At 39.9% G+C, this 72,089-nt stretch overlaps 1 protein-coding gene across 1 annotated transcript; it reads right to left on the bottom strand.

Annotated features, from left to right (window-relative positions):
• Positions 1-23,357: 23,357 nt before the first annotated feature.
• On the bottom strand, positions 23,358-56,219 carry LOC104833676 (E3 ubiquitin-protein ligase PDZRN3-like). The gene is made up of 9 exons (XM_010570536.1): positions 56,151-56,219; positions 40,169-40,422; positions 39,802-39,813; positions 37,606-37,693; positions 29,803-29,901; positions 28,845-28,907; positions 27,873-27,974; positions 26,702-26,818; positions 23,358-25,784 (listed from the first exon to the last, which is right to left on the bottom strand). Exons 1-9 carry the CDS (start codon positions 56,217-56,219, stop codon positions 24,234-24,236), a joined length of 2,355 nt encoding a protein of 784 aa, XP_010568838.1. The 3' UTR covers positions 23,358-24,233.
• Positions 56,220-72,089: the final 15,870 nt, after the last annotated feature.

The raw sequence follows: 72,089 nt of genomic DNA, 5'->3' as shown, positions 1-72,089 counted from the left end.
GTATTGAAATCCTCACTGCAACAGACTCTTCCCTGCTGAGCCCAGGCTGCATGCGCAAAAGTAAAGCAGGTGGTGAGCATGCTGTGACTTGGAGGGTTTAGGCAAAGGATGGATTATATATTTCATTGAAATTTTAAGCTCTTCCTCCCTTTTCTTCTTTCAGAAGCTGGAAAGATCAGATGAATCCTAAAACCAAAATCTTAAAGTGTATGGCTGAAAAATCTCTATTTCAGCTCAGCAATGTGCTGCCTTCCACCCTCCCACCCCCCCAGCATTTTGCAAAGGACTTTAAAACCAGAAATTCAACTTTAAGATTGCTGCTTAGGAAATCTGTTCTTGTAAAACAAATAAGTGTGTACAGGGGATTGTTTGTTACATAAAGACTCAGTGTTTTGGGATGCAATTAGACTGTAGCAATTGAGGAGGGTAATCCAAGCATTTTCCAAAATCTGATACTGAATGACCCATGCAGAACAAAAGAGCTCTTCTGCATGCTATTACTTTGTGACTAAAAGAAGCTGCACAGGTTAATGGGAGTCAAGACCCTTCTGAGTTTGCCACTACTTGCTGAGCTAAATTAGGCCTTGATTATCAAAGTAGCTCACAGCACTGACTTTGCTCCTGCTGAAATTGAAAGGGGTTGGAGTTAGATCAAAGCTAAGTGGCTTTTGAAAAACTTCACTGCTGGACTCTTGGTGCCTCTATCCAACCTGTGAAAACAGAAGCGTTGTGCTATATGAGAGGCAGGTTACCTGGAAATGTATGGCTGGACAGCATGTTATAGAACAGCATTGCTGAGGAGAGATGGTAGTTTCTCTTCAGTCATCAGAGCAGGCAAAATATTCCAGTTTTGGTGTGCATTGAAGTTTTCAAGTAATTTTTGCAAGTTATTTTAATTGACTCTGGAAGCAGCAGAGCAAATATGCTATCAGGCGTTTTGACCAATTTACCTGCTGAAGGAAAGAAGGCCAGGAATTGTGGAAAAGCTGGGCGTTGTCCCATGTTCTGACTCTTTCAAGACTCACCCAAAGCGATGTGAATAACCAATGCCAGCTTGGGAGTACAGAATGAAACCCTGGACCAGCAAAATTACAATGGGGGAAACCTCTGCAGCAGTGCACAGCGTCACAGTTTTCTGTGAGGTTGTGTGAGTTGTTCATGGCAAGGAATTAGGCAGCCAACTGCTTTATGAGCTTTTTTTTGTTGCTGCAAATGGGGAGAAAAAGTGAGCTTCTCTCCCTGCTGATCAGTGAGGTGAGAGCTGTTGGAACTCTGCCTGGCAGTTGTCGAGGATGGAGCAGAAGGTTTATCCTCCTGGGGTTGCAGCTTGGGCCACATCCAAACAGGCTAAAGTGAGACATAAACATAGTTTGTCAAAAGTATGGCCAGGGTTCTTGTGCACAAATCTTAACTTAATTTGGGGTTGGCAACAGAGTGTACCAGCAGGACGGTTTCACTCGGGATCAATAGGAAAGGTTCAGATTGCTTTGGGGGCATTTTGCTGCAGAGGAAGTAAAAGCTGTCTCTGTAACTTCACCAAAGTTATCTGCTTAAAATGTCTTGTGGGAAAAAAAAAATCGCAGAAAGTAAATTGTTGTTTTATATATACAAAGCAGTATGTTTGGAGTTTCAATTTTTTCAGGCATTTCTGCTGTCAAATTTTTTAAAAAGAAATGTTATAAAATTTTGAAATTATAAATAGTAAATATTTCCTTGCAAGTGTGCTTGTTGTAGAAAGGGAAGGTGAGAGGTATAAGGAGAGTGAAATTGCTTCAGCATCCAATACCATCTCTTCCCCTTCTTGGCTCCCTTCATTCTTCCATTTGTTTTGGGATGAGAGATGCCTCATGTTGGCTGCTTTTGTGGAATGAAATCAAGGGGAAAGAAATGAACGCCTACAAAATAATCAGTCAGTGCCAGGCCAGGATGATCATGTCACTTCATGTTGATATCCTTCCTGAAAAACAAAAGTGAGATTGTCTGTGGCAGATTGATTAATCTGTGGCATCCAGTTGAATCCTGGCTTTCTACTGACCCTTCTTCCCCAGTAGCAGCATAGGTGTTTCAGATCAGGCACAAAGTAGCAATGCCAAGCCATGGCAGGTATTTTTCAAGCACGGGCAGCTGGAGAGCTCTTTGCCCTCCTTTGGCATTTGAACTAATGCCTCTAGGGAGGTTTGCAGGGCTGTAAAGGGGACGGGCTGCTCTAGGGCTGGCTAATGTTAACACCCAGAGCTCTGTTTTGCTTTGCTTTCTGGTTTAAATAGACTGGTATTGGTGTTATAGCTGTGTTCTGTGCCTTGTAGCACTGCTACAATCAACGATCTGTCAGCGTTTTCAGGAAAAGGTGTTAATTTCAGGCAGTTACAACTCAGCAGTAAAAACTTGCTCCAAGCAGGAATATGAAATACAAGTGCTTAGTAGTGGTGTTAATATTTATGCACAATCTTTCATAACAATGGCTTAGCAATTTAAAAGTGATTTCATCTTAACTCTCTTCTCTGACTGCACTTCAGAACGTTGCTTTTCTTACTGCCTATACGGGCACCAGGTATGTTTTCTGCTAAGGATGACAATTTGTCTACAGGGGACAGTCATTTCTGAGTCAGCCAGGAATCTAAAATTATGGATACCAGCAATTATAGCAATAACTGCCAATTCAGTGTTAAAATTTTCGTACAGCTTTCATCACCACAGTATCTACCCATTGTAGCTGAGTGAGGATCCTTTGGGGAAAAAAGGCAAAAAACCCACCAAGATGTGCTACATGGAATAAATCCCTTGCTATTCCCTTTTTTTACTCCAGTGAGAAGTTTGTTTGGCTGAGGCTTCCAATACATTTGCGTTCTTTGGGAGTTTGCCAAAGGTTTCTGTATTTATTCTTTAGTTTCCATCACATTCTCCAAGTTGTAATGCTGATTTGGTGTCTTTTCATGTCAAAACTGTAGTATTTTTTCCAATATATTTTAAAAAAGAAATCTAATTTTTTTTTTAATCTCTTGCCATTTTGAAGAAAATGGCAGCAGTCAATCTTTGAGAGTCTTACATTGTCAAGGACTATTAATTGCATAGAGATTTGTTGGGCAGAACCTCAGCTGTTCTCCAGTATGGCTACTTCAGTTTAAGCCAGCAAAGGAGCCCCATGGAAGATGGTTTCTCCAGCCAAGAGTGTCTTACAAGCATACGGGATTTTTCCAATCGTGATCATTGCTTCATATTATTAGTAGTAGTACCTGAATTTCCAGTACAGTAAGATTTGGGTGAGATGATATTTAGTTATTTCTTATATTAGTGCTATGGCCAAAACTGAGACCTATGATGCAGGGTAATATATATTTCGAGAAAGAGCTTAGCTCCTAAGTAGTGTTACTGACCAATTGCAGTCCATGGATATTTTAAGATATTCAAGCTGTGATGTGACTGTCTATTTCCAATCACCCAGAACCAAGGATGCTCTGGCTCAGTTTGAGCAATCGTCTCCTTTTGAGCTCCCTGGGCAATAACACTGAATAAGAACCCGTTGCTGCTCATGATCTGCTTTGCCTGGACCATCTGGTAACGCTTCCAGTGGTGGCAGCAGCACTGGATGAAACTTGTGGTTCATCTCCCAGAAGTCTGGAAGGTTAATACGATTTACTGAGAAGTCAGGTGTCTCTTGGCAAAATTTCCTATCGCAGCTTCCAGTTCTGCAGATAACTACTTGGCGTAACCGCAGAACTGCAGAGGAATCTTGTTTTGTGGTCCCATGTCTTCTGTTGGAGAAGCAGCTTCTGAAGAGCTGCATGCCCCACAGGTAGCTGTTCTGGTTTTGATGGGATCACCTGTACAGATGAAGACCTGTGGGGTGTTTGGGGTTTTGGAGGTTGCTTTACAGCTATATGGCCTCTACCAAATTTGGGGTTGGCAAAATATCTCACAACCCTGTCTCTTTCAGTTTTTTTCTGAACTGCTTGGCATGTTCTTTCTCTTTACCCTTTCCATGTAGTAAATCTTGCTCTTGCTGACAGCCCTGGTAATTGCCTTATGTAGAATGAAAGTTTTCCATTCTCTTCTCTATTTTTATAGTATGCAGCCTTCCACAGCTAAGTTTAAAAGGACAGAAAAATTCATGGTTGTTTGCAGTAAGAGCATGTTTTATGCTTGCCTGCTGCTAAAGCAGAGAGAATACTGCCCTGATATGGAAATGTCAGGGGCACAGGCCTGTATCTAAGGCAGTAAATGTTTCTTTTATTTCTTATTCCACTTTATGCGGGTTGCTATTAATTTTAAACTTTTCTTGGCATTTGCAGCAATAAAAAGGGCAAATCCTGAGGCTTTGTTCTTCTGCTCGTGAACCAAGCCCTCAAACTTCAAATGAGACTTAGGCATATCCTGCTTTCAGAGACAGGTGGGAACTCTTATAAATATATGTAAGCATTGGGACACTACTGCCTCCAGGCTGAAGGCATTATCTGTTTCCGATGAACTCCATACAGAGCATGCCCACTGTGGATTAATAGAGACAAATGTCTAAAATCATTGTATAAAAAACCAACCGTCTTCCAAACTCTTATGGTACTGGCCAACTGTGGTTTTAATGCTACTTTGTGGCTTTTAACTATAGTCCCCTATGATGTGCAGCAGCTAAAGAATGTGTCTTTGGCTACAGCCCCCAGTGCTTTTGTATAACCCAGTGAAGAGGATGTGCCTTCAGTGGGCAACCTGAACTGGGAGAAGGCTATGCTTTGTGTCTTGTGATGTGCAGCATCCCGATTCCCCAGCTGACGCCAGAGCTGTAGACTCTCTGTGTTGCAGGAGATGTGGTGACATAAGGTTCAGCTCCAGTCATTCTGTTTTGTGATGATTCATTTTAAACTTGGCCTGACTTTTACAGAGCAACCTCTGAGGACTCAGGGAAAACAATGACATGCTTGCTGCTCTTGATCTTATGGATTGATTTGTGTATGTCAGGATTCCGAAGACTTTACAATTTGAGCTCAAATTAAGGAATACCTCGTGCTTGGGAGTGGTACATGGGGCTGGAAAGATAAATCCAACTGTATTTAACTGATAGATGAATTTCCACAGCCTTTGATTTAATCACTGGTGACAGGAAGGTTTGGCCCAGTATGTCCCCATTTAGTTGTGCTATTTGGTTACTAGACTGGAACAGCAAACAGCAGGTATTGTCATGTTAGTGAAAGGCATCCTACAGCAAGTTCTGCCCTGGCATACAGTCTGAGCAATGAAGAAATAGTAATTCCTTGCTTGACCAAAGACTGTTCATGAAATTGGGCTTGCTGGAATGTGAAAAGCTCTGTATTCATCTCTTGTGAGGATGTGATAGACTGTGTTCCTTTGACTGTGAGAATCCCTGTACTGCTCAGGGCTTGGCACATGTTAAGTCCACTCTAACTTGCAGTGTAGGCACAGTTTTAAATGCTGACGCTGTCTGGAGAATACTGCCCTCAAGCTACGAGCAAGACCCAATTTTGTGTTGTTCATCCTCTACTATTGTATTAATTTCACCTCAGTAAATAAATATTTGCTATATAATTATGTAGTGCTGATGAACATGATTTTACTGTCAAAGTTTGCAGGACACCTTTAGCCAAGATGCTGCTATATTATGTCTTGGGTGGGGGAGAAGTGGAACATTCTTCTTTCTGAAGTGATATTTCCATTCTGTTCTGTATAAATAAGCAAAGAAATGCTTGTCGTCTTTCTGATATTACACCAAAGAGGATTTATATGTGAAATAAATCTTTGTAAATCTTTTCAAGGGTGCCTAAATTATTTATGGTTGGTTTAGTTTGGTTTGTATGCCATATTGCTCTCTTTGGTTAAACAGTTTATACACCACCCAGCTTTTCACATTAATCACTGCAGTATGTGCTCAGTTATCCCAGCTGAAGAGCCATCTATTATATTTCAGTAGCCACAGCCAAATGATCTAATTTTTCTGTTGGTTGTTTTATCCAATGGTTCATAAACCCATGGCTGTTATTACACTAGCAAAGATAAGTTTTGTTATATCACTTTGATACATTTGTCCTTTTCTTCTCCTTTCTTAGTAGAAATCATGATTAAAATTGGGCTTTGTTCGTTAATTTAAATTTTTTAAGTAATAGACTACAAACCCAGGCTTGATTAAAGCAGGAGATATGATTGCCTCAACTTCCCCCCCTCTTTGAGCCTCCTCCTTCCTCTTTCTCCCTCAACTTCCCCCTCTGCCCACATTTGGCCTCAACTCTCCCCTGCCCCTTCTGGCCTCAACTCTCCTATGGGTCTCCCACCCTGGAGTGGGCCTCAACTCTTTCCTGGGCCTCTCAAACCCAGTCGGCCTCTCCCCCCTCTGTTGGGAACAACTTTTTCTGGGGCCTCCCACCGCCTGTCAGCCTCCACTTTTTTCCCCAACCTGCCATACCCTGTTGGCCTCCACTTTTTTCCCCTGGTCTCCCACTGCCTTTTGCCCTCCCTTTTCCCAGCCTCCCATCTCCCTGTTGGTCTCCCACTCCTTTCTCAGCCTCAACTCTCCAGTTGGCATCCCACCCATCTGTCATTTTTCCAATCCTCTGTCGACCTCGTACCCCTCTCACCCTTAGTTCTCATTATGGCCTCCCAACACCTTTGTTGGCCTCAACTCACCCCTGGGCCTCCCACCCTTCTCTCAACCTCAGATCTCCGTCTCCTGCCCCTCTCTCGGCCTCAACCATCTCCTGGGCCTCCCACCCCCCTTGTCAGGCTTCCACTCCCCTGTCAGCCTCAACCCTCCCCTTCAGTCTTCTCCTCTTTTTGGTCTCTCACTCTTTTTCAGTCTCTACTCTGTGCTTCCCACTCCTTTAGGTCACTAGTCCCGTGTAAAATGATCCAAAATGAGCGTTTGTGACACAAAAGCCTCTATCTGGCATACGGACTGAACTGTAAATTACCAGGGTGAATTCATCCCTCAGCCTGCTTCGCTCAATGGGTGTGGGCCCTGTCCTGAATTTATTTGTCTCTTTATGTGTAAATAGGTCCCTGACATTGCAGTTTAGGCGGTTTTCCAAACCAGGTGACGACTTGTTTTTTTGGGAGAGTGTCCAAAATCTTACAGACGTTTCTCATTTTGATTGGAAAAAAATTAACCTTGACAGAGTCACGTCTTTTATGGCGTTATTGGCACTGAAGCGTGGAGACTGGCACAGGTGACCTCAGCTGGCTGGGATGAGCTGCAACGGGGGTTTGTCGGCATGCCCAGCTCTGCCACAGCTCAGCACTTTGCGTGGGACCTCCCGAGAGGAGATTGGTGCAGCCCTGGTGGAGAAGATGGCAGTCAGCTCTTTGCAGTGGCGGTCTTTTCCTCATGGCTCTCTCTGGAAGTGGGGTGGCTTCCTCCCGTCCAGGTGAAGCTCCCTCTGTATGTGTTAAGAAAGCAGGCCCCGAGAGAAAGGCTTTGATTTCTTTCCTTCAGTATTAGCTGTGGTCTTGTCACAGTGCTACTGCTGCTCTTCCCCACAGACAAGATGTGTCAGCCCCGCTGACTGGGAATCCCCAGTTAGAATTGGCCCCAGTCCCCAAATCTGATCCTGTCTTACCCAGACTTCTTCACCATGCCATTGAAAATGTACAGTATCCTTACAGCTCTGGCTCTGAGTCTGTTTTAATATCTTTAAATACTGTATACCTTTTCTAATATTTTGGATAATTCCTTCTATGGGTCATAAAGTGCTATGATATCTAGCCTTGCATTATTATGAACAATAAATGGTGCACTAATTTGTATATGCACACACAACAAGATATATAAGGCATTCCTGTGTGCGTGTGTATGTATGTGAACTCCTAGACATAATTAACAGGGTAAAGACACATGCAAGTGAGGATTTGGAGTTGTACTTTCTCATGCACAGCTGATGATGTTTTTGAGTTTATTTTGATAGTCTCTTGGGAGTTTGAATTACTTGCCTCTGTGAACCAAACTGTGGGACCTTAAGGATAGTGCAGCTGTGAGAGGCTTGTCCCTCTTCCCACAGAGGACAGTCCTGGTGCTTCTCTTCACCTGTGACATGCAGTTCAGACCTGCTATAGTAAAGCTCTCCTCATGTTAGCTACCCTCTCAGCAGCGAAAGGGTTGTCTGATAACGAAGTAATCTACAAATACCAAATCAAATACAACTTTCGTGTGAATGAATAGCCAAAATGATTCATTAAAAATAAATGAACACAGATGGCTGTAGAGTAAGAAAGTCACAGCTGTTTGTTCTTTTACAATTCTTATGAACACGTTTTTAGCTAAGGTGTCCGAACCACCTTCTAAAAATATGGGAGGGGGAGGACAGGAAAGCTCCTGCCTTTAAGAGAAAAGCACAACAGGAGACATTGTTCTGCTGTTAGTTCACGGGGGGTGTTGCTCTAATCCATAAAGCACAGCCATGTGTTCATAGCCCAAAAGGGCATAATTATTTCATGATAACATTTTTCCCTAGAGTGGCCTTACTGGTATTGTAAAAGTGTTTATTGTGGAGAAAACCTGTGGTTTTGGTGCTGGCAGTTTTAAAAATATTGAACAGTAGTTGTAGCTGAGATAGTGATTCACAGAGATTAATGCCGCTCTTCAGACTTCACTCTTTCCAAGCTGGGGGGGGGAGAAGAAATTCTTTACATAAACGCTAATAGAAGTGTAGAACTTCTAGCACCTTCATGCAAACACCAGTGTTTGTCAAGTCCAAAGAGAAATTATTCATGTTTTTTCCTTTAGGATGCCAAATCGGGGAGTTCTGTTTGATCAAAATAGCTGCATCAGTGGCCTGACAGATTTTTCTAGGTGCTCTGAGAAGTCTGCGAAGGCAGCGAGCAGACAGTGTGAGTGACATTTGCTTCTTGAGGGAGGGGTTGTGTTGAAAACCTGCATGTTGTGGGTGGTGAGGTTGCCACTTTCTAAATAGCACACAAATAATTGCAACATTGGATTTTGGATTTATACACCATCTTCTGCAGATATGTATTCTCAGATGATTACAATACCTTGCACAAAACTGCTTCAGCTGTTGTTGTGATGCTGCAGGAGAGTTTTACTTTGACAGGCTTTTGAAAGCATGTTTCAAAGCTCAGATTTTATTATTCTATAACTATTTCAGTGAAAGAATTTATATGCACATTTCCTGAAGTTGTTTTGTGTTAATTCTTTAGCTATTCAGTGATACGCCATTCTCCAGTGCAAACGGTATAAGTGAGTGGGATTCTCTCTGGCTGTGTACTCTCCCCATTTTTTATATCCCAAAGAGGTTGGGATATAAATGCACATGGTGATCTTGGTTGGCCTGAGTCGCTGTAAGGGAGTCGTGAATCCTGTATGTCTTTCACCACTAGATTAAATTGCCCTTCCATTCTGGGGGAGGTGGAATATGGTGTGGTGCAGCAATTGTTTTTGTTTGTTTTTAATAACAAGCTTTAAGGCAATAACAGGCAGGCAGTGTCAGCCTGATGTATTCTGGTTTGATTTCAGGCATTACACAAGGGAAAAGACTATTTTCACATTTCCCCCTAGAGCTCTTTAGCAACAACAGCAGCAATAATAATAACAATCCAGGTTATTAAAAAAAGAAAAGAAAGAAGAAAACATCATGGCAGTTCCCTTAAGGAGTAGCACAAAGCCATGGCGAAGGCCCATAGGACTGAGCATCTTTGCTCTCGGTGTAAGAATAGTGCACATAATAACAATATACAACAGTGTTGCACAATGAGCATTTCTGATGTTCAGGAGAAATAGGTTTTCTTTCAGTTATGGAAGAATATCAGGCTTTTCAGCAAAAAGGTCGTCTTCTCAACTCTTGTCTATGTAGGAATACTCATTTTTGCCTAAGCTTGTTAGAAAAAGCATTGAGAGAACTTGTGGAATTGCAGTGAGTCAGGCTAATGCCCACGGTGGCTACCTGGAAAAAACCAGTGAGTTATGCCATGGGGGCTTCATCTGACCTGAAGTGATGGGCTGGGAGGCTTGAGAAAGAGGAATGGCAAATGTCAATAGAGGGAAGAGCTGATGCCTTTTTAATAGGAGAAGGGTCAGTGGGTTTGCAGGAGAATTGATGAACTGCCAGTATAATATGTTGCGTATAACACTGAGGCAATACCATGTACTGTATTTTAAGAGCACAATGTCTGGCCCCAGGAAATGGCACAGACTTACCTTTTTGTTGAGTGAATCTCAGACTTGCCATCCTAGATAGCTTTAGTTAGATCTTTTCTTTCCTTTCTGTATTCCTTTTTTAATCTAAAATGATTAAAAAGAGAACCTCTAGGCTCTTTTGCGATAGAAGTCTCCAGAGGACATGATTTTGGATTTCCTGTGTGGTTATCAGGTGTTGTGTTTGTATGGTGCCAAAGAGAGGAGGTTAAAAGAGGAGTTCAGGAGATGGGGAGCAGTGCTGGAGGGAAGAATTGTGCAAATCCTTTGTGCTTTCTCAGCATACATTTGTATGAACATTTCATCAGAGCAGAAACAGTAGAAATGAAACTTCTCTCTTATCAGGTTGGAAGAGGGTGGTAGCATTACAGAAATGTTAAGAGTGTGTGACCTTACTTTTTCCATTCAGAACCAGATGTGGAAATAAGGCTTGGACTGGAAAAACATAATCCTCTGAATGTGTAGCTAGGTAGGACGAGAGGGAAAACATGGTATTACAGTAGATGGAGCCAGGTGCAGAGCCATATCTTCTAGGTTGTGGCAGACATGGAAGGTTCTTCTGACTAAGTTTTAAGCCATCATCTGCATCCCTGATGCCATCATAGGCAGAAGATATTTTTGCATCAGTAGTTATCATGATGAATTGCATTAATTGTAAAGTTTTTGTGTTGATTTGACTGGGTTGATTTCTTTCTCTCCTCGAATTTTTTGAGGCAACCGTTACCTAAGAGTTAAAAGAAACCTTATTTTGCAGTGAATACATGGTGGGTGTGGCTGCACTGTCAGCTGAGAACTATACTAACGGAAAGGACATAAGAAACAAATTTGAAGTGTATACCTTAGTAAGTGTGGTTGTTAGTTAATTAGTGTTTTAACATGTGCATTGTGGTATGATTCAAAGGCCCTAAAAGATATCTCTCACTGCATTTCCACTGCTAGGCGATTGCCTTACATGAAAATGTTCCAAAAATGCAGGTTCCACCTAAAATAGCCAATGCAATTTTTCAGATGGAGAGAAGCAAAAAAAAAAAAAAATCTCTTTGTTTCTTTCTTGTTTTAACCTTCTCCTTGTTCTTCAAAACAAGGCATTAATCAATGACAGTGGAAACTGCTACTCTTAGGGCTGTCAATGTTTATAGCTTTGTGTTTAATAGCAAGGACATAAATAAATACTTTTCATTACATTTTTGCTGTTATTTGCTCATCATCCACAGTACCTGTTATTATCATAACTCTTTGGTTGAAGCTATTGAAGTTATGGTTTGTAGCTCAGACTGGCACGAAGCAGACACAGAGCCATAAAAGCAAAAAAGCCTCATAGATTGAGATTCAACTATTAGGCAATATTGGTCGTTTTCTCACTATTCACATAACAGCAACTCTAATCTTGGCAGATAGTCTTTTTAACCTTCCCTCCTTAACCTGACCCCTCCTCCCCAGTAAAATTTCTCCTCTTCAACATAAGCTAAAGTCATGTTTGCCATTGCAAGCGCAGGGTAATGTTTGGCTTGTTACGGACAAACACTACTAAGCAAAGAAAGCCCATTCATCTATTGAACAAAAGAAGCAACTTGATTAGGGATTAAAGAAGAAATGGCTTGAAGCTATGCTTGCAACTGGCCATTGTGGTGCCCACCCCAGTTCTGGGCTGTGATAGTAAAGCTCCCCTGGGCCACTTATTTCAGAGGACGTTCTCCAACAGAAAAATCTTTGCAGAGGAGCTTTCCGTCTCTATATTCAGCTCTGCCTGGGAAATTCCTCCCGTGGGGCCCTACTCGTAAGCTTTTTATCTTTGTCGGGAGGACTCCTTGCTGTCAATACTTTGGCCTGTTTACAAGTGAGTGGGTAGAAAGACAATGAACTAATAGAACTAGTTTACCAATTAAAGATGGCCAATGAGAAAATAAAGCCTCAGCTGAGACTTGTCAGGATAGGAATGATCTGAGGTGGTGACTTCATGGCTATAAATCATTCATCTTCTGGCAGAAGATGTCTGGCTTCCTTCAGCTATGGCTTGAAATTACTAGCAAGAAATTCTAGATCAAATTCTGATGTGATTTTAACTATGCTGCTTCTTGTGGTGTTGCTAGGCTCTGATAGGATAGGTCCTAATCTCTCTACCATAGTGGGAAGAATCCTTATTCATGTGGGCCTGATCAAAAATCCACTACCTTTAGGGAGTTTTGAACTAACGTCTAAGGACCCCTAGCCATTTCATGCTCTATATCAGTTTAAACTTCTGTTTACGCACTGTATTTCAGAATATAAATTTACAAACAGACCCAATGCTCTTGCATCTATCCCCCTTCAGAACTAGGCAGTCAGCTGTTGGCAGAGACTTACCTTTGCTGGGTTTTCCCATCTTTCTGCAAATAATCCAGGCTTATCCTTAAATAGCCTAATTCTGTGTCAGAGCATTTTAGGATTTATTTTAGTCTCTAATATTTCATGTGACTATTAAATAAAGTAAAACATCCTTAAAAAAAGTCTTTATACAAATCTAATTGTATTCGTCTCAAAAAAAGTAGCACATCTAGCAGCTTCAGAACAACTTGTGATTTGTATTTCAGGTAAGGTGTTATTCTTTGCAAGCTGCTAAATGTTTGTAGTAACTCTGCTTCACAAAAAGGAGTCATAAGTGAATGCATTTCCCACCTCCCTTTCTAGCAGTGTAAGACTCTTTCTGACTGTGGAGTCCTTTTTGTATTTGTCCTATTTGCCTATGTCATCATGGTGTGATGACTCGATTCTGGGTCAAACCCAAAGTCCATATAACCCAGTCTTTTCTCTAATCACGGCATTTAGCAGATGCCTCTGAAAAGCATATACAAACCACTGTTGCTGCCTGGGCTAGCCCTCGCAAGTTCTGGCAATTAATAGTTTGGGAACTTCTGAGCTGGCAGGTCTGTCTCCTTCTCATAGTCTTCCGTTCATTCAGACTTGCATTGTAATTCCTAAGTAATGGTTATCATCTGGGTGCATCAACTGTTCTGCATTATTCAGTTTTTTCCTTGTCAAAACCTTTCTCTCTCTCTCTCTTCTTTTTTTCTTCTTTTTTTAATGACAATTTTTCTCTCACTGTCTTGGTAGCCCAACAATCCTCATGCTGTTTTTTATCGTCTCATGACTGAACTCTTCTGCTGCTGCCTTTACCTGGACTTTCTCAAATGTGTACTGTAAGCAAACAAAACTTGTTGTGCTGTAGTAAATAATGGCTGTGACTTCAGGAAGATGTGAGGGTAGAGGCTAAATGCTTCACTTTCTTTTCTAATAACTGCCCTCTGAAACTTGTTAGGTTCCTGTGCCAGTGGTGGGTGAGAATGGATACTCTTAGTTCGGATCTGTGGAAGTGTTATTTGTATGTATCTGTACCGTGTACTGAAGCGAACAGCATTTTCCAGCAAAATATTCTTCTGTTGTAAAATGCTTGTTCTTCAAAACTGAAACTTCAGGTGGGAGGTGGGGAGGTACAGCTGTTATTTAGCTTTCACTTTGAATGTTTAAGATTCAGGAAGGACTTCCTAGCTGAAGGGAGATGGTGAGAACTACCTGTGAATAGCCTGGGAAGGCTGAGATTTGAAACTCAGGTTCTTAATGAGGCACGGCAGGCACATGTTGCAGTCAGTAGTCTGTGCAGTTAGGCTCCTTTTGTACAAAAAGTTATTTGGGTGTAGAGAGAGTGTACAGTAGTCCTATGGAGAGCAGACTTGCCTGAGATATGGATCTGGCTTAAATCCTTGCTCAGCCAAGTTCTGTGCCCTGTGGTGTCTGGGCTTTGTCTTGTCATGCAAACAAGTTCCACTGCATCAGGGTTTTTTGAGTGTGTGTGTGTCTGTGTATGAAACAACATCGGTTCCTAGATTGCCCTAACGGCTGCAGCCAGCCTCTGAGGCAGGAAGGATGTTCTGTTTGTGGCTGTGCACACTTCCATTCAGGTACCCTTCCCAGCTTCAGCGACAGTGGCTGAGTTTGTTGTCTTCTATCCCTTACCTTAACCTCAGCCCGTTTTTCATCCCATTAAGATGAGACCTTTGTATTGAGCAAAACCAGAGCTGTAACTGGATTCACCCTTTCTGAAGGGTCCTCAGGACGGTGGTGTGACACACAGCTGCTGGGGAGAGGCTCTTCCTGCTGCTGCACTTTGGCATCCAGTTCTTCTTTTCTTATTCTCACCAATGGTGTTGCTGCCGAATTTGTATTTCAGTGTCATATAGAGGACATTTGCTTTGAAAGAGACTAAAAATGTCTCAGAGGAGAGATGAAACACTTCATTGTGTGTCCTGGCATGTGTGGTGATATGCATGGGGGTCTGACGTGTCAGCAGTTCCCTTCTCCTTGCTCCTCTCTTAATTCCTAAGAAGTCAGTGAAAGGGTGGAACCTGTTGTGGCCTTGTGAGTTAACCTGCCATAGTGTTTCCATATGTCTGGTGGTCTATACGAGTAAGGGCCTTTGTGTCAATGTTTAAACAAGCATATTTTTGTGGCTGTGTGTGAAGGAGAAGTTTGGTTGTGCAGGGAGGAGCAAACAGACAGCGACCAGAGCACCGAGATTGTTGGCTGAAAGAAGGCTACAGATGCTTTATTCAGTACCAGTGTTTTTTTAGCTGGTCACCTCCTGTCCTGGCTGAATTCCTCTTGACATCTGACCACTAGCTGACAGTCCTGAAGACTCACCCTTCTGCAGTGAAACCTCCCACAAGACTGCCGTTCCTCAAAGAGGACAAACTTCAGATTGGCCCAAGATCAGGAGGAATCACAAGCTAAAATATAGAGCCTGTGAAAGGATTGCAGTTGCTGCCTTTTGTAATGTTCTCTTTTCACTGTGGGTGCTCATTTCTAACCCCTTTTAGCCCTAGTGTGTGTTGTAGCTTCATCGGGCATAAATTGCTTTGGAGCAGTTTTGTGTCTGCAGAGGAGAATAGGGTACCTCTGCCTGGGAACAGATCGTTTTCTTTTGCTTACCACAACCATTTATGTAACTGAGGACCACAAGCATGTGAGGTCTACCTGATGTATCAGTCTTCAAAGAGTGTTGACTTACCTTACATATGAAAGTGCTAGCTGCATTTGTGAGCATCATTGGAGTGAAGATTCTCAATTTTGTCCCAATGGAAGGGAAAAAAAACATTTTAGTACTCTTTCAGATGAGTGATATGCTTGATCACTGACCTTGTAAATGTAAGTTGTGTTCCTGTTTGTTTTTAACAAAAGATTGTTGTTACCTGAACTGATCAACCAGGAAAATGAAAGAGAGGTGAGAGATGTTTGAGGGGTTGCTGGCATAGTTGAAGTAAAAAGGAGATTATTATGAGGTAGTTTGCTGGGGCCCATTGCTACTGTTTGTAGGTTGGCACATGGGTAACCTGAGTTGGAAGCAGGTCTCCTCCTCCTGCAGTAGAGAGGACAAAAATCCAAACTGCATTTTTAAGGCAACCTTGTTGCCTCAGATGTTGGTGATGACTTGAGGTTTAAAGCTATGCTGGGAATATACAAGCCCTTTGGCAGGCACTTGTTATTTAGCAGAATTACTGCATTTTGGGCTTGTGTGCCCCTGCTGACGGCACTAATCTTGATGTTAGGAGACAAAGTACCAGCTGTGCCTGGTCCTATTTGTACTACTTTAGCCACATGGATGTTCATCCATTTAATTTGGAAATATTTCTCTGCACTCATCAACAGCCACATGCAGGCAACTGAAATTGCCACATTTATTCTGACTTAGTTTTCAAAACGACAGATGCTACATTACTGTAAAACATGGTGAAAGGGTTTTCTAGCTTTGGTTTTGTTTCTCATTTGTGCGTGAGTGTGTGTTATTTAAGCTATTAATGCTGATGAGTGAAGCTACTTTTCTTCAGCAAGGTCTGCTCCTTCTCCCATGAAGTCAAGTGAAGCTTCCACTGGGGGACTGGTGCTGTTTGTGCTTCGGCAGAGGGCTTAGAAACTGTACTGGGACTCAGTAAAGAGAACAGCTGGCACATGTGTGACACAAATACATGCAGATGTGTGATGTGGTGGTTATTAGTTTTTCTTAATAATGTGACTTTTTCCCCAGCCTGAATAATTCAAAGGAACAATACTGTTGTGCGCATGCCCGAAGGCGTGTAACCTTCTCTGTCCTCTGGGCGTGTGGTGGTGTGTGTGCAGCTTCCAGTGCAGGTATTTTAAGGGGATAAATGCAAAACCATCTGCCAAGTCTTGTGTGTCAAGTGCAAGCCTTGCACAACAGCTTCTCTTTTCATGCAAGACCACATTTAGGGCTGTGGTACAACAGTTTTGCAGTGTGATGCTAGAGCCTTGTTCCCATTCCTTGATCTCATGAACCAGTGTGCTTGGTGCTTGGGGTCACTGATGGGGACAGAGACTGTGCCACTGTCCTGCTTACCAGGGCCCCAGGACCCAAAGGACTCTGTTAATACAGGCACTGCCCTGTCCCACAACCCAAGGGCCACTCACATCACCTTTCTAAAATGCAAGACCCTGCCATTGTTTGCATGAGGAAAGCTGGTACTTAGGATGCTTAATGAAAAGCTTTTCAGGACTAGGGCATGAAGGGCATGCTGTAGGGTCTGTCAGAAAATACCTGTGGAGAAGAAAGGCAGAGCTTGTGTTGAAACTGTTAACCCTCCTTTTAGTGTCTCCTTCATTGCACCTTTGGGCTTTGCCTTAAATCTGTGTTCTGTGGCACCTTGTTTGTTTGTTTATATTGTATTTAGCAATCCTTGATAATGTCGTGTTTGAGCGGTGGATGGGGCTAGATGATCTCCAGAGGTTCCTTCCAGCCTCAATTATTCTGTAATACAGATGCATAGAGAGATGCCTACAAAGACTTCTGGAAAGAACAAATGAAGCAAAAACTTTTAGCCTCATTGAAAAACACTGATACAGGAGAAAGCTATGGGGTTCTATATATATAGAAAGGGTCAGTCTTTCCTCACTAGAGATAGTTTTTTATGACTTTTCAATGGAAATACTGAAAAAGGCTCATCAGTTCATTACCAAACAATCATGTAGTGCTTGCCTCTGCCTTGAGTTGTTTGTGGAAAGACGCCTGTGGAGTTTCTTTGAGTAAGAGTTCAAATGCAGTAGAGCAGAGAAGCATTTTCTGGAATAGCTTTTTAAAATTGGCTTTGTTTTCTGTTACGTTTGGCATCTGCACTTGCTGGACCTTATGGCATAACTGAGTTGTGTTTCTTGTGGAAATTATTTGGATGTGACCTTACTGCTTTTATTTTGGCTGCTATCTCAAGCCCTAAGGACTAGTAAATGTTGGATGCTTACATTTAACTGGAGCTGTGCAGAAATTTGACAAACCTTGGGTGCCTTCAATTTGCAGCCTTTTGATTTACTTTTATTAAACAATTATAGCTGGATTTGCCTTTTGGGGAGTCTTTGTTTATGGCATTCTAAGCTAACAAAGCCCAGCTAAGCCAAAGGATGGATTATCGAAAATCAAAGCTAGCTCTCCTAATAGGGACAATGGAATCCTGCCCGGTCTGAGCCTCGCTGTGACACCTGGGAGGCCCACACTCCAATATGATAAAGCATTTTCTTTGAGAGAAGGTCACCAAAAGTTCACTTTTACAGAGAAGTTCTTATTCTCAGTTAATGGGGCTCCCTGTTGCATGGTCCTGCAGTTGCTTAACATAAAAAGGATGGATTGTCAAAGAAATTACCTTTAAAGTTCCTCCCTGGCAAACTTATCTGAAAGGACAGACCAAGTGTTCTCTCCTGGCCAGACTGAGTAGTCCATGACCCAGCCACCCAAGCTATCATGCCTGTTTGCACTTTTGCAGTTTAGGATTTGTCAGCATTTTGATTTTGACCCTTGTTTCTGGGCAAGTGCTGTTCTTTAGGGTTGTATTTTATAATAGGATCTCCTACCTGGGTTTCAGAGCAAGGCATTTAATCTTTTTGTGCTCTGGAAATGAAGACATTTCCAGTCTTTGGGGATTTTTCTAGTCCCAACACAGCAGATTTATGATTTAACATGAAATATTACATGCTTATCATATCATGTGTGAGGTGGGCCAGGTCCTTTTTTGGTCCTTAAGAACTAAAACCAAAATCAAAACATATAAGCAGAGCCACACTTGGCTTTTTTTCTGTGTGCATTACTTATGTAATTTCCTGCATATGTAATTGATCCCTAGTCATAGCTGGGCCCAGACCCAATGGAAAAACTGTGGGGATTATTGTTTCTGGTTCCTTTCTGACTTAGCTGACTCATTTTTCCCAGAAAGGGGGAGAGAGATGGGAGTAGGGTGCGAGAAGCGCATGACCTCAGGCCAACATCATCTGCTAGGAGAAACAGGTATGGGCTGTTTGGGCTTGCTTTAACTTGATTTTTCATAGAGGTGCTTGAAGAAGATTCTGTATAAGTTTAGTTATCTTTTTAAAATTACTTTGATTTTGCATAGAAGGAAAAAGTAAGAATATCAGCCCAGATTTTTATTTGGGCTTTGGCTCTAGTGGAGCTCCACTGATTTTTATAATATTTTTGTAAATTAAAACACTAATTGGAGCATCGTTCCCAAGTCGTCATTTTCATTATTTATTGATTTGATTAAATCTGCTCTAAGAAACATTCTGTGTCTCAGAAGATGACACAGTTTTTCGTAGGAAACTGGTAGGACTTTGCTCCCATTTTGGACTTGATCAATAAAGAGCATTGCAATTATGCTCTCAGATCCATGATGTTGATGTACTAATTTAGGTAACAGAACTCAGATGAAGCTTTAATTCCCAATATTCAAAACTGGTACATTGAATCCAGTAGAGTAGACATGTAGTTTTTTAGTTCATTTTGGTTTTGTTTTCTACCTAGTTTTCAGAGTAGGCAATTGCATCTTTTTATGCTATAGAAATGAGGGTGTTTCTAGTGTTTTGGGCACTTTAGGATTCCAGCAAGAAGGTTTAGGACCCAACTGAGAGGAGGAGTTGACACAGGAACACTTCTGAGCAGTGTATGCTAACTTGTGAACCTAGTTTATGATCAGTCCTGCAACAGAAATAGTTGCATAATTTATTCTGCAATATGAGCTCTGACACAGATCTCCTGGAGCTTCTGGAGGGGTACAGCTTGGGGTGGCAGTATATTAGTAGGGCTGCAGGATGATTAACATCTTTTTTTTAAAGCAATGACCATTAGAAGGTATGTCTGAGGTGTGGTTGGCAGCAGAAAATCAAGGTGTGCTCTGATATACAAAGCTGTGATGGCCCTTCTCTTCATAGCCTTCACTAGTACGGGTTAAGATAATTAACTGTGTAAGTTAATAGTCTGTTTTCAAATGCTCTGAGGTTGCTTGGAGTCTTTCAGATCACATAAGTGGGCTTTGTGTCAGGCCTGTGTATTAAAGCCCTCATGCTTGGGTGTGAAATCAGCCCAGCTAACCTTTATATATGACCCCCCCTCTTTATTTTTTTCAATGTATAATATATACCACTGTCTTGACTACCATCAGTTTCTCCAGTGGCCAATCTTGTGTTTCTGATGACTTGAACTGGGAGTGAGATTTCCCCCCAGAAGCCCCTGAATGTAGTACTACTTTGTGTCATGACAGACACTTAAGAGAAAAGGGACATTAATTCTGCATGTTTGCATTTGAACAGTGAACACATCTTCATAAACCCTGTATAGCTGAGAAGCTGTACTCGTGCAAGAAAGCCACCACTCTTCCAGATAAACTCTGGCTGGAAGCTCACAGATGTTGTTCTGATGGAGAAATGAAGCTGCTGGGATGAAACCCCAAGCAGAATCTTTGCTATTTTGTCACATTAGAGAATTTACATTTAATAAAACCAGGGGCCTTGGGATGGAGGTACAGCATCTGCTGTGACAGTTTCTGTGTTACTTTTGTTTGAGTTTTCTTGCTAAATAGTTTATGTTCCAATAAATCCTTAATACAACAACTGCTTTAAAAACAATTGAAAATAAAACAAAAAGAGGAGTTTAAATTGCTTATGGCTTGCTTTGTATGGCTTCCAGGCATTTGAGCAATTTTGCTAACAAGTATCCTGTAACCTATTTCCAAAGGCCACTAGCAGATAATTATATTTGGTTAATTTACATACTTTCAGTTTATAATCCTAATTAGTTCTCCAACCAGTAGTCCCTAGGCAATATGTAGTCTTACCTCATTCTATTTGCTATCCCTAATGTGCAAGTTCTCTTCTTTTAATTTACAAAAAAATGCTGTTAGGTTTGGTTCAGGGCTTTCCCATTTCAATGCACATCTAAACTGGGTGATTCCATGCTGATTTAAACCCTATTTGCAAATAAGTATTTTACATTTTTATAGATCTTGCGTCTGGGAGACATCCTGCAATTTAGGGAAACTGACCCCAGGTTGACACAGAGCCTATTTTCATTGCAAAGAATCAGGCCAAATTCTGCACCAACCTGTATCCAGGGAGTCCCATTGACATCTCTGGTTTGCCGAAGGGGCATGTATTGGCAAAGGATGGGAACCGAGGTGTTGGTCTGTCACCGTGTCGTACTGCTACCACGGCAAAAGCGGGGATGGGGTGTCGGGCAGTAGCGATGAATAACAGCTGTGTGAGAGCCTGTGGGGAGCTGCGCACACAGGCTTTGTAAGATGCTCTGGTAAAAGCTCTCAGGCTGCTTGGCAATTGCTTGTCCCCCCTTGGTGTATTTATGATCTCCCTGCGTACGTACTGTTCTGGGATCAGTTATCACCCAAGCCTGAGATTCTCCTCTGCCACTTCACTGAGTGTAAAGGGAAAAGGAGGAGGATGGAAATGAACGTTTATACTTTCAGTTGACTAATGCTCCCTTTAGCTCCTTCCAGGTTTAAATGAACTTCAAAAAACGCTTGGAATGAGCCTCCCCAAGGGAAGAAGCGCATCTCCTGGTGCTGATCCCTGCAGGAGTCTGAGTAACTGGGGTTGAAGTTGAGTGTCCAGCCAGGGTTGACCCGCCACACTGAGTCAGCATCTTGCTGTGGGACAGGACCCTGCGCTCAGGCTGTGAGGATGGCTCTGTGGCTCTGCAGGGGTTGTGCCGCAGCTGGTGGAGAGCGTTGGGTTTCAGGTAAAGCCTGTAGTAAGACAGGAGACGCAATCTCCACTGTTGCATGGAGATTTCTTGCATCGGATGTCCTGTAGGCAACTAGAACAACAATTTCAGTTGTTATCTTTTAAGCACTTGGGGTATGTACTATAATGCAATTGTTAAAAAAGCTGTTGGATGAAATATTTCCTCTTAGGCATCAAAGGCTGCAGCATCAAAGGCTGCTTTCTAGTCTGATTCATTTCACTGTAATGAGGTCAGGTTTGGACTAACATTATGGTAATTTCCAATGTTTCCTTGCAAGCAATAAAAAGACCCTAAATCTCCCTTTTCAACATCGCATTAAGTATTTTGATAAGGCAATGAAAAAGAGTGTGTGTGAAGATAACTGAGAAAGGAAAAGGAAAATCTGCAGTTTGTAAAGCTTTTGCCCGGATTTCCAGGATAACTGATGGATTCTGTGAACTGATGCTAGTTAATAAATCATAATACTAAAGGAGAGAGGTGATTTTTAACTGACCAAAATAACAACAAATGTTTAGTGAGGAAAAAACTCAGAGGGGTGAGAATAATCTTGGCCAATTATTTTATTTCAACATCTTAAAGAATGTAAATTTTATACTGTTGATGCTTTGGTATAATTTCTACACATCACACTTGAATTCCCAATATGTTTCTGCTGTTACGCACGTGCATACAATGCTCAGCATTTATGTAATTGATGCCTAAAGGAACCGTTACCTGTGAAGTTATTCCAAATGAGCCTATTTTTATGAGGAACACCTTGATGATAATTCTTCCTCATTAGAGCATATCAAATCTTACTCTAGTATTTCCATGTAGACTAAAGATGGTTTAACTGCCTTTTCATGCCTGGTTTAAGGATCGTGATTCCACACTAATCATAGCTGTGCCTGTGCATCTGAACTTCTGAACTTTAGGAGAGGCAGTAGTTTGCTATGGTTCCCACACCTGTAATTGGGATGAACAGAACATGAACTCAGAGTAAAGCAGATTTGGGACAGAGATAGCAAGCATCTTAGGTTGAAGGCAGTGTGTTGTGAAAATCGTATATTTTTCCTACTGTATCACTTGTGATGATAATGGCTGGTAGTATGCCAGGTGAAATCCTGGCTCTAGCAAAGTCAATAGAAAATCTTTCATAGACTACTGTCGGACTAGTACTTTATCCCAAAGGAAAATATTGTTTGAAGATAAATTTACAGAGGCTTATTGACATGAGTGCCAGATTTCAAGGGGCAGTGACAATTTACATAGGCTGAAGATGCATTTTTTGGTATGTAAAAGAGTTTAATGTGGAAATATAGTAAACATATATTCAATGCTAATTCAGTGCTAGTCCACAAAGGGAGTGGGAAAAAAACCCCCCAAACAAATCTGTTGTTTGCTTCTTGATAATAGACAAAATAGGCACTGAGAAGCTGTTAATATCTCCCCTTCCAAGATTTCACTTCTATCATTACGGTTATAATTTTTGCTCTGTGTAGTTACAACAGAAGAGTCCAGAACAAAAACTTAGAAGGGTTTGGGATCAAGTTTTCGGTGGGGGCAAGGGAAAGGAGAGAGGGGATGGCAAATCTAGGAGCTCTTCATAATAAGTCTACGTTACTTAATCCATCAGAATATTCCAATTTATATCTGAATTCTTAATTAGAAATAGAAAACAAGAAAAGGAGTGTGATACCTTGTTGACATTTAGTTTTTGTCTTTTTCACCATGTCTTTTAATTTATATATTTATTTGCTTTAATTTATATATGTTTTAATTTATGTATTGTCTGTTTTTAATGCAAACCCACACTGAAGTTTGTAGGTGGGTTTTATAGACCACTAAGAAGCCACAAAACAAAGCAAAATAGGAGAGTAGTAGTCCTATTTCTTTCTCACTTACAGGTCATCTTAAATGCCTGGTGAGTTGAAGATATGCATTGCTTAATTCTACTCTTGATATTCCTTGTACTTCTCTCTTGCCTCTTCCCTCCATCTCTCCTTCCCTCAAGAAAACCTCAATCCAAATTCCCCCCGAAGTCAGGATACAGATTATTCTGTTAGGTTTGATTCCGTTAGGCTGTCCAGGCGTTTTGGCAGCACACGAGCTACCCTCGAGGAAAGAATACTCTACGTGGTGAAACCAAAAGGGAGTCAAAAGAATTTAAGATAGTTTGAAATATAAAACAATAATTTATTTGACTTCATTTTACTTGTTAACGTTTGTAGCTAATGAAGATTTCATGAAACTGCTTTTATGATTCAATACATTCAAATCTATAAAGCAAACAGTTACTACCATGGGCTTTTCAAATTCCACAAACTGTATTATATAAACAAATTAGCTGTACATGCACATTTTTTCAATAGGTTGCAACATTTGCAAACATGCTTTAAAATCCTTTAAAGCTGCAGTATAGTGTACTTTGCTTCAGGCTTTTCAGATGAAACCTATATACTTTCTTCAGAAACATTAAAAAGAAAAATGTTTAAATGTTGAGCATAACTCTAAAAACTGCTGTTTGATAAATGTTAAATATTACAAGAGAATGACTCTAATTCTGAGTTTAAACCTTGAGCTAAATATTGATAAACAGCACTCTGTGTAGAAGTGAACAACAGCAAAATAATATCACAAAATATGGTTTCACAAAAAATATGTATGTGCAGTTGCTCTTGTGGGTTTTCTGCATTTTTTTTAAGGTAAAGAAAAGCATGGGTACCTTTTAATATGAATATAGTTTAAGCAAATTACCTGTGTAAGTATGGTTAATACATTTCTGATATTTAAACGCTTCATGTAAAAGGTAACAAGTAAAAAAGTACAATCAGTATTGCAAAAAGCACTGCTAATATTGCCTTTGAAGGAGACGGGCAAGTTTCCTCTCCACTTTATAATGGAGATCCTGGCACCCACAGTTGTAGAGTTCAGTATTTGAACTATAAACTCGATGACTGTATCTTATATACAAAAATCTTGCCACATTGAACGAGGCATTGATTTCTACCCCAATGGTAGTGGTTTATGTACATAACTTAGCAATGGCGATTATACAGTAGTCACTGACAGGAAGGAATTGTACACCCGTGTGCCATCTGGTGACTTTGTTCCATGGGTTAGCAGTTCTTGGATTGTCATCCAATTGTCAAATATTTTTTTATTTCTCTTCTTCATCATTTTTTTGTGGCTCAGTTCAATGATATTCATCTCTTTCTTTTCTTCTGCACCTTGCTGTTCCTTTAAGCAATCTAACCTGCTCTGCATCATAAACTCACGCCTCCTCCTCTGCTCCTTCGCTTTCACTAAATGCTGCTTCCGTTCTTCCTTGCTCCAGTAACGGCCCATCTTCATTTCACTTATGGCATCATCGTCGGTAGTCATACCACTGCGCTCCTCCTTAATCTTTATGGCACGTTCTCTCAGCAGCCTGTCCCTGACTGGCCTCTTTGTAATGTAGCGGGTCCCATCGCTTCTGACCTTGACTTTCCACTCCATCCTTGGTTCGCTCTGGCTTGAATTAAAGTCTTTGCACATACTCACCAGACTCATCTGGCTCTGTGCATACTCCACGGCTGATTTCTGTTGGATCAGCTGCATGTAGCTCTGATAGTGTTGTGCGTGAGCAGGAATATGAGCATGCTTATATGGAGAGTGATGGTACGGGGAGACATAGGAGCCAGAAGGTTTTTGACCATGAGTAGGGCTTTTGCTTCCATCACTGGCTTTTCTCTCCTTGCTTTCCAGCTGCTTGCCAAGGTCTGGATCTTTAGCAGAGGCATGGCATTTACCAGTGCTGGATTCATGACTTTCTGAGCTAGCAAATAAATTCTTTTGGGAGACATTATATGCCACTGCCCCCTCATTACCTTGACAGTTAATGCCTTCTGCAGTTCTGCGCAGTGAATTGTCAGGGGAAATCTCCAGTGTGAGTGGTGTGCTTCGGCAGCTTTCCCCTGTGTTATATGCACTCGAGCTATCCTTGTCAGACTTCTCGGGGAGCTCCGTAATGTCTGAGAGCTCGTGCCTGCGAACATCAATGCTCGTGTTATAGTTGCGGAACCCACTGTTATGTAGCATCCAGGGCTCCCGGTACTGATCTTTCAGCTGCTGCATTTTATGAGCTCTCACAATATTCAGGCACTCTAGCTCAATATTGCGCAGCTCCTCATTCAACATCTCCAGCTCTCTGTCAACACTTTCTTGGTCGCTTTTGCTCATATCCAGCGTGCTGTTATGATAATACAGACTGTAAGGGTTGGCAGACTTCACCTGGCACTTCAGTTCCAGCAGTTCCCGGAATCGCTCGCATTCATCTACAGGGATGCCAAGGAAGTCGACGTCTGTGCAGTCAGCCGAGATAAACGACTCATTGCTGAACTGCATATCGCCGCTTCCTAGGGTGTCATGACTGTAAGTCAGCTTCTTCTGGCTCCCTAAAGTGTTGGAGGAGGTGGTGTGATCATCCGCGTTGTTTTCCTGCTCAGAGCTCTCATCGTTGCGAGTGCTGTCGTCTGTGCGCCCCACGCCACTGTCCTTTTCGTGCTGGTTAGATAAAATAGTGGCTGTATCTGTGGTACCTCCATCCTCCTCATGCTTCTTCTAACAGCAAAAATGAAAAGACAGAAATAGAAAATTATTGCAAGGACATGAAATGTTTCAGGGTGTTTATTTTTTAATAGTTTTCTTAATCTCTCGATCTGTCACTTGTTACCTTTTCTGCATCTTTGTCTTTTACTTGTATGGAAAGAATATTACTAAGAACTCATAGAAATGGTGACCAAAAACACAGCCTGCTGTGGATGTCCTTTTCAGAAGAACCTGAGGTCTGCTTTTCAGTTATATAGTAACAGTGGTAGAAGTCACATTTTCAAAATGCTTCTTCTCCCACTTAGGTGCACAGAAGTATCCAGTTCTACTGTGGTGCCAAAGAGAGAATATGCCTCCAAAAAATGTGGATGCCACAGAGGATGTAGAATTTTAGAAAACTCTAGACAAAAATCTATTCATGAACTCGTATGATTGCATTAACCATGGCAGAATAATGGGGAAATATAGGACCAAATCTGTGGTGCTGCATAAACTTTGCTACATAAAAACTTTTTCTTTGCCTTTCTCCCCATATATAGACCTTATTTCAGACTTTGCTTGAGTTCCCCAGTTGGATTTTAAGGTTTTGGGAGGGAGGCTGTTTTCACTATGTGCATGCATATCAAATAGGAAATTTTGTAAGTTAGCTCTCTGCCTGCTATATCTACCACACACCTAGCTTGTACTTCTCTCAGTGACCACAGCCAGAACGGTGGATTTCTTAGAACTGTGGTCATGTTGTCGTAAGAGGCAAAGTAAACATTTTGGTTCCCAAGATAAAGTTTGTGGATAGTCATATCTTGACTTTACAGAAAGTCCTTTTGCTTTGATCGTCATTCGAGACACTAAGTGTATTCAGTCAAGCTCAATATTGGAATATTGAGTGCAATGTGAAGTTTTGACACCATTGCACAACAGAACGGCAGTACCTGCTGAAGCATGCTGGCAGTAAATTGCATTGCCTGGTGGTGCTGTTCCTCTAACATGTCCATGTGCAAGTCATCCAGAAAATCATTTCTGTCATCATCCATCCATCCTTCATCCAGCTATGTGAAAAGGGAGGGAAAAACCAAACCAAATGTTGTCAAAAGAATGAAGACTGACATAAATTATGTTCCTTCTTTGTGCAAAATGATTGGGAAATCTTAGGAGACTCCTTCCTGTGACAGTGCTGCTGTGTTCTGGGAAGAAGCACATATCTCCTTGTGCGAAGTGCGGGTATTGACTGTCCTACTTCCCCCCACAGCTGCCTCTATCTCCAGCAGCATGGTTTTATCTTCAGCAGCCCTTTATATATGAAACAAACCCAGGCTTTTCATCCATGGAAATAATTCTAAGAGTTGGGGCTGTTTTGGTTTGTGTGCGACTTGATTAGGATGTATAAAAATACTCCAGAGCCCAAAGCCTGAACACACCGCTTGCAAGGCAGCATCAAGGGCCAGAGGGAAAAATGCTTGCTAAGGATCTGTAAGACTTTTTTACTCCCAGCTTCAGTTGTCCCCAAGGGAAGGATCAGAAACATCTAGGCTAACAGGATAGTCACGAGCCTGACCCTGTGTCTCCAGGTGCATTGGCAAGGGCTGCTCTCGCAGCAGGAGGAGCAAAAACAGATCAAACAATAGTGCTCATGGCCGTTTGTTCAACATGTTTGTTGTGCTAATCCCTGCTCTACAAAGGGATCTGATTCAACCTTTTGTTACAGCTGAGGATGCTTCTTGACAGTATTTAACTACATTACGAGATGGTGTATAAAGGACTAAATAATAGGTGTTTTAATGAATGAATAATCAATCGGTATAGGAATTAGAGTTCAGTATGTTCTTCAAAGCTATGGCTTGAAACCATCCATAATACCTTGCACTGATGTTTGTAATTGCATTGCAGAAGATATAAATCACCAAACGTCTTATAAATTGAACTTTAATATAAAAAAAAATATAAGTACCATGACTGCTGAATTCCATTATTTTAGACCATACACCTGTCCAGTCAAACTGTTTTATACCGTTTTAGGTAGGTTAAAATTCTTCATAGCTGTGTTCTACAAAACAGCAACTCTTTTAATTAAGACTCAAGAGGTGTTTATTGTTGCTACAGTACCTGAATTTCTGGTCTTGCGACAAGTAAGGAGATATTCTTGCTCTCTTCACTGGTGAGAAGTGCCACAGCTTCTTCTCGGTTCTGTACCTCTATGCCATTGATCTTCAAAGAAAAGAGCAACAGAAAGAAATCCTTTCATAGGGATACTTAAATGCTGCTGAGAGGAGCTCTACAGAACTGCATGGCTGGCGCACCACAGGCCAGGCAAAGTCCCTGTTTTCATCTCCAGCCATGTTGTTCAGATAAGTGTTGGGCAAGTGTGTTGGTTTGGACACGTGAAGCTGTTCCATGCCTCTGCGCGTGATGTGCAGAACCTTGCTACGAGGACAGAAACTGGCGAAGGAGAGTTGGGCAGGAGCAGAATCATAACATCAGGTCTGGTGGGTGGAAAGGAACAGGAACACCCTTGTGTGGGACAGGTGAGGGTGTGGATGCTGCTCCCAGAGACTGAATGGGGTGTGGACCTCTACTCGTGTTAGTGTCTGTGCAGAAGGTAGATCACTTCTCACAAAGCCCCTATGGTGTAGAATTGTTGCACTTGAAAGACAACTCGTTCTGGCACACAGCAGTGGGTGTTCAGCCTGCTGAACAAGTACTAACATCCCTGTGAGTAAATAGGGCAGCCTGGAGAGATTCTGCAAAGGGGAATAATTACTTGGGCCAAGATAGAGGGTTTCTGTGGTAGAAGGAAGACTTAAAAATGGAAGTGTATCAGAATATGTGCTGGAAACAGATGAAATCTGCTGACAAAATGCTTAGCCTGCAGGGTAGGGCCAACATAGGGCTTTACCTGCACAGGACTATCAAAATCTGATTGAGATATGGCAGAGGAAAGGGAAATATCCTCAGAAAGTTAAGAGGAAGCATATGAATACCAGTCTGAAGGGAATGCTTTGTAAAAATTATACTGAAATAAAGACATTGCAGCAGATTATAGTGTGTTAGCAGACTTTCAACCATTTACACATGTACCTGAATAATGCGATCCCCTTCTCGGAGTCGACCATCTTTTGCAGCAATACTGTTGGGATCAATCTACAAAACAAGAGAACTGTGAGCGCTTTGGAGGTTTGAGAGCTCAGTGTTTACTTCCCCTAGCAAGCCCAATATTGGTAATATGACTGATACTGTAAGTCAGTGCATCTGTCATTGCTGCTATATCTGTGGTTGTTACGTCTTGCTTAACAATTACAGGACTTTTCCTTGCTTATGTCAGACAAAGTGAAATGCAAATTAAAATGATCAAGTCAAACCCAAAACATTTCTTCCTGAGATGTGTCTTCAGAGAATGTAGGTTTATCATGTTTGTATGATACTGAGTTACTTCATAATTTAACATTTTGCTTTACAACACAGTGCTCTGATTAGAACCAGTTTTTGCATACAGAACAGGAAGGATTATGTCTTAAGTGATGCATTTAAATGGAAGATTTTAGATTTAGTTACAAGTTTCTTTCCTCAAACTGCTGCTACTAATTTGAAATGGATCTGTATGATAAAAAGATTATGTATAAAATGCTACTTATTTCATGAAAGGTGGCAAAGAGAAGCAAATGGGCCCCAAATCTTTGTAAATAAAAATGTCTGTGGGTGGATTTTTTTTTTTCCATTTATATTGTTTCTGGAATAATTGAGAACAAAAATTTAAGAGGGGATATATTAAAAATACTTTGAAACTGTCATCTGAAATTGAATGCTGAGACTGTGTTGGAGGAAAAATGAACACTAAATGTTAATATAACAAAGTTTGACTTCAGCGGATGCAGGATTTCACTCAGTTTGGAGAGGAGGAAAAGTAATTAGATTTCTTCCAATTACTGCATTCTGGCTGTTTTTCTAACATGGTACAAACAGAAGATGCATGTCTTAAATGCCCAACACTGCTGTTTAAAAGACAAATTGTATCTTACGGAAATCGGCTCAATCTTACCTCACTCACATAAATACCCATGTCATCTTCATCATCCGTTCTGTAACACACAGTAAGGCCAAGCTTGTCCTGGCTGTTCACTCTATGTAAATCTACTTCCTGAGTTTAAAAAAAACCAAACAACAAAACAACCAAAAACCCCCAAAGAACAGAAAAAAAAGAAAAAGGAAAAGAAAATACATTGTCAGTGAGACACACGACTGATGGAAGCAATTTTTCAAATACAATGAAAATATTTTGCTTAAGTGATATAGTGGATCTCTTTTCACTTGTAGATGAGGTTAACTTACTGAGCAAAACGTGATTATATGCAGACAATCAATACCTGGGGCATTTTTGACCCTTCAATCAATATGAAGTCATTTTGAAAACAGACCTTTTATTGATCTTAAAGAAGAAAAATTGCCTATATTTCATGTAGTGGTAAGACTTCAAATGCTAAAATACTTATAAAGTATGATTTTGATATTTGCCACAGCTGATATATATTTCCTTATAAACAGGGAAATTTTCTGGCTTTTCAGAGAAAAATATAATACTCTATTACATTAACTTGTGTAATTTTCATGAAATGATGTAATAAATTTCTCAAAAGTGTGACTGAAGATCAATATATTGTCAGCAAAGCATTTGGTATCGGCAATAGAAATATAATAAGCGCTTCAATATCTTGCAAGGGTTTGGTTTCAGCAGGTCATGGTTTATCATTCTAGTGCTCTTTGGTGGTCTTGTTAGTATTGGAGACATTTAAGCCATCTTAAAAATATATGTTTTTCCTCTGTTGTTTTTCCACGTAGACTTCGCCTGGGCTACTTTTTTCCTACATTTGCTGCTGCTCTGTGACACTGGTTGGTATAAAGGGTTGTAAAACCCACGGAGATGCCCACAAGCTGTGGGATGCCCCGTGCTGGTGCACAGTCAGCGTGACCATCCACGTAGCATCTTTCAGCTCTGCCTTCTTGCTTCCAAGGGGCATCCCGGGACCCTAAGGACCCTGGGGAGCCTAACGCGCTTAACCAGCTTATCGCGACTGCTCTGTCAGTCCTGTGGATGCTGCTATAGTATAGGGAGGAAGGATGTTTCTTCACAGGTAGAGGTGTAATAGCAGCTGCAGTTGTGGTTTTTTACTTCCCTTAGAAGAGTGCTTGGCAGCGAGCGAGGTTTTGAAAGGTCCTGCTCCTCTGCACCTAACGCCAGGCAGGATGGAGGAGGCAGCTGTGGGATTCGAGCCCTGTTGCTGCAAAGGGAAAGAGTGGGACCAGGCAGAGGGGGCAAAGGGACACAGGCTGAGAAAGAAGGCATGGCCTGTGTGGGATCTAAGGGCTGTCCCAGCCCAAGGGCAGACCCTGAACCATGCGCTTCTGCTTGGACCTGTCCGTTCCAGGGGAAAAGTCCTGATAACACGACTCATTATTTCTGAACGTCTCTCTGTTTTGACCTGCACTGTGCCATTTGTAAGGGGCAAGACAATAAAACAAGATGATATGAATAATTTATTGGCATGTCTAGATGACAGCTGCCAAGATCAGCAATCTCGTGTTATTTACTTGTCAACATGTGTAATTTCTTTTTTTTTTTTATAAGAAACGTAGTTGTAAATGTCAGTGACATTTCAGATGGTATTTAAATGGCTTCAATCAATAGTATCCATGGTGAACTGCTGCTCTCTTTCTCCCTCTTTTGTTACTTACAGGTTTGAACACAATGCTTTAATAGTGGGGTTTGGTTTTTTTTTTCAGATTTCTAAAGCTTTGGGGGCTTTCTAGAGAGGAGATGGAAATTCTTCAGAAGAAAAGATGAGACAAAGTGGATTCGATTCTGATCTCAGTTGATCCTTGGGAATGCCACCACAGTCAATGTGTTTATTCTGCAATTAATCATGCAAACTGGGGATGAGGAGGAAATTTGTGAATTGGGCCTAATGCAGGCCTAGAATGATTCCCATATTTTCTGCATACTTTAACAAAAAGATTTCATGTCTTCAGGAAAGTTTTTATATAGTTTAATAATTTGAAAATATGGCAATGAAAAAGTGGCAAGAAACCAGTGCTGTAGCTCTTTCTACTGTTTGTCATACTGGCTATGAAAATGATATATACCATGTTAAAAAGAACCCTGTAAAAACAAACAAAAAACCATGGTGACTTTGGCCATTATTTAAGTAGACCCTATGTAACCATAAGCACTTGCCAGCACCTTTTGGAGTGGAAGGAGAGGAGGGAGCAAACTATTAGTTTGATTCTTACCTGCCACGTGTTTTGAATAACAATAGGTATTTTTCCAACAATGTACAACTGTAAAGGGTATTATTATAGTTAAAAAATAAGTATGGGTTTATTTTTAAAATGCACCATCCAAGATATCACCTGTGATATACTGGAAGGTAATAAATCATCTAGTAAAGTAAATAATATATATTTCAAAAGGAAAACAGATATATATTGTTTAAAAACACTCTCAAATAAAGCAGCTAAAAGCTAAAGCAAACAAAAAATTTTTAGAGCAGGTGTTTAGAATCTGAATTTTTATGAGTAATTAGTTGACAGACTTACTCTTGGGTACAATCCCTCTAGTCCTTGCTAGGAACAGAGTAAAGTGGGTTTGATGCTACCCAAATATGATAATTTTGTGAACTTAAAGATAGGAACAGCTGCTTTCTGTGGGTCTTTGCGTCAGTGAAGTTTTAATATAATCATAAAGGTTTGAAATATTTGAGAGATAAAAGTGTGCAATTCCAGTTGGAGTTGAAGAATCAACACCAGAATCTTCAAAGCAAAGCTTATTTTCCATTCAGAGTCAAGCCTGTGTAATGAACAGATACATAAAAGGGGAAAACAGAAAATTGGCACCTGCAAATACAGGCATTATGGTAGCTTTTTTAATTGTACCAGGAAATAATTAAACAGTAGGAATTAATATGGGCCTAGAGAACTTTGAAGGTGTAAGATCACGTGTTTGCAATGCCACAGGACTTGCCATTTCTTACTCCTCTGTCTCCAGCATTGCACTCCTGGACAGCCCAGGGGCCTGATCCTGTGAGCCTGCAGTGTTCTGCGCTCCTGCTGCAAGAGAGCAGCTGCTGCATGCACAGCAGCAGCTGGACTGCTTCCAGAGACCCTGCTAAACACGTGCTCTTTCAGATTAGTACTGTACAGTCTTGAGATGAAAGTATATTTAGTGCTCAACTGGGGCTCAGATACTATTGTAAGGAGCTCTGCATAAAATAATATGAAATGTATTGGCCACCTACATTGCAGAAGGGAGACACTGAAGTATTCAACACCTGGTCTAGATCTGCAGAATTAGTTAGCAGACAATGGTGGTATCCACAAAGTGGGATAACACTGGGGCTGCGTTAGCATGATAAATGTAAAAATTTCATATATGATATAACTTTTACACAGATAATTAAAATCTGCTGCTTTAGATCAGGTAAAAGTGTCATTTTGAGAGATGTTCAAGAGAAGCATTTGTATGCTATTTCAAAATAGAGTCTGCACAAGAGAACTGTCTGAAAGATCATTGGCTCCGTATCAAATGTAGAGCCAAAGAGGGCTCAAAGAGCTAGTTGCTGAAATCCATATGGCATTTCTAGCAAGACAAGAAGAAATGAACATGCACTATGACATTATACCTGCAACCGCTCATAATAATGAATTAGGAGTAAGTGATAATAGTAAATTAACCTCTATAAGCTCAGAAGATCCTTCATTTGCAAGAGATTATTGAATTATAGTACTGCTGATTTAAAGTTATGGCCTGCCTGCAAATTTATAAAAATCAAAGTCCTTTCTCTAACAAGACAGAAATGAGCAGTAGAAATCTGAAATGAAAGGACAATGATGGGTAATAAAAGTTCAAATGTTCACAAAGCATTATCCAAAGCTTGCATGATAAGTACTCTGTCCTTTTGTCTCTCTTTAAAAAGTGGTGGGATATTTTTTTGTGCTGGCTTCTGACATACCTGACCAGCAGGGCACACTTTTTTGCCATTCCATTAACAGGTTTCACCCATAAAAGAATGTCAGGGAAATAAATATAAAGAACTATTTCCTTTTATACTGTGTGAGGCCTTCTCACTACCTTTTGGCAACTGACCCTGGTACAGCAGGAGGAAAACTGTTGTTCTTGCTGTCTTGAAGCTAAAGAAAGTGATCTTCACATTTGTCTTGTCACATAAATGTGGTTTTCAATATCAGTAAAAAGCAAAAACGCCATTCCTCCACTTTTCAGAGAAGAAAATTTTAGAAAACAGGTTTTCTTTCCAAAATTCTTTGCCCCAGAGAAGAAACAAAAATCTGTTCTTGTGCCAGCCCAGCTCTATGATGGTAATTCTCTGATGGACCATAAAGACTGGTCTTGCTTAAGTCATCAGTGGTGCTGGGGAAGGCTGAAGGAAAGTGCTTTCCACCCTGATGAAAAGAGATTTAGGATGCCTAAGTAAGGTAACTTTAAGGATGCCCAGGCTCTTTGCCAAGCAGATGGCCAATGGTCTATGATTAAGAGCTTTCCCATGCAGTAAGAGGTGTTAAGGCCAGGTTGAAGTCCTCTAGAGAGCTAAGGGAGGACAACCTTTCAGTATTAGCTCGACAGCAAGTTGAAATATTTTACCACTTTTGGCTTTGTTCCAAACACAGAACATAGAAATATTTGTCTTACAAAGTACAGTTGTGAAGCTGAAGGAAGGTACTGCTTTTTAAACCTTTACATATTTGATCACTGCCTGAGCAGGACTGCTAGGGCTGAAGTCCTTTGTGTTCAGAGACATAGTAATGCCTTGAGAAGCTCCTGATCAGCGTGACTCCCCACAGAGCGGGAGTTTTCATTGAGAAGAGATATATTCACATAAAAGATGCTTTCAAACGTCTTATAACCAGGATGGAATAAAAATTGCAGAGCGCCTGTGATGGAGCCTATGGATTCCCATGTTCAAATAGTTACCTCTCACCTCCTTCCCTCCCTTGCAAATAGATTATTGGAGAAGTAAAAGAAAATTTTCAACCGAAGTAGCAAATTACAGTAAAGGGGAGAGCTTGAAACCCTCTTTACTCAGCTTTTATTTATGGTTTCCTAAAAGCAGTGAAGTATTAATTTCAAATTTTGAAGCACGGATTTTGGTGCTTAGCGTTAATTTTTCGCTGAACAGATGTTGTGGTTTCGTGCCGGGAACACTGTGGGAGCTGTGCACTGGGAGGGCAAAAAGCTATTTGAATGAATCTGTTGTCCTTCTACAGTCTTTTGATGTGAAGACTTCACTTCTGTCTAAGATAGAGTGAGAGTATCAGAAGGGAGATTTCTTAGCAGTCAGCGAACATTTCATGTAGTTTTTCATCTCCAAGCTTTACTTAGTCTCAACTAGCCTTTCAGCTGAGTTCAGTTCTCTGCTCAGAAAGAAAACAAGACCTGCATACAAGTTGCATACAGGAAAGGGTAAAGACACAAAATCAAATAGGAGAGAACAAGCCCCCTTTTTGATGTAGAATGTTCTCCTTTGTAATGGGAGAAAATTAACACACTGAGAAAGCCCTCACTTGCGCTGTGTGTCTGACAGCTGGACAGACTTGTTTGAATAAACATATTAAGGCATAATGCTGCTGGGGAATCCTGGAGTGACATTATTCTTCCTTTATGAGCCTGAAATGACTTCTAGCTGGGCCTCTGTGAAGAATGAATGTAATTTTAATTTATAATAAAATAGTAGTTCAGGATTTAGTCCCTCTTTCCTTGTGGCATGTGAACTTCAAAAGAAAAGAAATGGTATTTATTTATTTTTGTAGTAGGGAATATATGGCAGTTACCTCTGAGTCATCAATTTTAAGATAAATGTTGAGAGAGAAAACTGAGAACACAATTTTGGTGTCTCGGTAATACTGCCAGCATGAATTCCTTCCTATGGATATTTACATTAGAAGCTTGCTGTGAACTTGGGTATTTCACTGTTTTGGTCTTGTTTACTTGTTACAAATCACTAACCAGTCAGTTATAGACCATAAAAGTTTAGATGAGGAGCTTCTGATTTAAATGCAAAGCACATTTTATGGACATAGAAACATAGAAGGCTGACTTGATGGCTTTCTTACTTTAGACATTCCTGCTGCAGTCAATGAAACAGTGCCTTTGTGGTCTTTTAAAACATATCTATCAAAAGGCAAACAAAAAAGCAACTAGCCAGTTGAGTCCCTGTTAGCACTTTGACCTTACCATTGATCATAGTCTCTACAATTTGAACAAGCATCTTTAGTGGTTTTTAAGAAATACTATTAGGCTACAGAGACTTTTCTAATGTTCATCTCCCTGTGCTACTGAGCTGATCACCTTTTGCCATCAAGTACTATATCAATGTCAAAATTATTAATGTTGTGGTTTAAGGCATATTAACGTCTGGCTACTGAAGTGCATGTGTTTAAACTGTTTTCAGCTCAACTGGTTGACCTTCTAATGGAAGCAATATAATTTATCCACAATATTAGATTTCCTAAAAGATAGATTTTGAAAAGACACTGGCAGCAAATACTAATTTGTTCTACATTTTCCCTTAAGACTGAAATCTATATTGCATTTGTTTTTATTTAAGAAAAAAAAAAAAAAAGGCACTTTTTTGAAAAGTAAGGCCTTGAAGTCTGCTAAACAGCATTTGTTTTACTGGCACTTTGATTTTATCCTGACTTTGATTTGCGTTGTATACAGAGATGAATTACTACCAGATCTGCAGAATCTGAGAACAGCTTGCAAACTTTTTATGGGGTTTTAGTCCTTGATCCTGCAAACACTTTCATAGAAGGGAACAACTTCATGCTCATAGAACGACTAAACTCTGCTCCCATTGAAGCTGTTGATAAATCTACCACTGATCTAAACAGAGCTACAGACAGGTCAGCATCGCTTGCTTTGACATATAAGCGTTAGCAGGACCAGGATCTAAGAAATAGAAGTGCAAGCAAGCTAAGAGTAAACTATTCACTTACTGATAATCTTGAATGGATTAGCTGGGTCAGACATTGCTGGCAGTATTTAGAAGTATTTTTTACTTTACTGCTATTTATTACAAACAATTAAAAACACTTCAGTGGGTCAGTATCGGTGCTTAAGTGTCCTGCAGAACTAAGGCCCAGAATTTCTATGCTGTACGCTGAATGGTTGGGAGCAGATTATTAAAATTAAGAATGAGAAAACTGAAGATGAACTTCTGATGGGATATACAAGTATTAAAACCACAAGTGATTTTTAAAGATTTGGCAGGAAAATGGACTTGCATACCTTCATGACTGGTTCAACTTTTATTATCTATAATTTCATATGTATACATGTGTAACTTTTCAGTAATGAAAGGGGAGGAACGGCTTAGTATAGTGGCAAATCTATTCTGGTCTTGTAAACTTAAAATACTTCTAAAGTATATGATCGAGAACATCTGTTTCTCAGCTGGGAAGTATTTAATGGAAACTCACACATTTTTACTGTGACTATGTGGAACAGGTCCTGCCACTCAGCAAACTTGCAAAGTGTTTCAGATTTTCAGAAAGTCTAAATCAGGATGGTTATACAGAGTTTAATTAATGGAATCAATGACTTAATTATTTATGTTAATTTGTTAGTTGAAGCTCTGGCTTATCAGCCCATGGCACACAGTTAAATATATTTCTAAAGGTATCAGTAAGGTTTGCAACCTGCAAAGTAACTAATGAGCAATGTTATTACAAACACCTGCTTTGAAATGTCTTTTCACTTTATATACAATATAAAGACAGTGATATATACATGTTAAACTGTCAGTAAATGAAATAGTTACTAAAGACTAAGCACCTCTAATTCCAACTCATCTCGGTCCATTTCTTGATGAATTCCTCCCATGTAGTCATTTGGGTCATAGTATTCATGCACTGATGGATGGCTGGAAAAAAAAAGGTACGTTTTAGGACAGCACTCAGTACCCTAGTTAGCATATTAATCCATTCCAAGCTTACAGCAAGTTATCGTGAACATGATGGACTAAAAACCACACCAAGAAGTTGCATGTGGTTAATCATATGCACTATACCATTTATGCCAATAAATGTATTAAACAAAAATTACAGGTATTATAAGAGGAGCCTAAAACATTTGGCACCTGATGATGAATGAGAGAAGAGTCTTAGCATTTATTAATGATTTTTCTCCAAATGCAAAGCTGACTTGGAGAAAAAATATACAGAGAGAATAGCGGCAAAGTAGGGGAAGGGATACCAGGTAACAGCTAAGTGGGCAGATATTTGCCAGGGTTCACGATGAGAGGGAATACTAGATTATTTACTTGTGGGCTTAGGTTATTTGCACACATGAAAGTAAAATCATTCTTGCCTAGCTGCTTGGCATTTTTACTTTGCCACCACAAATACTTTGTATTATAAAAATAATTTGTCACCCAACTATTTGGATCAACAGCATTCTGTTGATTGATTTGAATGTAGTAGGCTGTGTATAATGATTTACATACTATTTAAATATGCACCACTCTTCATATTGCCATTCGCTATTGGCATGCTGCTTTTTACAACTCGAGCTCTCTGACAGTTTCACTGTCTGTACTTTGGAAGTTGTAAGGAGTGTATTGCTTGTGATCGCTTTTTTCTATGCCGGAATTTTTTTCCTGCAATGAAAGTAAACTCCCTTTAATTCTCTGTTAACTAGATACATGTTTCTTTGTAAGTGTGAGGCTATTTATGTAACAGCATCTGCTAATTGGCTAAGATACCCAAGTTGTTATACATAGGTTAGATTAATTTGAATGGGATTTGGAGAAGGTACAGGAAGCATTAGGAAAAAAAATGACTGTTTGCTTGCACATGCTGGGTGACAGCATACTTGAATAGCTAACTGCCTGATACGTAGGGATAGGCGTGAGGCAGGTTATGTGGTTAAGACCAACATCTACAACTCAGAGTAAGGCCACCAAATATGCTAGCAGTTGGAATCTATGCCTAATGATTAAGGGGCGATACGAAGTTACTTGATAGGACTGAGCTGGTGTTATGCAGGCATGTTGCAACCTAAATGATTCATCATTAATTAATCTTTGCCATTTTCCTAATGTAATTGGTTTTGCAGTTGGAAAATTGCAGGTATTGAAAGCCCCTCTTGCAAATGTGTTTGGGGGTATGCAGTATAGCTGCTCTAAGAGTGTGTCCTCTCCACTGTGCTCTAAGCCCTGCTGCTTGTTCACTGCAAACAAGCTCAAAGCTATAGCCTTTTGTCAAACGTTTCCGCTAAAACATGCAGCTGTGCTTGAATTTTCAATAGGCTGGGAATAGGTGGCCATGCAGTAATATCCACTGGAACTATCTTTCAAGTGATCAGCACTGAGAGTCATGAAAGGAACAGACACTGCACACAGAAGCCCAGTTCCTGGCTGAATGCGTGAATGTTAACAGGCCGTGAAAGCGCTTAGGAGCAGTACAGGGTCAGTGCCTGTTTGTAGTTAAACCCTATTTCCTAGAAGCACTGACAGGGATGTCTGGAGAGGCACGCTGGGGTATGTTTGCGTGCTGATCAATGTTCACAGCTCAGGCTGTCTGTGGGTTCCCCTTTGAGAGCTGTACTGCACAGCCAGGACGTGTGCACACTAGCACTGTCTTTCACGGTGTACAGGATCATCTCAAAACCAGGTATTGCTGTGGATTGACCAGATCACGGTCTCTCATGCACAGCAACTGGGATGTTCAGAATCCTTTCTATTGCTTTTTCCCTTGTGGAGATGCATGGCAAGATGACAGGCAATTTGCATGGGCTCCTTGGGGAGCTGTTTTCCTCTTGAACAGCGTGTGAGGGTGTGGGGTGTGTGTGCCAGGAGATAATTGTCATTTTTATTTGTAAGTACAAAAGCATCAAACTACCATTAACAATAATTAAAATTTGATTCTAAAACATCCATGACAGCACTAGTAAGTAATTTTAGTTCTAGAAAATAATTTATTTGAGTAACATGGCTGCAGGGTTATAATAAAGTAATTAATACACTGGAACAGAATGTAGCAGCTCTTAGCATTACACAATTTATGGCAGTCATAAAAAATAAAGTTAAAACATAAGCAACCCAAAGAGGCAGTGAGAGGTATTACAAGAAGCAATAACTTTATCCATCAAATGCCAGCAAAAAATGAGCTTTTACGAGGCCATGTTGTGACTCAGTGGCGTTACTCATGTGAGTAATGGCTTACTAATGTGTAGAAAAAATGAAAACGTTTTGAGTTATGGCTCCATGGTGTATGAATCCTGACTACTTCTGGAAGTACATGTTCAGCAGCAAGTAAAGGTGAGTTTGTGAACTACTACTAACATGTCACATTAAGGAAAGCAAGGATTTTCAAGGGCTTCACAAACTGTTACTTACTCTTCAGGTAGAAGGTATGGGTCTAGCACAGAGACGGGTGGAGTAGGTGAGCCCATCTTGCTTAGAGCCATGATGTGTTCAAAAGTGATATCTGTCTGTGTGCCCACATCTACCAGCTGAGAGTCGTGAGAAGGAGTGAAGACCTTGGTGCGTGGAGTTCTTCTCAGGACCTGCACCACAATGGGCTCCTTGGCTGTTTTGAATGCTTCTACTGCCTGCTCGTGTGTTGCTTTAGATAAATCCTTCCCATTGACCTGTGGGAAGAAAGCAAGCAAAGCAATGAGAGAAACAGTTAAAGTGGAGGATATCTTTGTTAGTTTTGGCTGTTAATTTATGTGTCGGCTTCCATCTAAAGGTTTACGCAGCAAGCACTAGGAACTCTTTATGCAATGTTACGCATCTCTCATTTTCTCCTTTCACTACAGTAACTTTACAAATCCTATGCTCTGCTTTTTATTTTGACAGTTAGATTTTACTGGGCTCACTCTTTGAGCTAAAGTACAAACCAGCATCTCATTTGTTTCTTGCAGGTTAGAATCCCACAGCCCTTGTTCAAACAGAACAAGTTATTGATTCTCCTGTAATTTTTCTAGGTTTTTTTTGTTTATTCTTTAATCTTTTAATGTTTTTGCTCAACAGAACTGCTGGGACAAGATCTGAAATTACAAAACCATGTATTTGTGTCTGATAAACAATTTTTCAGATGAAACATGGTGGTAGTACCCAGTCACTGTAATAAAAACCTGTATTTTAGGGATGGGTATGGACATCATACTGGGATAGTGAATAGAAATAACAAGGAAAAAACAATCATGGGCTTTTTTTCGAAGTAACTTTTTGCCTGTGTAGCTTGGCCATTTCCCATCCCCAGATCTCGCTACCTTTGTCTCCTGGTTGAGTGAATACTTATACATAACAGAACACCTTTACTAAACACGACTGAGAGACCCCACCGAGAACTACCAGTACCAGACATGCCAGGCCATGGAAGGTGGGGGTCTGAGGAGAAAATCTGAACACAGATCCCTCCTCTTTAAAGGAGTGAAGCTTCTGTTCACAGCAGCAAAACCAAAATGAGGCATTCACTTCCATACACAGTTTCAAATCTTTGGCAAGCAGAGGTGTCCTTCCTGATCCAGAGAGGTCTTGAGCACGAGCACTTCAACCCACTGTGGCTTTGCATTTCGCTCATGCCTAGCTTCCTTCCTCACATGGTTTCTAATGAATTCTTCCCTAAGTATCTAAGTCTACCCAGGGGCTGTGGAAGAGATGAGGTCATATTTGTCAGAATTTTTATAAAGCTGCAAAACCATAGTTCTCATTTTGAGTTTTGGTTCGTGAGAAATTTTAATGTTTCTGTGTGTCTCTGACTGTATGGTTTGTAAGGTTTGTAATTTTAAGGGAGCTGAACACAATGAGCAGTTTGGAATGAACTGAAAAAAAGGGAACTGTGGTGAAAAGACTGAATGTGTGCCCACTTCCTGCTGTTTCCAGCCTAACATGGAGATTTCTTTTGAAATTTGGCCTGTTTGTTGAGACATCTGCAAATCCAAAAGCTCTATGGGCTCATATTCAGAAAACTGTATTACAGAAATAGTGGGAACCACTGGGAACTCCACTAAGTTTTTATCCTCTTTTAACCTGCAAACTGTTGGCATTTTAATACAGTTGAAAAGAAACCGTTGAAGAGAAGCTGCCCAGAGCAATTTGTTTCTGAAAGCTCTAGAGTGAAATTACGATCCTAAAGCATCATGGTATCATATAATTGTTACCATGTTCTTTGGACTGGGGCAAGTGTTGGCTGACATGTAGAGCTAAACTGCAATTTGAGATCTGAAGATGCTACTAGCACTGACAGTGAGGGCCCCTGTCATGAGTCCTTCTTGTCAAGGAGCATACTTTGTTGATATATTTTCTTTATGAAGGATGTCTTATATTGTACTCTTTCTAGTCAGCTATTCACTTGATAAACTGCATTACTGTATATGTAAGCAGAGGTGTGAGTTGCACAGTGGAAACTGTTGCCTTCTGCATGGAAGTGCATGGTAGAGTAGCCTATTTTTTCCAAGGCATAAAAATAATGAATTGCCTTAATTGGACATAGATGCAATAGTGTCCAGCCTCAGGTATTAGTGGTGACTGCTACTTTGTCATTTAATCATTTTTGTACATGTCTGAAGTGTACACTAATGTGGTGACTGCCACATTAGCTTCTTGAATATGATTGAAAAGTCGAAAATATAAGTCTAGACTCTGCTATCTTTATTTGTATCAGATTGCACTTAGTTCACACTGTGCTATGCCATGTTTAGTCCCATTAAAGTAAGTGGGGCAACTGAAGGAGTAACATTACTCAGCGCAGTAACTGAATTTAGCCCATACTTAATGCATTGCCCACAGCAAAAAGCTGGGTGATAATAAAGAGGGTTAACTCAAGTGCAGAATAGATTGAAAAGGCTAAATTCCTGCTGAATTACCTTGTGCACATAACACTCTTTACGCTGTCATCTTTGGTTTATCTTAGAGAGGTGATGACACCAGTATTTTTTTGTTAAGCCAGCTGAGAATGGAAGGTGTTAGCATTACATTTACATTACACAAACACTTGTATTGAACACAATTGCTCACAGTAATGCATAGCATGTAAAGTTTGGCCTGGTCAAATTAAATATCATTAACTTGCCCAATTGAGCAGATTACTTTAAAACAATTTGTACAGCTGTAAAATTAAGTTCAGTGTAATGTTTTCTCTGGAAAAAGGAAGTGCTGATTATGGTTCGAGTTTTATTATCTGCTGCAAATTAAATGTTGCACATTTTACTGTGTGCATCCTAATTTCTTTTTTTTTTTTGATACAATTAAATCCAACAAGCAGTCAAAAGAAAAGAATCTAAATTGCAGCAGTTGTAGTGTTTTTCAGAAATGTGCTCAGAATAACTTTTGAGCAGGAAACTTTTTATGTGAGCTGCTTTCTACATCTTTATGCTAAAGACTGGTAAAATCGTGCAAAGGATAGCTTTCCAGTTTATTCCCCAATATTGTAATGAACTTGGATTGCAGACAGTTTAGTACAGGCCTGCATTTTAGTTTAGGTTCCTTAGGACACTTTATTTCTGCAAATCTGTGGACTGGCATCCTCTTTGTGCTTTCATATGTAGTTGTTTTATAAATAATCACAACTTCAAAGTCAGGTTGATGTCATGCAGAGAACAGGTGGTAGTTGGACTGTATCATAATTGTTACCACAGGGATTATTTCCAAGTAGTATCCTGACTACATTTTCTACAGGCTGATAATGCAGTGAAAAAGAGAAGCGCTGCATAGCCAGGCAGAAGGACGTGACACCAGATCTTAGAATTAGGGAGACGAGGCAGCTAAATTTTAATCTAAAATCTCTCCTGCTGCAAAGGGGACCTTGCGTAGAAAAGGTTTGTGACTTTCTGGCTTTTGGCTTTTTGGTTGAGACACGGCATTTCGTAGGCGTGCCTACTGCCGCCGCCGAGTTCCCTCTCTGGCAGCAGAACTGATACATGGGGGTTTTCACAAACGCCCATTCATCAGTGGCGTAACTGTAGATACTGGCCAGTGAATGAGACTATTGAGCAGCATGTGCTCATCCTGTCCTGCTTCACTGGCTACAAGGATAGCCCCAGTGGAAGGGCTGGAGAAAACCTGGGGCCAGGGGCGTTAAAAATGCTGTAAGTAATGGCATCAGGGCTGCTCTGCTAGAACCTTTCATCTTGTAGTGCTGGCTCCAAGTCAGAATTGAGCATGTCACTGGGTATTTGTATTCAACAATCTCCGCTTGGGCATTTCAGAATACTAGGACTCTGCAGAGCATGGTAAATAAATAACTCTAACAGGGGATTTATATTTGATATATATACAGTTTTATATCACGGGTTTGATAAGATGGCAATGATTATAGTAAAATGAAAGCATAACTCACTGTATTGTTGTTGTTATGGTTTTTTTAGTATTTCCCATCCCAGCACATCAATAATATAATTTTCCATTGAAGGGACATGAGGATGGGAATGCTAAAATGTTTGGATAATGAAAACTAGTAATTCTCAAGTCTGCTTATGTGTAACAGAGCTAAACTGCTTTTTTGTCTAGAAAAAGTAGCAGGTATTGGTATTTTATTTTTAGTAGCACAAAACTGATGGAGAAGAAAAATATACTGGGACGATCTCAATGGCCTGATTTCTGGTGTCCATCTAGAATTGGTACTTGTGCCTGATTTTGAGTCCTTCCGAAACTTTGGCAAATAGATGATATTAAGACGTTTAGTTTCTATCTGGAAAATTTGTCACAACTGACAAACAATTATTCCTAGTGTTTAAAAGCCAATAAATATATCTGTACAGTTTCACTTTGTTAAAAGAAGTGGCTCTATAATCATAGACTTTATTCCTAATGCTGCTGAATTATGCTCAGCAAAATTCTTCCTTATAAATAGTTACATCTGAAATAACACAAGAAAAAAAAGAAATCCATGCATATGAATGCTTCAGAAGACTGCCAAAACCTACAAATATGCATAATTTCTTAAGAACCTTACATGCCATGTGACAAAGACAATGGGATCTTTCATGGCACAAAAGATGGATAAATTAACTTGTCTGAAACGTTGAAATGCTTAGCTTTTGGACCTTCTTTGCATTGGAAATATATTGAATATGAAGAAAGCTGTAGTTTAACTGAAGTGTATGTAGTTAAACTGAACTGCATGGACCTTGATGAAATTTGTTTTGGAGCCAGATAGCAGGCTTAGCTACTGCAACAGACGCAGAGATAAATACTCTGAATTAAGACCATACAGTAAATAAGGAAGGGATGCTTGATTTTTTTTTTAACAGAAATTATGTAATGATTATGAAATAGAATAGTATTGATAGTATTTTAATTTATAGTATAGTAATTTAAAGTATATAGTGTATGTTAAAGACTTTTGCACAAAAGTAGGCTGCAGAGAGCACACTACTTAAAATCTACATTGTAAAGGCAGCAAGAAATCGATAGATAAACATGGCATAATCCTGTCTGGGAGGTCAGTGTCTCCTAGGAGTTTTATTTTAATACTTGGAATGAAAATAAAATAATCACTTCAGCTTGATTTGATGCTCACTAAAGTCACTGGGAGTTTTGCCTTTGCAATGCCTTAGTTCAGGCTCTGACTGAAACAGAGGTGAGTCCAATAGCAAAGCAAGATGTTATGAAGCAGAGCATGCCATTGGCATTCAATTGGCATGGCCAAACTCTGATAATGGAAAGGAAAATGCTGTCACAGTCAATTAAGGTAAAATGTGATACATATTCATAATTGAGAAAAAGAGAGATGATGCAACAAGGTATAATAGGGGAGGCCATGACACAAATCCAAATGGAGGGTCCCACCAAATAAATAAAAGGAAATGATGTCTTAAACTCTCATTTAAATCATGGGGCTTTCACTAATTCCTATTTCCAAGAAGTAAATGTTGAGAAAAATAAACAGGAATTAATAAATTTAAAAAAAAGGCAATATGCTGTATCTGGCCAAAAACCAGAAGCAGCAGATGAACTTCACTGTTAAACTCTAAACATCAGGTGAAACTGCTGAAGAACACAGCCCATGACAGTTAGGAGATGTAAAAGCAACAAATACAATGTGACTATACTTTAAGATCAAACTTCTAAGAGTTGTGAAAAAGGCTGGAAAAGTTTGAGTGCTGCCTTGGAGATAAATGAGTAAAAAGTCCAGTAGGATCTTGCTGGGTGTAGTGTTGGTAAGACCCAAGTGCATTCCTGAGTCTGTTTTCAAATCTCTCTCGTGTTGGTAGCTACTTATTAAGTAGCTTGCCAGATGCAGCATATTATGAACCTGCATCATCTAATGTTGGATGCGTATGTATTATTGAATATAGGATGCTACAGTACACATGGCCAGTAGAGGAGGAGAAAGAACAAATCAGTGATGGGTGAATCAACAAGGAAAGAAGGAAGAAAAACAGGGAAAAAACCTGTCATTTTGGCTTGTGAAGAATTTGCACTACCTAGCTAAGACATGGCTTTCCATGTAATTTTACAGTGCTGTGTGTAAGGTGTTGGATATATAATGGCTTTTCTCTCTGTCAGAGCTGTGCGAGGCATTTGGCATCCCTCCTGCCGAAATCTCCTTCTTTCTCTATTAATTCTGGATATATGTCACAGTGAAATACCTTTTGTGAGGACAGATTTTCTCATGTTGGTTTATACCATACACACATGCTTTTACTTCAACAATTATTGTACTGAGAGGTTTGGTATCCTCCAGCAATTCCAGAGCCAACTGCCACTGTTTAGATGCTAATTTCAGGCCAAATCTTCCTGAGGTCAAAATTGGCACAAGGTCCAGAGGCTGGGAGCCCTCCAGCCTTCACGCTGCGAGGACACGGCTGGACCTCCTGTGCAAGTCAATGGGAGTTTGCAGCCATGACTGAGATGACAGAATTGTACCCTGTTACTAGAAGAGACAGTCTTATTTTTGTTTGAGGTATGAGGAAGATACTTTGATAAGACAGCACATGGTTGTGCTATTACATAAATGTCACTTTATCAGTAGCTGCTGTTTAATTATTTAGCAAGGTAAACGATTTACATGTTTTATTTTTCTGGGTGGGTAGAGAAGACTAATTAATTGCCACTTTGTTGATGGCAGACATAAACTGGGGGCTTTCAGGTATATCAAAATGTGCCACTTGTTTACATAGACAAAATTTCCTCCTGGTTACCACCCATTCTTATTTTCTTTTCCTTCTGATACAATGCTTATGGAAACCCCAGTATCTGTTCTTTCTCTTCTCCTGCGATAGCAGAATTTACACACCTGGGTTGTTTACACAAGAAAGATGTTCCTCGAACTGATTCCCAGTTTCCCACTTGCAGTCACAAGGGAGGCATGCACATGAGCCCCTGGGAGCCCTGCAGACCTGGAGAGGCAATGCAAGGGCAATAGGACAGGGCCGTGCTAGAAAGAGGTTTGCAGAAGAGAATGAGGCAGGACACTCAATGTAGGTGAGGAGTTTTGCATTCAAGCATGTGCAAACATCATTTGCAGTAGTATAGATGAAGTAACTCTGGACATTGGAGGAAGTAGTTAACTGAAAGGTTGAGAAAGCCAGAAAATCCCTGCACATAAGAGTTTACTGTGTGTAGTTATAATTATTTTGTACTTTATTTTTGCTTAAATAGTGTGAAACGTCGTTTGCTGGATGTTGGTGGTATACAACAGAAACTAAAAAGGTTTCAGTAAAAGAAAATTATTTTTCCATACATCAAGTTAGACTGATTTATATGGCTTTAATGTTATGAATGGTAAACGTTTCCATGCATTGTACGGCTTGTTAGTTCTTCTGTGCTTCACAAATGTCACAGAGAAAAAACTTTTTTGCTTAAGAATGAGTAAGCAGCTTTTCTTTGTAGAAATTCATGCAAATCCTTGGGAAGTGCACTATAAAAATGCTAGTTCTGTTAGACTACAGGCGTCTGTGCTCCATTTAAAACGCTCTTTATGGTCCAATTCACTTCTTTAGCAAGTTCTTACGAAGTCTGCATATTAAGAAAAAGCAGCAGAACTTTAAAGATTTTTATAGAAACTAGAGCAGCAAAAAGCCTATTTTCTAAACCCCCTTTTCCTCAGGAATTGGAGAAAGAAGGTTCAAAATATAGGTTAATTCTTCTTGCAGCTCCATCTAATCCCTCTTTTATTTCCCTCATATGGACAGTCTCTCTCTTCTTCAAAAAAACAGAATTATATTGTTTAGTAATAGACTGTTTCCATGTGTGTGCATTTCCCTTCTGCCTTGTGAGCCATCCATGACAAAATAGTTAAGACCAAAGAAAAATTCTTTACTTAAGAGTACAGAATACATTTGTTCTCTAAACCGTTAACTTCCAAATGGAAAATCTTGGGAGAAAGACCCTTGAAATAAAGGAATTTTTATTCTGCTAGTAATTAGCACATTTAAGTATTAACAAGGCAGCGCTAGTGCTGTATATAGCATACTAAAATGTGCCTGCTTTTGGTTGGATTCTCAGGCTCCGCTCCCATGTATCATGAGTCGAAATAAAACCACAGGGAATTCTATCATTTGCTTCAATGAAAACAGATTTAGACTAATGCTGGGACTTCCGAGACACTTGTACTTTCTCTGTAAGCAAAGTTTACTTGGACCCTTCTTTTCTTAAATATGCATTCATCGTGTTAAATGACTATATCAGGGCAGAAATACTGTTTCATATTTTGTCAGCATTAAAAAAAGTGATCTTTTGTGTATCTGTTCATGGCTTAATAACCCTGGTCCACATAAAACACAGAAAGAAGTTTACAGGCCCTCCCTTTTTAATGACGCTTTCTGCCATTTCAGTAGCATGACCCAGAGGGAGCCAATCAATTATATTTCTGAGTGAAGTACAAATGACAGCCATAAATAATCATGAATTACTAATGACCAGAATTCAGCAAGTGCAATTACCCGGTTTCTCTCATTCTTTATATTTGCCCATGTATAGCGCTATGCCTCCAGTGTGGCACCTTGGGCTGCTTCTGCTGAGATGTTACATCGAAATGCTCTTGCCCTTCTCAAATGTCCTTTTCCCAAGAGGCAAAAACCTATGTATTCGTCTAGTACAGCAAATCACAGCTTTTTTATGAATGAGAACTTTTTTAAAAGCTATGTATTTCTATATTTATGTTTAAAATAATACACCATGATAGTAAATAGCATAAAGATATTAATGCGTTTAGTTGAGGGTGTAATGTTACATGGATTTAAGCGAAATTCTTGTACTGAATCAGGCCAAAAGTCCCTGCAGACCAGTCACCTTTCTCCAGCAGTGGCATGCAGGGGGTGCTTTGAGAATGGTGTAAAAGTAAGACACATTTGGAAGGAGCTTTCCCCTTCTATGCCCTTCCAGCACCTACAGCTCAAATAGCTGACAGTCTAGCAATATTTAACACCATACTTCCATTAAAATCAGAGTAGTACAAGTTGGTGGATAGACCAGGCCTTCAAATAATACTAACATTATTTTAGCAGCATATCAGACTATGCAAACAGAGAACAAAAGACAGTGGCTCCTCTGGAGAGCCTGCTCCAAGCAAAAAGACAAAAGGAGTATTCTACAGATGAGATCAAACACAAAACAAGTTAGTGATCTACCCAGGGTCATGTGAGAGCACACCACAACCGAAATCTGAACACTGATCTCCAAGACACTGTCGTTAAGACCATTCTAATTCACAACATTCCCATTTCTTCACTGTTGCTCATCGTTTATTGTTTTTGAGCCCATCCTCCTGCTCTCTCCCTTCTTCCACAAAGGTCTCAGTAATATAAGACAGGGAAAGAGCAACTGTGGATAGCTGTGAAGTTACCTGTGCTGAAGAGGCTTATTGAAGCCGATGCTAAGAAAAGATGCAAAAAACACCCAGTGCTGCTACCTGGGAACCCAGCAGCAGTGACAGATCCAAGTGGATTCGTTAGTAAGAGGGCCTGCTGCTTCAGGAGCTACCTGCTATGTGCAGAGTAGGCTTTGTCTTCTTGGGCCATCTGCTTCCAGAAGTAGAGCAGTGTTTTCGGCTGAAGAAAACTAACCTCAGACAGTGTCATGTAGGTAGGAGTCCCACCACCACCACCACCTTACCCTACCTTTCCAGTCCATGCTGCTTGACCATGGCCTAGAATTCTGCTAGTGTGCTACTGATAAAAACATCTTCATTCTCCTTTTTTGTCTAAAACTGATGAAAGTTACGCAGATGCTATTAGGTCAGATACAAGAGCTTCTGTTGCACTCTGCAAGCAACTCTGCCAAATTTAAAAAGGCTTTCTTATCAGCTGTGATCGTTCAACATGGGAATGATCACCTTCTCTAAAATGATGCTGTAGGAGCTAATTTACTCAGTGTAAATGCACGTGATCCATGAAAATGCATAAACCAAATATGGTTTTAGTCTGATTGTACAATTACTTTTTCTGTAATGCAGAACACTTATTTCTCAAGTGTTCCCAAGGAGTCTGGTGGTAGTGTTTAAGAAATGGAGTGCTACGTAATGCAGCTAAGGTGGTATCTCAGTGTAAAGCCAGAATAAGTTTCAGCAATTAGAAGTGAAATGAAGAAGTGCCCAGTTCGTGTGCCAGTGGACAGCGTGTCCAATCACCTACAACATGTCCATGTCCAGAATTATCACTGTATTGACACAACTGAGAAAATACTGCCATGATGTTTACCATTTTTCTTTTAGATGGTGGCCTCTGGCTTTTTGCCTAAAGATATACTGTGTTAATAGGAAGGTTTCCTTCAATAGTCACTGTTTAAAGTTTATGTGCATTTTATATTATTAAGTCTGCCACTCTCCTGTCAAATCCCTAACTCGCTAGTGAGTTCAGGAGGGCTAGCTGGATCTGCTTACATTTACCCGCTGAGTGTCTGAAAGGAACGATCCCAGTGTACGTATAAACATAGAGTTGCCCTGTCCTAGTGAAAATGAAGCCTGACCTTTTGTTTCGTTATTAATGAACACAGCAAAACGCATTTATTAAATCTGCACTTTTTCATTACTCCATATGTTTCCTTTTTCCCAGCCCATGTCTGACATGTGACAGTAAAGCAGAGAGTGATTGTCCCTAGTGCCTTCTCCCTTGTGACATCTTGCCACCTGCTTCATAGCATTAAACAGATGTATAAGTGTAAAGCATTACAAAACTCATCTTTTCAATCATTTATCACTTAAAAAAATTCCAAATAAATCTATGCTATGGTTAAGCATTTTATCTGCTCAATGTAAAGAAGAAAGGCACCGTAGATTTTAGGAACATTACGAAGCAGTAAGATATTTCATGTGCACAGTAGGTCAAATTACCCATTTATATCACAGGTGAACATAAGGCATTTTGTTTATTTCATATCGTGTCTTGGTTATGTTCCTTTAATGACCAAAATATTCCTCTAACATGCAATAAAGAGTATCTTCCAGAGAAATCCTAACAGAGGGATTGCATTATTCATCGTCAAGTGAAGAGGAAAATTTCAATTGCCAGTTTCTGGTAAATGTCTAATTAAGAAAAGGGACTTCTGAGCCACAGACAGGCGCCACAATCATTAAAGGGCAGTTTTCTGAAGATTACGAGTCTCCAGTCTGTCAAGCAGAGTTTTTCTACAGCTGAACTAATTCAGCAGTAGAAAACCCTGCCTAGAACAAAGTCCTTGGAATTAACATCTTGTTTAAGCAAACACATGCCTACTTTGAAGTAAGTGTGATAGGTTCACAACTGTTATTGAGGTCAAGTTTAATGGTAGTGAAGTGACAGAATAAAACTTCAATGCTATTCTTAATTTCAGCTGCAGCACAGACTGTACATGGAGTATTTGAAGCCATACAGTGTATTTCAAGTAGACCAGTTTACTATAATTGGCACAACCAGTTTGGTCTTAACATGGAAAACTACTGAAATGTAGACCAACTAATTCTCTGGCTGCCCAATTAAATTTCAGGGTGTGAAAAGCATATGTACAGAGGCAATTATTTTTGTTTCCTAAATCTTACAGTTTTGATTAGAATTTTTTTTTTTGAGCTGAATGTTTATTTTGGCAAGCTTCATTTTGGCCCTCATTTAGGATAACATCATTGCTCAGTAGGTTTAAGTCTAGTTAGACTGTTTCCTTGAATCAGGCTTTCTTAATGACTGATTACTTTAGTCTAATTTTTGCAAGTCTAAACAAGTGAATGGAATTCTAATGGCAAAGGGAGCTGTATCAGTGATCAGCCCAGTGCAACTGGTTTGTGTGCGAGTTCTGTTGAAGGAATAGTCTCCTCGCAAGTGATGCTGCTGGAAGTTGCCAATGAAGTACGGTGTCGGTTAGGTCCTCATCACTACTGTCATCTCATTAGCACAGCAATTTGTATGCTGACCTTGATGCTTTTATAACCTTGGCTGCATTGTATCTTAGTCTAGTTTAGAAGACAAATCCAGCTTGCCCACTATTGTTTTCACTAACACTGTCATTTTTAGTTGTCTCAGAGATGTGCCAGGCCAAAAGCACGTGAACAGGGCTTTCAAGTTAGTAAAGCACTACAAGGTCATTACATCAACTGTTTATTTATATATGAACTTTAGTATTTGTGAAAGGTGCCAGCTCAACAATCACAGAGGCAGAAATCTTCTGACCTCAGATCATCTGAAGCAAGGGCAGTGGCAATGTGAGCTTGTTTCCTGCCAGCGTTTCTATCCTTGTTCTGGAAGGGCAGCCTGGAGGAAGGGGTTAGTCTCCATGCTCACTTATCGCATGGTTTCTCAGCTTGTAGTGCCAGTTTTAATGGGTCGTTTTTATGATATCTTCCCACTATGAGAACTGGATGAACTCCATCATCTTGAATCGCAGGAAACAGCTTTGAGCATTGCCCGTGCAGTTTAGAGTCACCTGTGATTTAAAATTCTATGTTCTTATCCTTGGAAATATTAAGTGGCCATTTAGGAAATGATTTCACTATGTGTGCTTACCTCCCAAACTGCATGTAAACATGTGCTTAGTGTGAAATAGGTACTGAGAAAGTTTCTTAAATTGAGGTCTTAATCTTTTTTTATTTTATTTTACAAACTCAAAATCTCTATTTCAGGTGACTCATTCTTCTGTAAGTTTCCTTCAATGGAGATTACTTTTCGGTCCCCCAGGAATTTTCCTACAAAGGGAAAAGCCCCTATTTCTGTTATTGTTTGTATAGGAGCTGATAACATTGGGAAATGCAAACTGGAAAACTGGTCTAACACCCCACCCCCCCATTTTCTGGTCTTCTTTCTTCCCTATTCTCCCTCCATTTTCACACCCTTTAAAGTCTTCTAAAGAAAATTTCCATTAGAAAACCAAAATCTAATAGCATATAATTACTTCATTTCATATGCTGTATGCAACTGGGAAGCAAACCTCAAGATACGTCTGAGATGCTGTATGCATCACATTGCTGCCACAAGGACGCTTATCGTCAGTGACAGTGTTCTGCATCAAGATTTCAAGCTGCCAGAGTCCCCTTTGTGTTTGTAATACAAAGCATTGATATGCACAGCTACAATAGACTTTAATGACGAGGTGTCTTAATTTGGTTTTTATTATGTGATTAAAGGTACAATAAGGTATGTGTTCAACAAGAGGGAAGACCGTTGTTCTGCATCATTAAGCTCACAGCGGCCCAAAAAGAAATCGTAGGCAATGTGCCAAAGCCCTTAATGAAGAGGATCTCTTTGAATTATCTATGGATGAGGAAGGGATAAAGCCTGAGCCCTGGTATATTTGATCCTCTTTGTGCTCTCTGTTATGAGGACTTACGGAGCCAGACGTACTGGACCTTCTGGAATTGTAATTTATTGAAGCATTAATTTCCCAGCCACACTAAAGCTTTTGGCCTAATAGAGAAAGTGCACTTATGTATTATTATTAATTCTTGCAAGTGTTTTCTGAATTCCTACATCTCAGAGTCATGAACTTTTAAAAAATAAGGCTAAGGGGATTTATTTGTAACAATATTCAATATTTCCAAAAACCAAGTTACACAAATTTTGTCTAACTCAGACTCTAAAAAAAGCTTCTTTTAGTTTTCTCAGAAATGGTAACATCATCTTACCACATGGTATTAGGGTTACATGGATGATACAAAATAGAACCACTGTAAGAGGTATTTGTTACTGCTAGCATATTTTGAAACTTTTGTCTTTTATATCCCGTTATTTTAAATGATGATGATTCTTTATCTCCCTCACCGTTAAATTTTAAGTGATTGCTCTTATGTGTAGGTTACATGAGGATGCGTTTTTATAGTTATAGTGATATTTAATTATTGGGACATACTCCATAAGCTATAGAATTCCCTCCCTCCTATCTTGTGAAACAGAGAAATCAAAGTAGTACCTTGTTAAAATAATTCTGCACAATAATTTATATTCTGGAATAATCAGGGATTATAGTCTTAAATAATTCAGGTTTTACTATGTTAGAAATCCCAGTTTTATAGGATTACACGCACCTCTCACTTCTGTGGAAGCTGAGGGTATTCCAACCGTGTTTCCCAGAGGACCTCCCTGCTTAAAGTTAATCACCAGTGCTGTGCACTGTGCTCCACACATTGCTGAAACAAGGTTGCAGCATTTTGCAGGTTGATTTCTAAATCCAAAGTACTGCTAGGGATCTGCACCTGCAGCCAGCACCGGATAGTTCAGTCATCTCAGATATCAGTGGGACTGTTCCTGTGACTGATTTTAAGGACGTGTATTTAAAGAATGTTGTCCTGCATCTGTTAGGAGACATCAGTAACTTGCAAAGGTTCTCTGCCACCTTTATTTCACAACAAAAATTGTGCAAGCTTCCTAAACAATCAAAATATTCCTAAATTGTTGCTGTCTCAGTTTGTTCTGATTGTTGCGCTTCACTGATAGTCCTCAAACCCAGACTACCAGAAAACTTGGCAGCCTTGGGGGATAAGTAACTACTACCACAGCCACTGCTTGATCTGAACAGAGGATTCACACAAACAATACCTGGCACCAGGTCTGCTGTTGCAGGCAGCATTTGAAACTAGTTCTCAGTACAGAATAATGTCCGAGAAATCTGATTACCTTCCTCTCAAATTCTTCCCACCATCACATGCATAGCAGCTTAGCAAGTGGAAGTGAGTTAGTATAAATAGAAATGACAGTAAACCTGTCTTCCTATTTGCTCTCACAAGTTTTTTTTTCTTCTACAAAGTGTCAGCGTCCTTTGGGTGAGCGAGCAAGAATTATTAGATCAAACTCTGTGTTTAAAATTTAATCAGTTCCCTACTAGCATAACATAGAAACCACATATTTTATTCGCTTTGTTGTCGGTGACATCGGTGTCTGGGATCAGATGCAGGTGGTAACGCAGTGAGGACCACAGGATTTGTTTCACTCCTGTGTGCTGCTGAGCAATTCCCTCTGCCGGCGAGTGCACAACACGGCAGCGCTGGGAAATGTCCACCAGCCCAATGCTCCTGTGACTGGGGATAATTGCCACTTATTCTAAACCACCTTAGGAATGGCAAGGTGATAAAGTACAGTTTGAAGGATCTGGGTAGTTTGTGTTTATCTGGAGTGTTTATACTGACAACCCCCTTCGCGTTTTCAGAGGTTAACCACAAGCTATCTGCCTATGATTATTTCAAAAGAGATTTGTAGGAGTATGTCCCTAAACCCCTGGCCATTGCTTTGCAAGGTTCCATCACGCTGTTTTGGTCCAAATCGTACTTCAGATGTGACAGACTAAGACATTTCAGAGGCTGACAGAAGGAGAAGCAGTAACAGGAAATAACATTTTTGTAATAGAGATAAATGTCTTATCACATTTTTAGAAAACTTATCAGATGCTTAATAGGAGTAATTTGATGTATGAAGCTCTGCAGAGCAGTAGTTTTAATCTGCTGTCAAATCTAACTATTTTGGTAGCTGGTATTTCTACACGCGGAGGTGCAAAAGCTACAACTACTAGACATAAACTTACATTGACAGGAACAGGCACTTAAAGACCGCACTGAGCACCGAATGAATGCATTGCACAGAAAGAAGCGTCTGTATGTACTCGTAAACAGATACAAAGGCTTTCTGGCATGTCTTTCCTAACTTGTTCAAAGAGCGTGTGACCAAGCCATGACCCTTGTCAAGAGATTTTACCTAATACATACTGGAGAAATTAACAACAGTGTCCGATTTTGTGATGTAAAGTTTTGTAAAAAGTTTGATGTATAATAGCATACATTCAAATATTTGATGTTTTGCAAGTGTGAATGGGAAGGTACATTGTAAAAATATAATCATAGACATATCAAATAAAGGCAAACCCCCTGTCATTTCCACTAGTATAAGCAGGTTTTGGTATTCTATTTTCCCTGTCATTAACAGTGGTCACAAGCCTAAAAGAGAACATTTGCTTTTAGAAATGAAATCTAATTCTTTACCTGACAAACTTCATACAGTAACTTGTACTGTTCTTCTTGCTTCTGTAGAGTGCACAAACTGCATCCCATGTTTAAATAAGTGGCAGGAATAACCTCCCTTATTCACCAGAGCAGCCACAGGAATCTCTGTTAGCAAGCATGCATGCAGATATCCTTGAAAGCCCTAGGTGGGTCGGCTGGACCGAAACAGTTCACAGTGGTATTGCACAGGGTGCTGCAGAGGAACCGTGCTCTTTTCTTTCGTGCTTTCCCTCCTTCCCTGGCAGTACACAGCACTCCCTCTGCTGCTCCGCTCCGGCTGCGGCACTGTGCTCCAATGCACACACTATATACTGCTACTCATGCATATTAATCAGCTCTCATTGACTATTCATAACAGACAGTGATACAGAAGCTATAATTGCCAGCTATGACAGCTGAAATTTCTCTAATTAACAGGCAAGTGCTTCAGTAGCAGGCATAATAAAAGACACTAACAATTTTGTAAACCATTTTGTAGCAATTACAAATAAACATGACTACATTTTACTGTGGTCCCTCAGGATAATTCTTAACATATTTAAGCAGGCTAGAAGTACAGTTTAAATGTAAGTCACAATGAAATGAATATAATTGTACAAAATTCAGCAGTGGCCGTGGCAAAGTTGAATACGCTTAGTAGCGTTTATTTTTCTCTCATACTGTGGTGGCATCTGAGAGCCTCGGTTTTATAGCATGAGATGACTGAACTAGGCATTTAATAAACCTAATAGAGAAAGCCCATCTCTGTCCCTGAAAACCTACATGCAGCCTTAGGACTTGGCTACAAAGCAAAGGACATATATGTGAATGTATGTGGATTTGGGGGGGAGGGCAGGGAAAGAGTGCCTTGGATTAATATTTATAGATTAGCTTTAGATTAATATTTATACCAAGTGAAAAAAATGGCCATCTATGCTACTGACTCTCATTGTATTTTAAGAGTGTAAATGACAGGTTCATGTATTGTTATATTAAAAATATAAGCTTTACCAGATATAAAAAGATATATAATAAAATAAGTATGGCATTTATGACTATTCAGTATCTGAGTGCCTGGATCCACATTGAACCTGTGCCATAGATGTAAAGGCTAAAACACCAGTGAACTTCCCAAGGAACTAGAAAAGTACTCATAAGTCATAGGTTTTATGGATGTTTTCTAGTCTGTAGGAAACACTACCTCATGTTACGAGTTTGGATTGACTATACTTTTTCCAATTGTTTAAGCGTTCGGAAGGTGTGCATTTTTATAATCCTTATTTCACTTCATTCTGCTATAAAGAAGAGAAGATGATAGAATAGCTAGGAATGAGACCAAGGGCCTAATTCCGATACAGGTATTGCATGGCAGACAGCCTGGATTTCACGCTGTGGTTATCTAACTAGTTTCTGACTATTTGCTTAGTGAGTTTCTGTGGATGACAATGGAAATGTTGTGCAAGGATCATCTGCAGCTTTTATGTCCAAACTCTGTACATAGGTATCTTGCTGTAGGTCTCTTATAGGATACCTAGCTACTGCTGCAATTGTACCGACTCACAATTTGCATTAAAATGATCTGCTACTGAAATGCAGTTCATGCTGTCCATATGTTTAGTCCTAAAACTTTAGTAAACAGAGACTGTGACAAGGCATCCCTTAACTTTGGGACTGTGTTTTGGTAGCAAAATCTAGCTACCTAGAGGAAAAGAAAGAAAGGGGACCTCTTCAAATCCGTGCCAAACATCTGAAAGCAGGCAGGCACTCCGTCCCTGTGCTGGGACTGTGATGTTTCCCTGACGAGATTACCACTGCGATGGTAGTAGAACTTCCAAGGTTAGAGCAAGACAGAGGTAGCCTGGATCTTACTGCTGGCCCTCTAAGCTGAAGAATGATCCAGACTATCCCTGGTTAGATATGCCAACCACATTCTGTGGGCTTTTCCAAAGTTGGTTGACAGCCAGTGGCTGTGGATCTTGAACGACTGGAAAGTTCTTACATGAGGGAACTAGTGTTCCCTAAAAGCAGAAAAGATGATGATGATAACTGAATGAAGTAAAAAAAAGACCCTACTGAAATTGTAAAAAAATTTATGGCTTTGGTTAGATAAGTTTTGACTATGTGATTTGATTAAGCAACTTAAGGTAAAAGTTTCAAAAATGTTGCCTATGATTTTGGGTTTTTTAATACCATTAAGTATCTTCTTAAATACTAGTTGCTATTTAAATATTATTGTTCAGTTCAGGTGGCTGAGTTCAGTCAGGAATTTTTTTAGAAATAGTACGCAGCTGTATCAGATTAGAAATAAAACAGAAACATGCGGGATATTTCATTTCCAGTTTCAACGGAAATGCATCTATTTGTTATTTTCCTATAGTAACGTGATAGACTACATAGGATGATATTCTATCTGATTCAAAAAGATAATCTGTAAATCAGGCCAGGAGAGTAAGTCCAGCAGAAGACTGTTGTTTTGATGTAAGAGTGGAGGGATTCCATAAATGTGATGTTTCAAATTCTTCAACTAACAAAGCCTAAGCACGTTGCTCAGCAGCAAACAGTGTGGCTTAACAGTGCAGTTGGCTTTGTTGCACTGTTGCTCTGGTAAATAAGCTAGCCTGACAGTCAGGCCGGCGCTCATCTCAACGATGTTTTCCGTTATTGAAATCTAATTCATATTTCTCTATTCATCTCATAGGCAGAAATGGTAGCACTGCCTCAGGTTAATATAGACTAGTTTGTATGTGCTTTGCCAAACTTTAAACATTTGGGCTGTAAACTTGTGTTCTGGGCATTGTCCAAAGCCAATTTTTGCTTTTAATGGTATGCTTGAGCCAAAGTGTTTCAGTCATTTCCGAGAGTAAGATTACAGAAAAAAATACGTTGTTTGCCTATGTTAAGAAATTCTGGATATGTTTTCTTTGAGAAGGTTTTAGTATCAACATATTTTGAAACAAGAATTTGAAGTGTGGCACAGGGATGGTTTGTGTTGTCCCTGTGAAATCTGCTAAATTTGGTCAGCTTTTAAGCTGTTGCAGTTTGCACATTCTCAGTACAAAGTTGCTACAAGTTTTCAGTTTAATTCTTATGAGACTTCTTCCATGATAAACGAGTTCCGCGGGTGATGCCACAAGGTCTGACAAGGCCAGTTCCGTTTCCTAATTGCTCTTTGTGAGGTTTGAGGACTGATATCAAGAACAAAGAGATCTTCTCAGTGCTCCTCACTGCTGGACCCAGACAGCCAGAAAGAGCCACCTGAGCTGTCTGGGATGGGGTGGATGTTAATTGTGTCATTACACTTGATTTGTAACATACATACACAGGCAAGCCCAGTGCGTTACAGGAGCCCTCATCAATGCGTGCTGTTCGCGGTGGAGGTAAACCGGCTTCCTTTGGTTTGTCCAGATAAGACAGCTCGTTACGGGATCTGTCATCCGCGTTAACAATGTGTCATGTGTGGTCTCACCAGTGTGCCACCGATAATGAGCTTAACAAAATGTACGCATAGTGGATGGCTTATATCATGTGTAATGTGAATATTATAGTGGTCCCAGCTGAATCTGAGCAATCCAGACTGAATGGGAAGTTAGCGAGCCAGCTGACTAGGAACAATAGTAAATAGCCTTTGAATACACAAAGTGCCAGCAAGAGCTTTCATTAGCATTTATCTAGATTACTTGCTCCCTGACTGATTGCATGTGACCAAGTCTGCGAAATCCCTTTTACCAAGATACCTGGCTCCGACTATCAGACATTTGCTTGTGTGTCCAAAAGCTAATTCTCCAGGAGCAGAAGGTGGTAAGCAGCCAGACTGCGTGGGCCACCACGAAGGACGGGGTGCTGCTCTTGTCTCTGGGAAGCTGGATGTCCTGGACAGACGGTGGGTGACGGCAAGGAGGGAATCCTGCCACAGACCACAGGCTGGTTTTGCTTTTTGTATTTGTCTTAGTTGCAACCTACAGTCTCTCAGCTTGTAAGTACAAAATTTTGCTATTTAAATGTTTGATTTATTTTATGATTAAGTCTGTCAGGAGTTGGCAGGTAAGGGGAATCCACAGGAGACAGATGCGCTTGAGGTGTCCTGCCTGTCTGCACGGGATGGTGAAGCAGAATAAAGAGGGAAATAAAGCACTCATGAGGGACCTGCACCCTGGAGGGCCACATTATTAGGGAACTCAAAGGCTAAAAAGCACTCCCTGCCAGCTTTTCAAGGGTAAGGACTTATGCTGCCAAGTGTTGGCTCTTAGACAGCAGTTCCCACCAGCAAGAATAAACTCATGTCCTTTGTGCGAGGAGCAGATGGCACATAGCTACTTCACAGATCTGGGCAAACACCAAACCGTTGTGCTCGGTTCTGGGAGTTCCTAATGTTTGAGTGGCTGACTGCGATATTAGTAACGCTTTGGCATTGTTTATTTTGTTTCTTTAAATGCAAGTTGGCTTTCCTAGTATGTAGTAACTATGTAACATTATATTTTTGTACATATACTTAGTAAGTTCTGTTTAAACAAGTGATTCCTATTTAAGCAGTGTGATTAGGGAAATGTTTGCTTAATGTATCAATACTTTTAATTACTTTTCTTGTTTTTACAAATATTTAAGACTTGTGAGAAACAAAGGCTAGGGAAGAGAACAGCTGTGACTATAAATAATGCTCGCATTCGTGTGTTATATAAACAGAAGTCAGGAAACTGTACAGATTATGATTAGAGTGGTGCGAAAGAAAACTGTGCTACACAACTGTACTTTAAAGTAAGTATCTGGAATTTTTCAAAGTGTGTTAGGGTGCTTTTTAATTATAGCCATTGGGTTACCTCTATTAAAGCCTGAGCGCCTCATTGCTGAGGATGTGTTCAGACTGAGTTCTGTTTCCCTGTGTTTATTTGCAAATTTTCAATACTACAATCCACTGATAGCTGTGAAGTGTTGGATTCTTAATAATACATTTAATTAGTGTGGATCTACTTTAAAACTACCCTCCTAAAAAGGCCGTTCTTGAATACGTGAAAGCAAACCAGGATTTTCTATGGCATTGTGTAGGTACAACAATTAAATGCATACTCTAAATAAAACAGCAATATTATCTCAATTCTGTGGTGGTTTTTTTTTTTACGTGTGGGCATAGCAATCTGCCTATGCATTGGAAGCCTCAAGACTGGAGCCAAAATATTTAAACTAAAGCATGCCACAAGAGAGGATGTGAAAGCAAATGTAAAACTTTGGCTTTCTTCCCATCAGTTAATGTTGAAGTCTTGAGATCCTTATTTGCTCCACTTTGCATCTCTGAAAGAGTTCCAATTCTCAGAAGTAACTTAAATGAAATGATACTTATTGTTCAACCCCTGAAGGAAGCGTTCTGTCCTCTAAACTCTTTAAGGAGTCTACTATCTCTTTAATTTATGCCACTTGAGAAAGACAGTAATATTACAGGAACATTAGAGTAACATCGCTGTAAGCACTGCAAGGTCAGTAGATACGAGAACGCTATTGTGTTAATTCAGTCTTTCATGAAGCAGAAATGATGAGGTCAGAATAGGGTAAATAACTGTTTAATATGCCACTGAGACCTTCTGATGAGGGAAAATTAGGATGCTAAGAGCTGACCTATGGACTACGAAACTCCTCCTACTGTGGGCTGCCTCTTTGGGTGTCTATTACAGCAGTGCCAAGAGGTCTTGGTCAAAGATTAAGACAGAAGGTGATCCCTGAACTAGAGGATGTACACGCTGGATTTACAGTTGTGACACTGTGATGGAAGCGGGTGAAAGAGCCTTTTAGCTACTGAGGACAGAGAATGAACTAATCAAAAAGGGAGTGCTCTTTCAACTAATCATAAACCAGCTCCGAAATCACCATCTGCCAGCTGCGATACTTCGAGCCTCACAGTGCCCAAGTGAGGGACCTGGAGGCAGATCACACTTAAAATAGTTGTTCTTCAGCTCAAACCCCCGACACGCTATCCCCTTCCATTTTCCCATTTGTGACACAATGTAGTCAGCCACTACGAACCACAAAACCAAAAGTATGGAACACTGGTAAGGAAATGAGAAAATCTGGTTATAGGCTGGATTTGTGCTCTAAAAGCTTCTTCTGTGTTAGCTGAAACCTCAGCTTCCTCGCAAAAAAGCATCTTTGATTTCCTGGTTTTGATACTGGAACAGTCAAGCTCATCTCTAATTTTTTACGGGTTATTTAACAAGATAGTTTCTATTTAAGAAGAATGACAAATTTACGCTTGCACAAATCATCAGTTTTTACATGGTAGAAGTGCTGTGGTTATTGTTAGCAGTTACAAGAATATAAAATAGAAAATTAAGAATATTTAAAGGAAGAAAGTGGATAATGAAAGCATAGGAGTGTGGAGTCAAATGTTAGTTACACACTTGCGTTTGTAAGGTTCACGTATTCTCAAATCTAAAATTACTTACAGAGCATCTATCCCCATTTTGATTTTGTTGTGAAATATCACTTTAGAGGGATAGCATTGGTAAGCACAGACTGCTATGAGTGATGGTTCATTTTAAAATAAAAATGTTTTCTGTAAAAGTGATAATACACTTTTAATAATCTCAGAGCAAGCAAAATGATTCAGCATACTTGAATGCTGCATAAAAACTATTGACATAATACTTAATCTTTAAAACTGATAGGCACGTGCCCAAAAGCTAATAAAGTTCATTCTAATACAAACGAGCAAGTGAAATAGTATATCATAGTCTGTGATAGCTTTGGATCCTGATCATATAACTGTAGCCCAGGGACAAAGAAAATTGAAGTGATTTAGAAAGGTACCCAGTAGGATATATCTGATATTAGGCAGTTTGCTGAAGCAAAACAGTAATGTCAGAAAGATACAAAGGTGTAAAATCCATTTGACTGTGTCCAAATGCTTCTACTCTTTGACCTTAATGTCTCTGGATGAACTTCCCTTAGGGACAGCTGAATAATGCTTAATAATATATGGCCAGAAACTGCCAAGACCTGCTAAGGATCACAGTCTTCACTTACTTTTGTATTTTAGCTACTGTGTTCATATTATGAATTTTAAGCCATGTCTATCTGAAAAGATATTAACTTTAATTTCTCAGTTTTTACTGCTCCACACTTAATTTGAAACAGAGCAAAACAGGAATGCCACCTATGGTTCATTAGGTTTTATATTAACCATCTGATGAAAACGATATGTGGGAATATTAAGTATTAATGGTAAATGGCAGTCAAAATGAAAAAAGTTGCTTATATGTTTGCCTTTGTGTTCGTTTCTAGGTTAAGGTGGACAATGAGGAATCTGATTGCTAATTCTCGGCTAGAGCTCCTATGCAGAAAAGACCCAGAAGATGAGCAGACCTTGAATGAAATGGGATGTAAGTCTTCTGGGAACAAAGGAAATGTAAGTGTTCATTTCTGTCTTTGAAGTTGGGAAAGATGCATTTTTACTGAAGGAGAGTGACATTAGCTCCAGAATTGGTGTGTGTGATTAATTGCACTGTGGGCACACAGAGGGGCCAGCAGTGACCGCAGGACTCTGCTGGGTATGTGAAGCCACAGTCATCTCTGCTTCAGCAAAGGTACAGTCAAAATAGGTTAGACTTATGGGGTAAGAGAAAAGACTAACGGAGGCAAATGGGGGCTCTGACTAGTTTGCGATCCTAAAGACAGGCTGTGCCCATACTGCAAACTTCACCTGTGCTTTCCCAGTGCCAACCAAGACATAATCTTGAAACTATGGAAGAATACAGAAGATGGCTAAGGTCCTTCTGAGTGCTCTAGTGCACAGTTTTCTATTGTTTAGTGTATGAAATACACCAACAATATAGCGTTGTATTTGGTTTCCATTTATCCTCTTTACAATATAATCTCACCAGCCTATGAACTTGGAGTGATGCTGGTTCATTTCTTGTTTCATTATGAAATCAATACTGTTGCAATAACGTTGATTTCATAGAAGATGCTCTAAGGTGTTAATCCCTTCTCTGATACAAGGCGGACGCTTTGCATGCCTAACTTGGTTCATCCTGAACCAGTAATTCTAGTTCAATGGGTAAAGGCCACTGTTGGAGGGCATACAACTCCCAACTTTGTTCTTTCTACAGTAACATTACCTAGCTTTATCTTTAATAGCAATGGAAGCGATTTCCACCTGTTATTAGCACTGTATTTCTGTGAAGCCCTGTGAATCAATGGGACATTACATGTTTACCTTAATGAAAAAAAATAAATTACCTACATAGATTATAGTATTGGGTAACTGCATAGAGTTATTATATAGTTATACTTCCTCTGCAGTTTCTTCTGTCAAAAACCATATTCTGATAACCAGTATTGATTCAGTACTATTGAAATGAATACACAAATATAAACATTTGATAAAAGAAATGTGAAAGTACACAGGCAGTCAGACACAGTGATGAATACCAATAATAACCCAGAAATGATCATTCCTATTGGAAGGCACATTTACCCACTAATCCTGTTATTTCCCATGAAGCCCCAGAGCTGCAGGCTTTCCACAATGCATAAACTGCATTCTGATTTTCCTGCAGACTCTTCTGTTTGCAGACCTACTGAGAAAATAAGACGCACGTGTGTTTCTCTGCATTTCTCTGCAGAAATGTAAGGTAGAAGACAAATATTAATTAATGAGATTATCTAGTGATATACAAAGTAAGTGGTTGTGATTCTTCCAAAGTCTTATTACGTGTCCAGAATTTTTGTCCTCGTGGCTAATGGCAGTATGGCACTGGGATGCAAAACCTGAAAGTTTTTATGATTTATGGTACGACTGTACCTTTGCAGGTTAATTTTTTTATTTTTATGTTTTGAGTTGCAGCTTGTCTATTTTGGGGTATCTGGTGTAGTTGAGAAATCAGTTAACGTTTCAATGAAATTTATTATTGACTGTCCATCTTTGTTATCCTTTGTTGCTCCCCCTAATGAGAGGGCTGCTGCATAGTTCCGTGCTTTCTGTTCAGATTATTTTTGCCTGTTCTGACTATGATGATGATAGAAAACTCATACTTTTTTTAGGATAGTACAATGCAATGAATGTACTGGATTGCGTGTACATGTCTAGAGGCACAATCAGTTCATGGCTGGGGGGGAAGAGACTAGATTTCTGAGAAATGCACCTATGAAAGCATTAAATAACTCCCAGATAAAGCATAGACGATGGGGATGCCTACTTGAAATACTAGATTGGTTGCCAGTATGATGATCAACACAATTTTCTGCGCTACTTAAAATCTTCTTCTGTTTATTGGCTGTAGTTAGAAGGTTATAAACTACCAAGCATTTATTCCTAAGTCTTTGAAATTCAAGTTTCTGTATGCTTTCTTTGAGTTTCATGTTCTTAGCAGAGGAGAGAAATCACAATAATTACAGCTTAAAATATTCTCATTTCATGGTGTGACTAACAAGTGGAACTACAAGTAATGATGTAATCTAACATGTCAAAAAAACAAAATGAAAAGAGGAGACAGAAGGCAGGATGGAGCCAAGGGATGCGATGTGCCATGTCATCTTCTAATTAACTAACTGATCCTTTAAACTGTCAAAATCAGCAAGGAACTCCATGGCCCAGTGTCTTATTAATATTCATACTAGGCCACTAGGAGCTATGATTCCAGTCCCAGTGGTTATAGTTAAACATTAAAAAAAAAAAGCTAGGCTAGCCAGGGCTGCAACAGCTTCACATTCATAAGGAAATGAAGGCAGGCCACCCTGCTTCCTACAAACCTCTGCTGGGGGAAATTCTCTGAGGATGCATATTGATTTCTGAATTATTATGGGGGTTGTACATTGAAAAAACAATTATTTTTCTTCTTGCTATGAGCTGCCACATTGTTAATCACATTGAGCTCCATGTTGTCGAATGAAAGAAAGATGCATGTAACTTTTTGTAATATGAGCCCATTTTTAATTTTGCGCACACCAAATGAATATGCAGTTAATAAAACCCTGTCGTTTAGAGGAATGGGTGAATTAATTTTGCCTTGTAGGATGCAATTCAGGATTGTTTTTGCAGAAATCTGGGGCCCGCAAGAAAAATAATCTTCCATAATCTTCTTATAATACAATTATTATCTTGCATTTCAGCCTGCCAGTCTCTTCCCACTCTCACTAAGCAGAGTTTCCTGAACCTTGAAGTCTAAGGGAGCAGCTGATATTTGGTTTCTCTATTCATTTTCCGTTTAATTCTTCATGGCAGGACAATGCTTTAAAAACAAAACAAACAAACAAACAAAGATCCTCTCTCGTCTGTATTAAACTACACGTACTGTTTTGGGCTTCAGTACAGGTCTGCCATGGACAGGGATGTGCCTGTGTGCAGTAGAAGATGGGGATGAGGAGGTAATTCAGCACTCTCTGAAGTCAAAGGGAGTTTTGACATCGGCCTTGTATAAGTAATTTCAAGCCCAGACTATTTTGAGGGCAGTTAATCCCATTTTATACTTGCCGTTTCTATCTGTGCATGACATAGTAGAAAGCAATATATTATGCAGCACTTTATAGCAGTACTATCAGTAAAGGAGTTGCTGAGCCATAAATCATGTGCTATACCACTCAATGAAAAAATAATTAAATAGTTTGAATCTCATTAATTAATATCCTTCATTTAATTGATATACTAAAGGAAAAATATCTTGGGTTACCACCCTACTCCTTTTGTTCTTTACCCTGCCCTTTACCAGTTTCATTTCATCTAACTTTTTAACAATTTCACACCGCACCTAGAGGAAATAAAACTTCGTATCAAGCACCCGCTGTCGCAGCCCCGTGTAGGTCCCCGTCCCTGGGAAGAGGCAGGGCGAGGAGTGGGTGCTCGCTGGGAAGTGCTGTGCAAGGAGCCCAGCTCCTCCTGATGCATCCTGCATCCACCAGGACCATCCCAGCAGACTGACTTTGGGTTCTCACCACAAAGTCCTCTAAAGCCTAAGTCATAGCAGGCCAGTTTTTGGTAACTTAACTGCCCCTGGGACTTTTCCATCGGTCATAGCACCCGGCCATGCCCCTGGAGCAGTGTCAGTGTAGCAAGGTGCTGGACAGGCCCCCGGGACCTCAGAAGTGGTGGTGTGGAGCTCATGTCCTCCTCTTTTGCGAGTATAGGCTTCCCTGACCATGAATACACAAACCCTGTGCCTAAGATGTGCATAAAAATGTACACACAGTGCCTATGGAGGTCTGATATTTGTCTGGGCAGCCTCTCAGTGCTTTCTTGCCCAGAAAAAAAGATTAATCTCCAAGCAAAGATATCAACCCAAATATTTAACATCACATATTTTATTCCCTTGTTCAAGCTCTATTATGTATGAAAGACTGGCTCAAAAAAAAAAAAAAAGTTAAATACTTTAAACTGTCTATCAGCTAGGCTAACATCAGGCACTGAACTGCCAGACCACAAATCTTGAATACGTTGACGCTAAATGTCTACTAGGAGCATATGTTATGGATCAAAGAACACATTGATTAATCCAGCAGAGACAAAAGTCTGTCACTTTGGTCATGGTGGCATGATACCACAGAAGAAAGTACTAAGGAAGCAAATGAACAGAAAACTAATGCCAATGAAAAAAAATAGCTGTAAAAGAACGTTACAAACTGAAATACAGTTTTATTAGCTCAAATACTTCCACCCATGGGTACAGTTTTTAATGCGTTTCCCATTTTTAAAAAAAATCATAACGTTCTCAAGATTTTTTGCAGATATCAATGTGTATCTGCAATGTGGGGATCCTCTGCTAGTAAACTAGGGGATTTGTGCACAGATTACATTCAGAGGCATGTGATTCTTTGGAGAGAATGGGATTCCCAGCACTCCTCTTTTTAGCTTCCAGAAGTGTCTTTGATTAAGCTCTGCTGAAAGGCTCCCAATTCTGCTTGTCATTGAATAGTGTTTTAATGTCCTCCCTACGTTTTGAAAAGATAGGCGCCTTCGTCATAATAATATCCTGTTGATGCATGCATGTATAGTTGCTAACTTAATGTATAATTTAGGAATTAGATTTTTCAAAAGTAGTCCATGAGTGGGTATATTAACTATATATGTTTGGCAAATTTTCTGTCTCATTTTGGCAAAGGGTAAGTTGTCAGTAATCTCAGAAGAGAGAGATATGTGTGTGGGCGCATGTGCATATTTTATGTTGGTAATATGTGTTTATATCATGATATCTAGCAAGCATGTCAGAAAACACATGCACCTACAATTTTACCTGATTTTATTGCAAAATGATACTATGGGTTTTCTGAAGGAATAAACATTGCTGTATTTGGTAGATTCCTTTAACAAGCCACTGCTCAGTTGTATTTGTCCTCAGCTTGTTCTTCTGCATAATTTAAAAGACAGCTGTCATAGCTACATGCTATCCTGTCTAAAATCTGACATTTGTACGGTGTTAAATAAACCCCATACTGTGCTCGGTACTCTAAACGTGAGTCTTCCCATTCCCCTTACCAGCAGTCGTGGCTGGGGATACCCGTGCAGGGTGGCGGGGCGCAGAACCGTGCAGGCTGAGCTTAAAACATACACGGTCGTACTTTGGGGAAGGGTTAGAAATGAAAGGCGAGACAAGATGAGACTGCAGAGCGTTGTTTGCAGTGCTGGCTGAGAGGGTGCTCCGTCTGCCAGGGGACACGGCGCAGGTCTGGGTGGCCAATGGCCGTGCCATCGCTGGGCTGCTCAGGTAGCACCCCACTACCTGAGCTCGCCCCGGGATGGGGTATGTGGCTAATCCGCAGCCTGAAAATGGTTTAGAGGAACAGCATGGAGGCAAGAGCTTGAATGGAACAAAACGATGGAAAAACAACAGCGACAACTCATCAAATCATGTTACACTACCAGAATGACCGGGAGTTTCTTCAGAAAAAGAGTTAAAGTTAATTGCATGGTAAAGACCATGAGATCAGGATCCTGGGCTCAGGATCTGATTTATGCACTGCAAATGTATATATCTGTTGGAGAAAGGCCGTTTCCTGTTTAAAAATTTAAAAATACTTGATTAAACTCTGTGGTTACCAAACCAAACACATTACACTATTTAGTCCATTAAAACTCTGAATGCCCGTTACTTATCGTACAGTGATGGATTGATTGCATTTAATCTTTCCTCCTTCTGAAGTTGTTTTCATTTCCTGCAGCAGTGTGCACTCCCAGCAACAACACACCAGCAGAGAGTGTTTGCTGGCCACCGCTGGAGCTGATTATAAAAATCTATTGTTGCTCGGGCAATATTTATATGAAAATAGCTACGTTTTATGAATCCTTATTATTATAACAAACCCATATGAAAGCTGGAGCCGGATGGTAATAAGGGTACCTGAGCAAGCGCCACTGAAAAATTCTTATCTTTTACTGTTAAATTAAGTCAGCGTCATAAGCTCTGATACATTCAAATGTTTGCTGCACTACATTACTTTATGAAAAGTGCTTTTTAACTGAAGCTAAACACAGGGTAAGCATGTTTCTTAAAGGGAAAAAAAAAGAGAAAGTGGATCTTGACCTTTACTATAATTGTCCAATAATAGTTTGCTATTTACCGAGTAACAAAGGTAAATACTATTAGACTAACTTTCCCTGCAGAGGCAATGATGCAGTCAGACCCTTTCTTTCCCACACCTACTTACGGACATTTTGTACAGCTGAGGCTCTCTTAGTGGTAGTCAGACTAGTTAAAGGAACTTAGGAAGTAGCAACTCGCTATGTTGGAGCACAGCACAAAGCTCTGGTAGTGTCTAGTGTCTAGTAGTGTCACAGATAATTAATTTCCATAAAGATCAAGTTCAGAAATCTTTTTCTGTGAAGTTAGTCAGTGCTAATTTCATATTTTAGGTCTGTTTATCCTTAGATTAGTGAACACATACAAGCTGCTTAAAGCTGTTTTCCAGGTCTGTGCTTCTAAATGACTTCCTTTCCCTCTCCTAATCACATGTTTAAAAATACAAAGCTGTAACAGCAAAAAGATGCTAAACTGCAGTATTCATGAGTTTATCTAATTTCAAAATAAGGGAATAATTTTTTTAAAAACAGTATGTGTTCTTGAAAAGGTGTAATACATACAATACAGATCACTTGTACTGTAGATGATTTTATACTGAGAAATGAAACTGTTTGCTTGGTTTTGGTTTTCATTTAAAGAGTTCTTATTAAGAGGCATCCACCCTAATTTTCCTCTTACCACCTTGTGTATAAATTCTGTTGGGAACTTTCTCTAACAAATTTGGGAGAAATGGTGACAGAAGGTTACTGACTTTGTAATTCATGGAACAGTAAGTTTGGTGCTTTTTCCTTTCTCTTAAGCACAGAGATCTATCTAAAGCTCCGGATTTGTGTTAGTGCTTTTTCAATTTAATGTGGTGATTTAGTAGGCAGAATTAAAGAGATGGCTTCTGAGTTCTTCTGCAGAATCTGAATTTGTCGGTTTTTAGTTCAGACAGCATGAACAGTAGTAAAGAAGGGAAGACTTGCTGTTCTTCCAACAAACACATCACCTCTGAATGGTGGGAGGCAAGAATTGCTGTTATAAAATACAATGTAGCCAGAAACTTCCAAAAGGTGTCATGCTGGGATTTTTAAATGCCCAAGATCAATTAAATTCAAAATGATGCCTCAATGGAAATGGGATTATTATCTCTGTTAACCTATCTCCAGGAATCTAAAAAGCTTTGACTCATCAGTCAGGTGTAGTTAACATTACATCTTTAAGTTCTTCCGTAAGATAAGTCTGATTATGTGGCTTTTAAAAATGACCATTTGTTGGAGGAAGTGTATCAGCAGGAAGAAACTGTGTGAATTTTTTTTCTGCTACTGCGGATATAGCTTTTTGGTTGTTCTGGTAATTACTTGGACCAGACAACAGGACTTGTATGATTAGCCTGCAAACTTTGCTCCGACCTGGAAGAGAAAGGATTAATCTTTTCAACTGTCATGGCACGCAGTCGGCATTGTACTCTTGGTCAGGGTGGTAATTTCTTAAGTCGCATGCTTAGGGTTAAAATCTTGCTCTTGAGTTGCAGTATGTGACTAGGATTTAAGTATCTGTTTTGTGTGATTAAGAGTAATTCTGAGCAATTAAAGAAAACAGTTCATTTGTGGCAGGTGGCGGAAAGCTAAAGAAGATAATTACTCTTTTTAGCCATCTGTGTTAACTGCCATTAGCAGAATTAAACTGAGATTCACCACTTTGAAATTTGAGGCAAAGTTCCTTTCCCTTAACTACATAATATAACATTGTTTGAAGTCTAATTACAAAAAAAAGTAATTTCACCCTGCTTGCCATGAGGTGCCTATTTATTAATTTTATTAAAAATGTTGGCACTCCAAGATGATAAATTGAACAACTGCTTGTACAAAATGTCTTTGAATTTGAAAAACTGTTCAACTTTGAGTGAGAAGTTTATCCTGGAAAGTCCTGATCTATACCATCAGCAACTGCAGAAATGAACTTCTGTTGAAAAGAAGAAACATTTCTACCCCTGCCATCAAGCGTCACAATGCTGAAATAACCCAGTACCCCTGCCCAGGTCTGCTGACAATCTGAGTGCTTACATTGCTGCTCGTGACCTTGTTAAATGATCAGGAATCATGTCGCTGTTGTGGTACCTATGCTGCAGAAAGGCTATGAGCAGTTAAGGAAATATTTGTTGAGATGTGGAAAATACAGATCATCAAAGCAAAAAAGTGGGCATGGGAAATTTTTCCTCATATAAGCAGCAGCTGGAGGAATGAACACACAGCATAGGTATTCCTGCCTCTTGAAACCACTGGAAGCCTGCTAGGGAATACAAAGCATTTCTTTATCTCTCCAGCTCTGTAAAGAGTATATAGCACCAAGCAGTTACAGACTGATACCAATGAAAAATAAGATTCTGGCAAAGCAGTCATGTCTGAAATTCTAGCATTTTTTCTGATTTCTCTATTTTCTGGAAATTTTAAGGAGGCTGGGT

The sequence above is a fragment of the Haliaeetus leucocephalus genome, unplaced genomic scaffold (assembly GCF_000737465.1).
Source record: "Haliaeetus leucocephalus isolate CR32 unplaced genomic scaffold, Haliaeetus_leucocephalus-4.0 Scaffold2, whole genome shotgun sequence".
In the NCBI taxonomy this organism is placed as follows: Eukaryota; Metazoa; Chordata; class Aves; order Accipitriformes; family Accipitridae; genus Haliaeetus; species Haliaeetus leucocephalus.
The sequence above is the reverse complement of the archived record's forward strand: the minus strand, read 5'-3'. Positions and strand labels throughout refer to the sequence as shown.

Bases quoted from the DNA above. Each gene is read 5' to 3' on its own strand.
- LOC104833676 (XM_010570536.1), bottom strand. From the start codon at position 56,219: ATGGGATGCAGTTTGTGCACTCTACAGAAGCAAGAAGAACAGTACAAG. The intron at 29,902-37,605 runs GTGCTTAGTCTT...TTTTAAACTCAG, and splicing joins GAGATGAGTTGGAATTAGAG to GAAGTAGATTTACATAGAGT. The intron at 28,908-29,802 runs GTAAGATTGAGC...CTTGTTTTGTAG, and splicing joins TGGGTATTTATGTGAGTGAG to ATTGATCCCAACAGTATTGC.